A 72,089-nucleotide genomic window follows, 5' to 3' on the forward strand; every position below is an offset into this window, starting at 1 on the left:
CTTTAATTGGAGTTGTAAGTACGGTTTACTGAGTATCATAATGATACAAATAATCTAGATTCAGATTATTGATGTGGTAAGACATCTCGGTAAAGGTGTTTTATATAATATGATTATATATGACATGGACAGATATGAATTAAAGTCTTTATCCAAAAACAATTTAACAATAAAGAGTTGTAATTCATATCATAACTGATGATCATTTATAGATTAACCTAAATCTTGAGTGTTCATGAACTCTTGTTCATGTTTATTAAATCTTTTGATTCATTCGTTAAGGTCTCTTCATAGAATGAGGCTAATGACTTTTATTTTGGAGATTTAATATCATGGATGGCTAGGAACATGTATCAACAATAAGGAATCTAATCTTTCCTAACGGATCGTATATTAGTTGCCTTAAGGGTTAATTCTGGAACTGAATGATTTTGAGCTCAAATCTATAATTAGATTATAGATTAATTATTCACTAGTGAATTAATGGTACTTAAGGAATAAAAAGTAAATTAGAAAGATAAAATGGTAATTCTTCCATTCTAATTTATGAAATAATTAATTAGAGGGTTGAACTATTGTAAGATGGTTATATCAATGGACGACTTAAGATAAGATTTCTGTAAAAGTATATCTATAACATAAAGAGTGCAATTCTGAATTTATAGTGGAGAAATATTAGAATTAATAAATTAACTATTATAATTAAAGAGTTTAATTATTTAGTTTCAATTTATTGGAGCTTAATGTTATAGGTCCATGGTCCCCGAAATGGCTCAAACAAACACTGACAAAGGTAAATACAAAAATGGGCAAAAATGACTTATTTGATAAGTAAAATATTTTTCTATGCATCAAACATAATTATTGTATAATTATGTGTAATTAATTATTTATTTTATTTAACAAAATATAATTAATTTTGAATTAATTTATTTTTGGGATTTTTGGTATTTAAATAATAATAAAAATTGGGAAAAATCACATGCCATCCCTGGCATGTGGTACACGTGTAGCACAGTGCACAGTCACTGTGCTACACGCCTAAGAGACTTTGAGCAGTTTCTTGGTTCCATAATTTTAGTTATTTAAATATTAAATAAATAATGAGATATTTTAATATGATTAAAATATTATTATTTAAACAAAATCTGATAACTGATTAGTTATTTTCAAATTGTTTAAAATAACTAATATTTGATTTTTAATATATTGGATATATTAAATATAGGATATCAGTTTTTCAGAACGTAACTTTTCAGAGATAGAAAAATATCTTGAAATCTCTCTCAGAGAAAGAGAACAGTGATACAAACAAAAGTCACTGTTCTTCACAAAATCTAGGTCCAAATTTTATCAGATCTCATGTGTTGAGAACATCTGATAAATAGATTTTGCCTAATATTTTGTATAGCGAGCCCACACTCGTTCTTTGTGTGCTGAGAACATTTTAGAAGATCTTGGTATGAGATCTCAAGGATTTTTCCAACAAAAAGATAGTAGCAAGGAAGGACCTGAGGTAATTTTTCTATTCATGTCTTTGATTCAATATATATATGCATGTGAAGAAGTAGATCTAGAAATCTTGTGGGATTAAATTAACAATTTGATTGTTGTTCCACTGCGTATAATCTATGATTTGATCAATAAAAACCAACACTTGGTCTTGTCACCATCAAATAAAGTTAGAGCCATCAAAACGATCTAGCCTAACTAGATCTTGGGACATGAACTTAAGGACTAAGATAGATGAACTTTCTTCCATGGTGTTTGGTTAGAGATTTGAAACAAGAGCCTTAGATATAAACAATCTTAGAATATAAATATAGGGTTTGGGGATAGAGTTTTTTAATTGTTGGAAGTATATCTTATTATCACAAAGTTAATATGATAATTCAAAGGAATTGAACTCTAGATAATCTCATAAACAATGGAAGAATAACACAACTTGAGACAAGGGAAAAATATGACATTTCTTAAGAGAAACCCTAGTTACATAAAATCATAAAGTTATGATTTAATGTAATAAATCAATGGGGATAAACATGAAGGCTTGACACAATATAATTGTTGTCTAAAAAACTTTATTCCTAGACTCCCATAAGAGATTGCTTGAAGCTACTACAGTGGTGAAATGAGTCTTGAGATTAACAAGCCTTGGTCTTCAAATAAGTCAAGCTTTCTTGATGAAGATCTTTGGAAAAACTAGTAATCTTTGTGAGTTAAAGAGTGAGAGTAGAGAGTGATCAGTTTACCAAAATCTAAAATGAACCCATTAAATAGTGTAGGATCCGTCATTAGTGTTAACCAAAGAGATTAAAGCATTTTAAACTAAGTTTTGGAGCCTGTTGACGGTAAGAACTCGTCAAAAATTAAAGGTTAGAAAACTCAGATTTTTATACTAAGGATAGCTAAGAATCAGATGGAAAGAACTTGAATCAACAGAAAAAATCAGAACTACAATGGAACAAAGATCATATATTTCTTAAATGTCTCCTCATACAATCAGTTTTCCAACCCCTTAACCTGAGGGGTTGAAACCTATTTATAGGTGGGCTCTATTGGCCCCTAATACAAGTAGGTCCCAGGGGACGTGGACGTATGCAGGTACAGGGTCAGGGTAGTGGCTCAGAACATAGTGGTGTCTACCCTGATAATGCCCAAGTAGTGGTGCAGGACATCGTACTGTGGACTCTAGAATATTGTCGGGGGTGCTCAGGTAGTGCCTCCACTCTCCGTACAAGTTCATACCGCCACTACTCGTTAGACGCAGATGACAGGGCCACGCCTCTGACCCCTTCATGATCGTACATCCTATATCAGTGTACGTACCTTGTACCCAGTCGACCTCATCAATTCATGTTTAGCACCTAATGATCATTTGACATACCCGTTTGGTGTTTCCAAGTGTTCCTCATGCATATATCGAGGAGGCTCCGAACTATACATGTCATGGGAAACCAAGGCGCGGGGGGTGTTCCATATATCGAGGAGGCTCCAAACATGAGAAGTAGCGAGGGTGGCCAATGGTGCAGACGCATGCGCCCATGGGCGTGGAACCTGTGAGAAGCAGCGGGGCTGCTCCCTCGCATAGTGAGGCTAGCCTAGGCGGATCACACGGCGGCTGGGTACGATGCTTTGCGAAGACGCGGCGTGCGGGAGGCTTGCCTTGACCCTCGCATAGCGAGGGTGATGCCTCGGGGTACCCATGGTCGGGTACTAGGGTGTGCGCGGGAGGCTTACTCTGACCCTCACATAGCGAGGGTGATGCCTCGGGGTACCCATGGTCGGGTACTAGGGTGCGCGCGGGAGGCTTTCCTTGACCCTCACATAGTGAGGGTGATGCCTCGGGGTACCCATGGTCGAGTACTAGAGTGCACGCGGGAGGCTTGCCTTGACCCTCGCATAGCGAGGGTGATGCCTCGGGGTACCCATGTTTGGGTACTAGGGTGCGCACGGGAGGCTCACACGGCGTGGCACAAGGCAACCTCGCATAGCGAGACATAGGGTAGCCTTGTGTGACATGATGCATCATGACACACCTCCAGGGGCCATTTTGTATATATGAGCATGCCTTGGTGCTTGATCATTAGTCAAGTCTTGCACCAAGTAACCTCATGGGTAGGGGGATGGCACTTTTGTAATTATGCATATGTCTCCCAAGCAAAATCATATATGTTCCTGGGAAGACTTCATTTCATTAGAAAGCTCCTTAAGGGGGGGGGGGGGGGGGGGGGGGGGGGGGGTGACCTGGTGACTTAAGGAAGCACCATGGCCACCAGCAGATAGGGGCTTAAGTTGTGTACTCCCTTGCCCTATCAAGGCCTTATATGAATAAAACGATGCTTTGCCATGTCCCTTTGTGTATGATTTCTTTACGGTCTATGTGCTTCTTGTTTGTTACCTTCGTTGGGCCATTGCGTGCCACTTGACTGTGTTGTATGCTCTAATTGTTGTAACGATCCGAATTTGCTAATAGGGCTTAGGGCCTTGATAAGTGTGCCTGGAGGGCGATAAATGATTTAATATGTTGATATATGAATTAACGTGTATATATGATAATGATGCATGTTTAGTTGAGTTAAATGTGCATGTAGGCCCCGCCTGGATATTAGGGGTATATATGTGATAATGTTATATATATGTGATATGAATGTGCAGCACGATCCGAGACAGTCCTGGGGAGCGGTTAGCCAAGAAGTCACAACGAGGTTGAGAATCTGACTCGGGGTGAGTCGAGGGGTAATTTGGGTGTTAATTATTATAAGGGGTTATCGGGTTATGAAAATAAATATTTGGAGATATATTTGAGGATAGAATGACTAGGAGGGAATATTGGGGAAATTTACCGTTTTGCCCTCAGGGACGTTTTTGGCACCCCGAGCCTTGAGGTAACCACAAAGATTAAGTTAAATAAAACAAAAAGGAAGGACCATTTAGGGGCTTGTAGAAACTGACACCTATTTTTCCTTCCAGCTGAAGATAGGTTCTTATCTTTTTCTCTCTTCACTCTCTAAGGAAAACTCAAGGAAAACTTTGGGGAAACCAACTTAAAGCTAAGGGATTGCAGCTGGGGATTTAAGGGAGCTTGAAGCTTGAAGATTGGAGCATAGGGAACTGATTCTGAAGCTTAATCCAGCAAGGGTAAGCCTTAATTATAAAGATTATGTTTTGATTTGCTGCTGGTTTTCTAGAGTTTGTATGTTGGTTAAGTTTAATCTGTCTTGAGTGTTTTAGTTGAGCTTTGGAGCAGGATTCAATGGGGTTTTGATGTTGATATTGAGCTGGAATGTTTGTGTTAATTATCAGGGATTGTTAGCTAAGTTTTAGGGTGAATTGGCTAGAGGAAAATATAGAAAGTTGGTGAAGAATTCTGGGTTCGGAGGTGAGGGCCGCGGCCCTAGGGGGGGCGCGCCGCGGTCCGTGTGTGCGCGCGGCCATGGGAGGCCGAGAAGTTCATGCGTGCCGTGGCGCTTGGTGTGCGTGCCGCGGCCCGTGTGGGTGTCAGTGGGATGCTAGCCTCTATTTCGAGACTAGCCGCGACGCTTGAGGGTAGGGTCGCGGCTCTTGGTGCCAGTTTGTGTTTTTAAGGGTGTTTAGGCTTGGGAACTCGATGGGTAAGGCTCGGGATGGATTTAATTACCCGGATTGATAGAATTCAAAGTCCCGGAGGTTAGGGTTATGGCTCAAAGTTATTTATCGGATTAGAATTTGATGAATGGATATTGTTAATGTGTTGTGACTAGGGTTTCAGCGAGGCTCAAGTTAGAGGACTGTGCTCGGGAAATCGGTGCTCGGAGAGCTCAGGACTCAGGTAAGAAAACCCTTGTTCTCATAGAGCTTGTATGCAGGGCTGAGCCCAATGTGTCTGAATAGAACTGGTATGCAGGGCTGAGTCCAATGTGTTTGAATTGCAGGGCGTAGCCCTATGACTGAATTTGCTAGAATTCTGTATTTGCTTGTTATGCTATGAATGCTATTATGTGAATGATCGGCAAGAGCCGGGAACGGTGTAGGCCGAGAATAGCAAAGGCCGGAAATGGCAAAGGGCCGGGAACGACGTTAGGCACGTTGGGTGAAAGGCCGAGTACGGCAAGGGGCCGGGAGCAGCGTTGAGCACATGGAGTGCGAGTTGCCAGGGCGAGTCCCTAATAGGATACCTGGGATATCCTCACGGCGTGGTTCGCGAACCCAGGGCTTGGTAAACGCCTGGGACGGCTAGGCCGTATGTGTTTAGCCCATTGGTGGCCTGTTTATATGCTTGATATATGAGTTGCATATGTTATCTGTTTGTGGGTTTTCTTGCTGGGCTTCGGCTCATAGATGCTCTGTGGTGCAGGTAAGGGTAAAGAGAAGGCCAACCAACCATGAGTGTAGCAGGCATGAGGCGGCGTGTACATGTTTGGCCGGCCTGGCTGCCACGGCCAGTGGATTTTGGGAGATGTTTGTAAATAAACCTAGATTTTGTCGTTTAGTCGACTTGGTTCAATTTATATGTTGTAAATGTTTCTAAACTGTATTTTGGGATCCCAATTGTTAAACTTTTATGATTTTCGATGAAATGGAGTTGTTTCTAAAGTTTTTCCTCTGTTTATGGCTTAATTACACTGTTTGACCTAAAACCTCGATTAGCGAGTTGAATGCACGTTTTTAAACTCGCTTAGTAACGGCTCTAAGGAAGTAAGGCGTTACAACTTGGTATCAGAGCGAGCCAAGGTTATTGGTTCTGGAGATTGACCGAACATGTACACTCGCTGTCAGTGACAAGCTCGACTCAGGGTTGGTTGGTAAGATTGACTAATATGCTTGAATATGTGTTTAAATGACCTGTTTGCCTGCTTATCTTATATAGAGCATGATGAACGAGTTAACATATGCATGATGATAGGGCATGGCTCGTTGTGTGTTATATGTTATATGAGTTATTGTTTGTGGACGACTGATGTGTTTGGGAGGTGGTTTTTGATGTTGTTATCATGCCTGTTGGGAGGCGTCGTTGGTTGCAGGCATATTTGTTGAGATGCCTCGGCAATCAGCTAGACTCCGCGGCAGTAGGGCCGAGGATGACAACCGTGGTCAGGACCCTCCACCTGCCCCACAGAATTGGCAAGAGATGTTTGCCTAGATGGAAGCAAGACTGCAGCGAACAAAGGAAGAGTTGCGGCAGTAGGCCCTGCCTCAGGTTACTGGGCTGCCAGTGCAGCAGGTTGCAACGCCAGTGCCAGTGCAGTCTACTGACGAGAATAAGTGGGAACCTTTGTATGAGAGGTTCAGGAAACAGCATCCTCCCACCTTCGAGGGTGGATCGGACCCACTGCGGGTAGAGCAGTGGATGAATATGGTCTCCTCAATTCTGGATTTTATGAGAGTTCAGGGGAATGAGAGGGTAGCCTGTGCCAGCTACATGTTTAGAGAGGATGCCCGCATCTGGTGGGACGTGGTGGTTCAGAGAAGGGATGTATCAGTTATGACCTGGGAAGAGTTCAGAAACTTATTTAATGAGAAGTATTACAATGTGGCAGTTCGAGCTGCGAAGGTTGATGAGTTTATCAACCTGACTCAGAACCGGTCGACAGTGACGGAGTATGCTATAAAGTTTGACAGATTGGCAAAATTTGCGCCAGATTTAGTGCCGACTGATGCGGCAAGAAGGAACAGGTTTGTGCGGGGGTTGAACATTATGATCACCCGCGATGTGAATATTACTTTGGATCCAGAGACTACTACTTATGGCCAGGTAGTGGACAAGGCCCTTACTGCTGAGAGGGCTGAGGATCAGATCTAGTAGGAAAGCGTTGTTAGGCGCGATGCCAGGAGGACAGTGCCTCCTTTTGTTGGATTCAGTCGTAGTGGTGGTTTTGGTGAGCAGAAGAGGAAGGCCCCAGATTCCTTTGTTCCTCCCAGTTCAGATAGGAGGGCACGGGGTGCTTCCACTGACCGTCAGGGTGGCAGTGACAACTGGAGGAGTTTTCCAGTGTGTCTGCGGTGCAGACGACGACATCAGGGTGAGTGCAGGATCAGGGCCTGCTTTGTTTGTGGAAGTGCCAGTCATCTGAAGAGGGATTGCCCTCAAGTTAAGAAGGAGGAGCAGAAGCAGAGTGATAGTCTTGCTCCTGCCAGGGTATTCACTTTGACACAGACTGAGGCGGAGGCTAGCCCCTCAGTTGTGACAGGTCAAATCTCTAGGGCTGATTCTCTGTATACTGCATTGTTTGATTCGGGGGCTACCCATTCATTTGTATCTGCCAGAGTGATAGATCAGCTTTGTAGACCTCGTGGTGTGTATGCTAGGGGATTTCAGACTTTGTTGCCAACAGGAGAACTGGTAATCTCTAGGAAATGGATTAAAGCATTGCCAGTAGAGGTAGATGGTAGGGAACCGTCTGTTGATATGATTTTAGGAATGGATTGGTTATCAAGGTATGGGGCAACGATTGACTGCAAGCGCAGAATGGTGACTTTTGAACCAGAAGGGGAGGTACCCTTTGTGTTTGTGGGGACAGTTAGTGGACCGCGAGTACCAATGATTTCAGCGTTGAGGGCTAGTGACCTGATGCAGGAAGGTTGCATAGGATTCCTAGTGAGCGTTGTGGATACCTCTAGGGTGGTGTCGGTTGGACCGGGTGAGACTAGATTGGGGTGTGAGTTTTCGGATTTGTTTTCAGCAGATTTGCCAGGGTTGCCGCCGCAGCTGGAGATTAACTTTGTTATAGAGTTCGTACCAGGGGTGGAGCCAGTATCTAGGACACCTTATAGAATGGCTCCAGCGGAGTTAAAGGAGTTGAAGATTCAGTTGCAGGAGTTACTTGATTTGGAGTTTATCAGACCGAGTTTCTCGCCATGGGGTGCTCCAATGTTGTTCGTTAAGAAGAAGGATGGATCCCTTAGGATGTGTATTGATTATAAGGAGCTAAATAAGTTAACCATTAAGAACAAGTATTCACTGCCTAGGATCGACGATTTATTTGATCAGCTTTAGGGAAGAACAGTGTTTTCCAAGATAGATCTCCGATCAGGTTACCATCAGTTAAGGATTTAAGAGGAGGACATACCAAAGACCGCTTTCCAAACGAGGTATGGACACTATGAATTCCTAGTTATGTCCTTTGGATTAACCAATGCCCCAGCAGCCTTCATGGACATGATGAATAGGGTTTTTAAGGATTATTTGGACAAGTTTGTAATTGTGTTCAACGATGACATCTTGGTATATTCTCAGTCATAGGTAGAGCATGAGCAGCGTCTGCGGTTGGTTTTACAGCGGTTGAGAGAGCATAAGTTATATGCTAAGTTCAGTAAGTGTGAGTTCTAGTTGCCACAAGTTACATTTCTGGGCCATATTGTCAGTAAGGAGGGGATTCTGGTTGACCCAAGTAAGATTGAGGCGGTCAGAGATTGGCCTAGACCGAGCAATGTTCCTGAAGTGAGAAGCTTTCTAGGTTTAGTAGGGTATTATCGGCGGTTTGTTGAGGGGTTCTCCGGAATAGCTACGCCATTGATAGAGCTGACAAAGAAGAAGAGAAGGTATGTCTGGACGGACAGATGTGAGAACAGTTTTAAGGAGTTGAAGCGGCGGCTGATCACTGTGCCAGTGTTAAGCTTTCCAACAGAGAATGAAAAGTTTGTGGTTTACTATGATGCATCCAGACAGGGTTTGGGGTGCGTGTTGATGCAAGCTGGTAAGGTGATAGCCTATGCATCGAGGCAGATAAAGGAGTATGAGCAGAGATATCCTACGCATGACCTGGAGTTGGCAGCGGTGGTGTTTGCACTTAAGATTTGGAGGCATTATCTTTATGGTGAGAAGTGTGAGATATACACCGACCATAAGAGCCTAAAGTATTTCTTTACTCAGAAGGACCTGAATATGCGCCAGAGGCGGTGGCTGTAGTTGGTTAAGGATTATGATTGTGATATCCTATACCATCCTGGGAAGGCTAATGTAGTGGCTGATGCATTGAGTCGGAAAGGCCCAGGACAGTTGTTTAGTTCGAGGCAGATATCTGACAAGTTAGCTGAGGAGATGACCAGAGCAGGTATAGAGTTGGTGGTTGGACAGTTGGCCAACATTACTCTTCAGTCTACACTCCTTGAGAGGATTAAGGAAGCGCAAGGGAAAGATTCTCAGTTGAGAGGTCATAGGGAAGGTGCCTTAGTCGGAGTGACTAAGGACTTTTTCATTTCAGAGATGGGGTTATTAAAGTACAAGGGTCGGATCTGTGTTCCGATGGATTTTGATATCTGGCGAGAGATCCTAGATGAATCGCATACCACTCCCTATTCTTTGCACCCGGGTACGATGAAGATGTACCAGGACTTGAGAGCTCGGTATTGGTGGTCGGGCATGAAGAGGAATGTGGTGGAGTATGTGGCCAAGTGCTTAACTTGCCAGCAGGTTTAGGCTGAGCACCAGAGGCCAGCAAGGTTGTTGCAGCCTTTGGGGATCCCAGAATGGAAGTGGGAAGATATCACTATGGACTTTGTGGTTGGTTTGCCAAGGACTGTAGGACAGCATGACTCGGTGTGGGTGATTGTGGATTGGTATACCAAGTCCGCCCATTCTTTTCCTGTTAGGACAACTTGTACTGTGGAGCAGTACGCTGAGTTGTATGTGAAAGAGATTGTTCGACTTCGTTGGGCTCAGAGGTCGATAGTATCCGACAGAGACCCCACCTTTACTTCCAAGTTTTTGGAGAGTCTGCAGAAGGCTATGGGCATGCAGTTACGGTTTAGTATCGCTTATCATCCTCAAACGGATGGGCAGTCTGAGAGGATGATTCAGATATTGGAGGATATGCTGCGAGCCTGTGTGCTTGATTTTGGGGGATCGTGGAGTAAGTATCTCCCTTTGATCAAGTTCTCGTACAACAATAATTATCAGGCGACTATTGGAGTGGCTCCATACGAGATGCTTTATGGAAGAAAGTGCAGATCACATGTTCATTGGGATGAGGCAGGTGAGAGGAGATATCTGGGTCCTAAGATGGTTCAGAGTACCAATGAGGCGATTGAGAAGATTAGAGTGCGTATGCTTGCCTCCCAAAGTCGACAGAAAAGTTATTCAGACCTGAAACGCAGGAGCGTGGAATTTCAGGTTGGTGACCATGTGTTCCTTAGGGTTTCACCCATGAGGGGTGTGAAACGGTTTGGTGTTTGGGGCAAGTTGAGCCCTAGGTATATTGGCCCCTTTGAGATTCTGGAACGGGTTGGAGAGGTAGCTTACAGATTAGCGATGCCTCCAGCTTTATCAGGGGCTCATGATGTTTTCCATGTATCCATGCTCCAGAAGTATATGTCCAATTCGACGCATGTTCTAAGTTTTGAGAATCTGGAGCTTGATCAGGATTTTTCCTATGAGGAGAAGTCGGTTCAGATTCTTGACCGGAAGGATAAAGTCTTGCAGAGCAAAACCATCACCTTGGTGAAAGTGCTGTGGAGAAACAGCAAGGTTGAGGAGGCGACATGGGAGCTTGAGTCAGAGATGAGGGAGCGGTATCCCGAGTTGTTCAGGTAATTTCGAGGACGAAATTTCTGTAAGGAGGGGATAGTTGTAACGACCCGAATTTGCTAATAGAGCTTAAGGCCTTGATTAGTGTGCCTGGAGGGCGATAAATGATTTAATATGTTGATATATGAATTAACGTGTATATATGATAATGATGCATGTTTAGTTAAGTTAAATGTGCATGTGGGCCCCGCCCTGATATTAGGGGTATATATCTGATAATGCTATATATATGCGATATGACTGTGCAGCACGATCCGAGACAGTCCTGGGGAGCGGTTAGCCAGGAAGTCACAACGGGGTTGAGAATCCGACTCGGGGTGAGTCGAGGGGTAATTTGGGTATTAGTTATTATAAGGGGTTATCGGGTTATGAAAATAAATATTTGGAGATATATTTGATGATAGAATGTCTAGCAGGGAATATTGGGGAAATTTACCATTTTGCCCTCGGGGACGTTTTTGGCACCCCGAGCCTTGAGGTAACCACATAGATTAAGTTAAATAAAACAAAAAGGAAGGACCATTTAGGGGCTTGTAGAAACCGACACCTATTTTTCCTTCCAGCTGAAGATAGGTTCTTATCCTTTTCTCTCTTCACTCTCTAACGAAAACTCAAGGAAAACTTTGGGGAAACCAACTTAAAGCTAAGGGATTGCAGCTGGGGATTTAAGGGAGCTTGAAGCTTGAAGATTGAAGCATAGGGAACTAGTTCTGAAGCTTAATCCAGCAAAGGTAAGCCTTAATTATAAAGATTATGTTTAGATTTGTTGCTGGTTTGCTAGAGTTTGTATGTTGGTTAAGTTTGATCTGTCTTGAGTGTTTTAGTTGAGCTTTGGAGCAGGATTCAATGGGGTTTTGATGTTGATATTGAGCTGGAATGTTTGTGTTAATTATCAGGGATTGTTAGCTAAGTTTTAGGGTGAATTGGCTAGAGGAAAATATAGAAAGTTGGTGAAGAATTCTGGGTTCGGAGGTGAGGGCCGCGGCCCTAGGAGGGGAGCGTCGCGGCCCGTGTGCGCGCGCGGCCATGGGAGGCCGAGAAGTTCATGCGCGCCGCGGCGCTTAGTGTGCGTGTCGCGGCCCGTGTGGGTGTCAGTGGGATGCTAGCCTCTGTTTCGAGGCTAGCCGCGACGCTTGAGGGTAGGGCCGCGGCTCTTGGTGCCAGTTTGTGTTTTTAAGGGTGTTTAGGATTGGGAACTCGATGGGTAAGGCTCGGGATGGATTTAATCACCCGGATTGATAGAATTCAAAGTCCCGGAGGTTAGGGTTATGGCTCAAAGTTATTTATCGGATTAGAATTTGATGGATGGATATTGTTAATGTGTTGTGACTAGGGTTTCAACGAGGCTCAAGTTAGAGGACTGTGCTCAGGACATCGGTGCTCGGAGAGCTCGGGACTCAGGTAAGAAAACCCTTATTCCCATAGAGCTTGTATGCAGGGCTGAGCCCAATGTGTTTGAATTGCAGGGCGTAGCCCTATGACTGAATTTGCTAGAATTCTATATTTGCTTGTTATGCTATGAATGCTATTATGTGAATGATCGGCAAGAGCCGGGAACGATGTAGGCCGAGGACAACAGAGGCCGGAAACGGAAAAGGGCCAGGAACGACGTTAGGCACGTTGAGTGCAAGGCCGAGTATGGCAAGGGGCCGGGAGCAGCGTTGAGCACGTGGAGTACGAGTTTCCAGGGCGAGTCCCTAAAAGGATACCTGGGATATCCTCACGGCGTGGTCCGCGAACCCAGGGCTCGGTAAACGCCTGGGACGGCTAAGCCGTATGTGTTTAGCCCATTGGTGGCCTGTTTATATGCTTGATATATGTGTTGCATATGTTATCTGTTTGTGGGTTTTCTTGCTGGGCTTCGGCTCACAGATGCTATGTGGTGCAGGTAAGGGTAAAGAGAAGGCCAACCAACCATGAATGTAGCAGGCATGAGGCAGCGTGTACATGTTTGGCCAGCTTGGCTGCCACGGCCAGTGGATTTTGGGAGATGTTTGTAAATAAACCTAGATTTTGTCGTTTAGTCGACTTGGTTCAATTTATATGTTGTAAATGTTTCTAAACTGTATTTTGGGATCCCAAGTGTTAAACTTTTATGATTTTCGATGAAATGGAGTTGTTTCTAAAGTTTTTCCTCTATTTATGGCTTAATTACACTGTTTGACCTAAAACCTCGATTAGCGAGTTGAATGCACGTTTTTAAACTCACTTAGTAACGGCTCTAAGGAAGTAGGGCGTTACCATTTTTGTGTGGGATGTTGTCTCTGGATAGCTTGCCTCGTGCTTGCTCCCGCTTCATAATTTCCCTTCCTTGTGTGATACTTGTAACGTGGCTAACCATTGAGTTTGCTTGCCGCAGGTGTGAATTCTAGGCTGACTTGCTAGCTAAGAGCGCTAACAAGTGTCGCACGTTCCGTCAATTCGAGTATCGAAGTTGGCGGCCCGTGACAATTGGTATCAGAGCCAGGTTTGAGAAAGCTTGGTGACCCTGCAAGATGGTGAGCAACACTCAAAGGATTGAAGCGCTTGAGAGGCGCGTTGGAGAGCTAGACGGCTTGGACGAAAGAGTCAGGGATCTTAGCTCTGTCAGGCTAGAGCCGGAGACGACTAACACACAAAACCGTGTGGCTGTGTTGGAGCGAGATACGACCAATCTACAAGCCTAGATTACTGCAATCGAGCGAAGGGAGAACCTTTCAAGAACATCCAATAGTCCTCAGAGGGAGGAACATATTAAGGTAGTGGAGCGAGCGATGAAGGACCTACAAAAAGCATTAAATGATCTCGTAGAGAATTGTAGGGGGTCAATTGAGGCATTGAAGGATGAGATGTTGGAGATCAACACCAAGCTGAACCTCACCATGAGGGCGGTTGGGAATCAGCCTGCAACTGGACCCATTGGCATGGAATATGGGAGAGTAAAAGTCCCTGAGCCGAGGCCCTACGGTGGGGCTAGAGACGCGAGGGACTTAGAGAACTTCGTTTTTGATATGGAGCATTACTTTAGAGCCGTGAGAGCTAAATCAGAAGATGGAAAGGTCGCCATGGCAACGATGTACTTGTCTGCAGATGCCAAAGTGTGGTGGAGGATGAAGTACGACGACATTCAGAACGGCAGATGCACCATAGCAACATGGGAAGATCTAAAGAGAGAGTTGAAGACGCAGTTTCTCCCTGAAAATGTTGCCTACATAGCTCAATGCCAGTTGAGAGAGCTGAAGCACACTGGAACAATCCGAGAATACGTGAAGAAATTCTCTGGGTTGATGCTGGATATCAAAGACATGTTCGAAGTGGACAAACTCTTCGCGTTTTTATAAGGTTTGAAGCCTTGGGCAAAGCAAGAGCTCAAGAGACAACGAGTGGCTGACCTAGCCACTGCTCAAGCTGCTGCCGAACGACTGACTAATTACTCATCAGGGAACATTCAATCCAAGAAGACCAATCCGTCGACTAATGGAAGTAATGTTGGGAGTAAAAAGTTTGGGAAGTCTTGGCAGAGCAAGAGTGGGGGAGGAGAGAAAAGGAGTGTGGAGTCTAACTCTCCTAGCAAAGGTAGTAACCCCCCGTTCAAGAAGCCTTTTACATGTTGGATCTGTACCGGGCCTCATAAGTCGATAGAGTGTCCTCACAAATCCAAGATGAGTGCCCTCCAGGCGTCATTTGCCCAAGGGGAACAAACCAACGAAGAGGAGGAGGAGGAGTATACGCACATGGGTGCCCTCCGGATGCTGAATGCTCTCAAGAAACACGGTGCGAAAGTGAAGAAGACCCTTGGAAAGGGACTAATGTATGTGGACGCCACTCTAAACGGTAAAATGGCCGGAAGTTTGATGATCGACACGGGTGCCACTCACAACTTCATTTCAGAGATCGAAGCTAAACGTCTGGGACTGAAATGGGAGAAGGACCATGGCTGCATGAAAGTGGTTAACTCAAAAGCCTTGGCCACAACCGGCGTGGCTAAAAAGGTGAACATGAAGATCGACTCGTGGGAGGGGCAGAATGACTTGGTGGTCGTGCGAATGGACGACTTTGATGTGATATTGGGTATGGACTTCCTTACGGAAAAGGGAGCCATTCCCATCCCAACTACGGGAAGCTTACTCATAATTGGGGGAGACACCTGCAGTGGTGCCTGCTAAAGTAGAGCAGCCCCCAAAAACCAAGTTGTTGTCAGCCTTACAATTGAAGAAGGGCATGAGAAGACAAGAGCCCATGTATATTATCCTACCCACAGTATACGAGGATCCGGTGGATGAAGTCATCCCACCAGAAATTTGAATGGTCTTGAAGAAGTATGGGGATGTTATGCCGGATTAACTCCCCAGAGCCTTACCACCTAGAAGATGGATTGATCACCAGATTGAGCTGGTGCCGGGAGCCAAACCACCTACAAAGGCGGCCTATAGGATGGCACCCCCTGAACTAGAAAAACTGAGGAAGCAGTTGAAGGAATTACTAGAGGCAGGCTTCATCAGACCATTGAAGGCACCATTTGGTGCGCCCGTGCTATTTCAGAAGAAGCACGACTGGAGCTTGAGACTATGCATTGATTATCGGGCTCTCAATAAGGTGACAGTGTGTAATACGTACCCCATCCCCTTGATCGCCGACTTATTCGACCAGTTGAGTGGAGCGAAATTCTTTACGAAACTGGACTTGAGATCAGGCTACTATCAAGTGCGGATAGCAGAAGGGGATGAGCCGAAGACAACGTGTGTGACGCGATATGGAGCATTCGAGTTCCGAGTCATGCCATTTGGGTTGACAAACGCATCAGCCACATTTTGTACGTTGATGAACCAAGTTTTCCAGGAATACCTAGACAAGTTTGTGGTAGTCTATAGCTCCACAATAAAAGAACATCAACGACACTTATCTCAAGTGTTTCAGAAATTGAGAGAGAACCAACTCTATGTGAAGCGAGAAAAGTGCTCCTTCGTACAAGAGAGAATTAAGTTCCTAGGCCACATAGTAGAACGTGGTCGGATCCGCATGGATCTAGAGAAGGTGCGGGCCATTCAAGAATGGAAGGCCCCCACCAATTTGAAGAAATTACGCTCTTTCCTTGGTTTAGCCAACTATTATCAAAGATTTGTGGAAGACTATTCAAGAAGGGCGCACCCTTGACCGAGTTGTTGAAGAAGGGTGTAACTTGGACGTGGACCGATAGGTGTGTCGAAGCATTTAAGAGTCTGAAGGAAGCCATGATGCGAGATCCTGTCCTCGCCTTACCAGATGTCAGTAGGCCCTTCGAAGTGCAGACAGACGCGTCTGATTACACTTTGGGAGGGGTACTTGTACAAGAGGGCCACCCCGTAGCTTATGAAAGCCGCAAACTTACGGAGGTAGAGAGGCGGTACACTGCACAAGAGAATGAGCTTCTCGCAGTAATTCATTGTCTACGAGTGTGGAGGCACTACTTGTTGGGGTCGAAGTTTATGGTGAAAACAGATAATGCCGCGGTGAGTCATTTCCTCACCCAGCCAAAGCTTACCCCTAGACAAGCACGATGGCAGGAGTTCATAGCAGAATTCGACTTTCATTTCGAACACAAGGCGGGCCGTCTAAACCAGGTAGCTGATGCCCTGAGTCGCAAAGCTGAGTTAGCGGCTCTAAAATTGCTAGCAAATATGTCAGCTAGCATGGTGACCACTCCACTCCAAGAGCGCATTAAGGAGAACCTGGTGAAAGACCCGGTGGTGAAGACCATCATGAATCTCGCAAAAGAGGGGAAGACTCGCCAATTTTGGGTAGAAGACGATCTTTTGTGGGTCGGTGGCCGCTTATATGTTCCAAAGACGGGAGATTTGCGGAGGACACTAATGAGTGAGTGTCATGACACCTTGTGGGCGGGTCATCCAGGGTGGCAAAGAACTCATGCCCTATTGAAGCAGGGGTACTACTGGCCACAAATGCGCGATGATATCATGGAGTATACCAAGACCTGTCTCACCTGCCAGCAAGACAAAGTGGAGAGACACAAGACGCCAGGGTTGTTGGAACCTTTGTTAGTCCCAAGCCGACCATGGGAGAGTGTGTCGCTTGACTTCATTACTAGTTTACCGAAGACAGGAGACTTGAGTGCGATCTTGGTGATCGTGGACAGATTTTCAAAGTATGCAACCTTCATACCGATGTTGAAATATTGCTCGGCAGAAGAGACAGCGAGACTTTTCTTCAAGTATGTAGTTAAGTATTGGGGAGTACCCCAAAATATAGTTAGCGACCGTGATGGGAGATTCATAGGGACCTTTTGGTCCGAGTTATTCAACCTTTTGGGGTCACAACTAAATATTTCCTCGAGCTACCATCCTCAAACAGACGGACAGACTGAAAGATTCAATGGGAAGTTGGAAGAGTACTTGCGGCATTTCGTCAGTGCCAACCAAAAGAATTGGCCGCAACTACTAGACATAGCTCAATTTTGTTTCAACTCTCAGAAGAGTTCTTCGTCAAACAAGAGCGCTTTTGAAGTTGTTAACGGTCAGCAACTGCTGTTACCCCACACAGTGGATGAGTATCGAGGAAGAAATCCAAGAGCCTTTAATTTCATGAAAGACTGGAAGAAAACCACTGAGATTGCCCGAGCCTATCTGGAGAAGGCATCAAAGAGAATGAAGAAGTGGGCAGATCAAAAGAGACGACCGCTGGAATTCAAAGCAGGCGACTTAGTGATGATCAAGCTGAGGCCCGAAAAATTGAGATTCCGAGGGAATAAGGACATCAGACTCGTCCGCAAATACGAGGGTCCTGTTCCAGTCATCTCGAAAGTGGGCTTGACCTCCTACAAAGTCAGCTTACCATAATGGATGAAGATACACCCAGTCTTGCACGTCAGCAACCTCAAGCCGTATCACAAAGATCCAGAAGATCTAGCGCACAACCAGTCTACTAGAGAAGGAGTCAGTGTCAAGCCACGAAGTAGCAGACAACTTGAAGAAATCCTAGTAGAGAGGACCGTGGTCGTGGACAGAAAGAAGAAGAAAGAGTGTCTGGTGAAGTGGAAAGGGCTCAGAGATGAAGAAATTTGCTGGGAAAGGGCGAAGGACTTGCACAAGCATACGCAGAAGATTGAAGATCAGCAAGGGGCAGGTTCGTCGAGGACGCCAAAGATTTAAGTGGGGGAGAGTGTGACGTGCTGCGTCATGACACACCTTCAGGGGGCCATTTTGTATATATGAGCATGCCTTGGTGCTTGATCATTAGTCAAGTCTTGCACCAAGTAACCTCATGGGTAGGGGATGGCACTTTTGTAATTATGCATATGTCTCCCAGGCAAAAATCATATATGTTCCTGGGAAGACTTCATTTCCTTAGAAAGCTCCTTAAGAGGGGTGACCTGGTGACTTAAGGAAGCACCATGGCCACCAGCAGATAGGGGCTTAAGCTGTGTACTCCCTTGCCCTATCAAGGCCTTATATGAATAAAGCGGTGCTTTTCCATGTCCCTTTGTGTATGTGTTGCTTGTTTGTTACCTTCGCTGGGCCATTGCGTGCCACTTGACTGTGTTGTATGCTCTAATTGTTGTGTGGGATGTTGTCTCTGGATAGCTTGCCCTGTGCTTGCTCCCGCTTCATAATTTCCCTTACTTGTGTGAGACTTGTAACGTGGCTAACCAATGAGTTTGTTTGCCACAGGTATGAATTCTAGGTTGACTTGCTAGCTAAGAGCACTAACAAGTGTCGCACGTTCCGTCAATTCGAGTATCGAAGTTGGCGGCCCGTGACACCTTGCATGGCGAGTCCCTCACATGACAGCCCCTGAAGACTTATGCTCGGATGCATGTGTCTATGCATCTCAACACTTTAGCTTATCACCCTGGCATGGGCACATTGGACCTTGGAAAGCCTACAAGAATGGACACCATTTCAAATATTTCTTAGGATATTACTCGACATTTACACTTGCCCCCGAGTCTATAAGTACACTTTTAAGTGTGTTTGTAGACTCTTTCTTTTTCTCTTGTTTGATGTGTACGGCCAACTTCGGTGGACTCAACCTTGGAGCGCTACCCAATGTCGCTTGAAGAAACACAAAGTGAGTCTTGAAGTTGTGTTTCTTTATAGTGTCCAAAGAAACACAAAAACCATCTAACTTTTGGGGGATCCATGAATATCCCTAAGATTGCATAAGGGCCAATCATTCTCAATCGCGAATCCCAAGGCTACCCATACTTTGATCTCCACCATTCATATGGATTTGAATCCAATGGCTAGGGGGCCTTGACTTTACTTATAAATACCCCAAGGCTTGAAGCCATTTCTCCACACCAAAACTTGCCTAGCCTAGTGGTATTCCCTCCAAACCACTTTCAAGAGTTCAAAGGTTCCATCCACCACAAAAGCATTCTTGAGGTAATTTTCCTTCCATTTCAATTATTCATCCTCTTTTTTTTATTATTATTTTTCCTGATTCTTTTGCTTTTTTTTTGCTAGCATTCCGCTCAACCGACCCTACGCCTCCACAAGTCTATCCTTACACACCTTCGGCTTCATACATATACCTCCAGGTATGCCTCCTTCCTCTTTTTTCTCTTTTTTTTTATATTGACTACGTGGGGGTAGAATTAATGGTTGTACAACACTCATTCTTCAGAGTTTGTCATTCTTTTTGTATGGCCTTTCAAGTACATATGCATAGGCCCTTTTGTTATACCCCCTTACACTCATGTTGTAGATATAGGGTTACCCTTACGCATATATGCCCTCGAGTCTTAGCTGGTCCATGGCATCTAGGCGATGTCCCGAAGGTCCGTCCAATGTTGAATTCATTGAGTTGTCATCTTCTGACTTGGAGGCCGACGTACATAGACCCTCTAACCGTGGGGGTATGCGGACGCTCTACCTTCGGAGATTGTCCTACCTCAGACAGAAAGCGTGCGACCTGGAGAAGGAGCTAGAATCCAATACCAGGGACGTGGGTTTAGGTTTCTCCCCCCAGCAAGCGACATACATTTCCCAGCTACAATCAATGCTCCAGGATTGCCTTTCTGAAATTGCTTGCCTAGAAGAAAACTTGCCCCCTGAGCCTTTTTCCTTTTGTCGTGACGAGTCTCCCGGTCATAGGGATCCCTTCTTCGAAGGCGGTAGACATGAATTGGTTGAACCGGAGTTCCTTTTGATGATCCCACCCACGCTTCCTCCCCTGCCCCCGGTCTTACGCCCTAGGGTCAAGCAAAGTGCTGGTAGATATAGGACACGTGGGGGGTCCTCCAGGATCCTTAGAAAGTCCATGACTCATAAACTGCCTATCTCTGCCCAGGTACCTGAGATGCCGAAGAGAACCTCTGACACTTTCGAAGAGACGGGCAGGTCCAGCCTCACCATGAATAAACTGACCAACATGCTAAAGGCTCATCAGTTAGCATCAAACCTCAAGTTCGTCATCCCAAAGCGTGATGAACGCGCATCTGAACTGCCAGAAGGGTTCATGGCCTTCAGTGATTCCATAATCCGATCTAGTGGGGCTCTTCCGCTTCACCCTTTTTTTGTCAAAGTGCTTAACTAATTTGAACTAGCGCCTCTACAATTGTCCCCCAACTCCTGGGTGACACTGAGCAGCCTATATGTGTTTTACCATCAGGTGCATTCTAGAGGGCCTTCTATGAGCGAGGTTCATTACTTATATACCCTTAGGGCGTATACATCTGCCCCCGGGTTCTACCAGCTCCAGAAAGTCGTGGCCCATAAAGGAAATTCCCTTGTGGAGGGCTCCATTTCATATAGAGGCTCGTGGAAGATGAACCATTTCTTCACTTTTATTGGGCCCACCCGACACACTAGCTTCAACACCCCAAGTAAGACTATTCTCACTTTGATCTCACACATGAGAGGTTTCTCTTTTTACTCGGCTTTTCTTCTATGGTTTTTCTAACTGTAGTTATTTCTTTTCTTTTGATGGTAGGTCTCTTAGGGGTTGTTGGCTCCAACTTGAAACCATTGGCTCGTGACCGAGTGATGAAAATCCTGGCCTTGTCGGGGTGAATGTAAACAAGCCAGCGCCCTTTTTACAGAGAGCAACCTTCACTTGTACAGGCTGCTGACCCCGGACCAAACCGTCACTTTATGCTTCATTTCCTCCGAACCCGCGGGCCTACGCCCTGCCTCATCTGAATCTGCGGGTCCATGCCCTGCATCACCCAAACCTGCGGGCCCACGCCCTGTGTCACCCAAACCTGCGAGTCCATGCCCCTCCTCATCTGAACCTATGGATCCATGGCTATACGGCCACGATGAAGGTAATTATGATGAGGTAGTCGATAGGGACTATGTCTACCCTTCGGGCGACCATATGGACGTTGAGGAGACAGTGGCATCTGAGAACTACTCGTGCTTGCACTCTGTTGCCGGCAGGGCTAGGGGCGTGGCCGATGACGGTCATACTGGCGGTGTTACCTCTCGGACGTCACCGTCGATGCTTGGCGGCGAGTTTGACTTCGATGCCTCTGTCCCCCGCCCTTCCGTGCCTAAAAGGAATTTTGTTATTCCTTCTTTTGCTGGGGCTCCTTTACCCCCGGGGAGGCGTCCTAGGCGGGCGTCTGCAGGCGCCTCTTTACCCAAGGGGATGACTATGCGCTCTTCTACTCCCCGCACAACTGCGGATGGATTAGGACCTTCTCGGTCCCCATCCCTGACAAAGCGTGCCTCGGCAAGCACACGCACCTCCCCCAGTCAAGCTTTTGTTTCTGCTTTCGAAGATCATCCTCTGGCGAGCCGGTATCGGGAAGCCATGAGCCATCATCTGGGAAACTTTCCCAAAGGCGAGTGGGGAACTTTGCACAATGTCCCCGACGCTGAGCTAGAAGACACCTATATGCGAGCCTCCTTGCAGGTATTTGTCGAGATACTCGGCTTATTCATTTATGACAGATATATTTTTTTTTGTTTTCATTTTGTTTCGATATTGCCTGATCCTTGAGGCTTTATTCCATGTCCTCTCCCTTACTCAAGCTTCTATCTAGAGTCATCGGCTGATCACCTCAAACTCCTCATCGACTCAACGGTTACAACGCGAGCTCGAGGAGGCATTGGGGAACCTATTGGTGGCTGAGGCGGCAAAGAACGTCTTGTCAAACCAACTAACCGAGGCGGTTTGCCAGAGGGACGCCGCTTTAGCCCAGGCTGCATCAACCTCTCATACCAACACTCAGCTGGAGGCTACCATCCACACTTTAAACTAGAGGATCATTGCGCTCGAGGCTGAGCTTGTGAATGCTGAGAATCACATAGTTGAGCGCACGCTGCACACTATATGGAGGACCAACCCCACCGTTGACCTGTCTCCCTTTGGAGATTATGCCGTCGAGAAGATTTCTAAGTGGAAGGATGGAGATTTGTAGGTTCCTTTGTATTCGGCCTATGTATGTTGTTGCTATGTAACTCCTCACATTATTTCCCCTTTCTCTCCTTTTATATATATATATATATATTTTTTTTTTTTTGTGTTCATCAAACTTAAGGGACTTTGGTAAGTCCCTCTTATTATTATTATTTGTGGATTACATATCTCTTCCTTGATCTGATGATGATAATCTTTCTGGTGCACCTTGATTATACTTGTAAGGACACGTTAACCTATTGGGCTCTTGGGGTCCTTTTATATTCTTTGCGCGCGCTTGTTACTTTTTGCGAGAAGCGTCCTTCTTGTCATTATATATAGTACTATTTCTTCAAGGGTCTCTTGTAGGACCCTTTTTGGCTAGCCGGCTTAATGGCCGTTCTAGACTTATTGGGAGATTCCCTCCTTACGACCTCACCCCTTGGGGTGTCGACCTTTGGTTGGAGGTCATCCTTTTAAACTATTCCCTTGATATTCATAAGGGTAGCTAATCCTTTTGAATATAAGAGATTTTTTTTCTTATACTCGTGCCTCCTGTCCTACCCCCCAAGTGCTTGGTGAGATTTATTTCGGCAGGCACTTTGGTTGATACTCGCATAGAGAAGAAAAATAACATGCAAAGTTGTGAACATTTTCATTCATAGTAGGTAGGTTACAACGATATATATATATATAAAGTTTACATCTACTTGGGAGGTTATCTAGGCAACCTCTTTGATTCTTGTCTACTAAGCTAACATAACATGCAACAAACTAAACACAGATACTGCTTGCATCGGATGTGGGAGTCTTACTGGTAGTCTTACCCGATTGGTCAGTCCATGATTCTGGGGTCTAGTTCCTGTGGGTTTGCACCCCCAAGCACCACCATCGCCATCGGTTCTCGCGGTTTCACAGATGTGCGAAGGGAGGTGTTATAACACTCCCTTGCCTCTCTTTGTTCTCCCTTCATACTCGCTACTCCACTAGGAGTTGGGAACTTAATGGCGAGGTGATATATTGAGGTGATCGCTTTCAATTCTCTTAGGGATAGTCTCCCCAATACCGCATTGAAAGCTAAAGCACAATCTACTACGACGAAGTTTGCCATGATTGTGGTCTGTCAGGGTTGTTCTCCCATGGTGAGTGCCAATTCGATCACCCCTAAAGGTTGTATCGAGTCCCCCGTGAACCCGTATAAGGAGGATTGACAGGGTTTCAAGTGTCTGACACCCAAACCCATCTTCTCCAAGGTGGGGCGATATAAGATATCTACGGAACTTCCATTGTCTACGAGGACCCGATGCACCCGCAGGTTGGCCAACTGAACTGTCAACACCAAAGGATCATTATGGGGAAAGTGCACCCCTCATGCATCCTCCTCTCTGAAAGTGATTGAGCCATTTTCTCCCTTAAAGCTTTTCGGGGGTCGCTGCTCCAAGCTCATGACACACGGTGGTGGACTCCGTCTGGCTTCTCTAGCGTATCTGTCTTGACCCTTCCTGGACTCTCCCCCGAACCCCGGACCTCCGAAGATCATTCTCACCTCTCCTTGTATCTTTGGGGCTCCCCCTTGTGTCCGAGGTATCACCGGCACGTCCTCTGATTTCTGCTTCTCTCTTCTGACATATCGGCCCAGGTATCCCCTTCGGATGAGCTCTTCAATTTCTTCCTTCAAATGGGTACATTCTGCCGTGGTATGGCCGATATCCTTGTGGTATTGACAGTATTTTCTACGGTCCCTCTTGGACCGATCTTTTCTCATCGATGGGGGACTTTTAAAGGGAACCCGGTCCTCATTTGTGAGGTAAATATGCTCTCTGGTATCCGTCAGGCTCGTTTAGAAGGTGTAGGCCGTTTTCCTATGGTCACTTCTGCGTTTGGTCCTTCTATGTTGATCATCTCTCGACCCTTCATACGCCCTCTTCTTCTTCGCTCCATTCAACCCTTCATTAGCTAGGGGCTTTACATGGGACTCACTTTTTCCTGCCTTTAAGTTCGCATGGCCATCCTCCACACGAATGTACTTTTGCGCCCTCTCGTAGAAGTCATCTAGGTCAGTGACTTCCCTTTTGAGCATATTATCCCACAATTTTCTTCCCAGACGCACTCCGGCTGTGATGGCCATTTTTAACTCCCTGCGGGTCAAGCTCCCTACTTTGGCTGCCTCCATGTTAAACCTGTGGATGTAGCCCTTTAGACTCTCGTTTTCTCCCTGCTTCACGTTGGCGAGGCTGGTGCCCAGCATTGTGTAATCACGCACGGTGTGATGCTGTTGGAGAAATTCATCAGAAAACTGCTGCCAAGACCTGATGGATCCTGGTCGAAGTCTCTTGAACTATTTGTACGCAGGTCCTTTCAATGTGACAACAAAGCAGTGGCACCTGGCTCCGCTACTAATCCCCCTTAACCTCATTAGGTCGTTAAACGTGTCTAGATGGTACTTAGGATCTGTGTTTCCTTCATAGGGGGTCATATGAGGCTCCTTGAAGTTGGCTGGGAGCCGGATGGCTTGGATCTCTTTAACGAAGGGCGATTCATGGTCGAACTCGTCCTCAACGGTTTGTCCCCCATATGCGGTGACGATCTTGCTCCGTAGGCTTCTCATATATGTGTCTAGGTCTTGTATCCTCTTCTTCAAGGAGTCTCTCAACGTGGATGGGCTTGCATCTCCCTTTCCTTTGCCTTCCCGGGGCGCTATATGAGGTGTAGTCCTTTTATCCGCCCTTTTCTTGTTGAGTTCCTCTCATAGACCTGAGGGTGTCCTCCTTGAGGTGACCTCGACGTTGTTATGAAGGCCAGTGTTGTTCTTCTCCTCTGGCCTCGGAGGCTGCTTCGGTGGTCCGGGACGTTCGTGCTGCTTCACCTGGGGGTATTACTGGTGGAGAGTCGAGTCATCCCATTGTCTACTGGGATGGTGGTCTCTGCCCCCTCTTGTCCTCTCTCTTTTTGCTTAGGGAGAGATATGTTTGACTTCCCTTGCAACAGGCCATTCAACACCTCTTGCATGTTCTCTAAGGTGGTTTCAAGCCTTTGGTTCTTGCGGTGCAGTTCACGTATCTCCTCTACATAGAATCGAGACCTTGAACTCGAGCTCACGGAATGGACCCGGGGATGCTTGTCAGGTCTGCGCATCGATGGGCCCCGGATCCTACCGGCCGGATTTTGGCACCTGTGGCGGCCTTGGGGGCGAGAACTCGCCGGCATCTTTTGCAGGGGCAGCTGTTGACCTTGGATGATTCTCATCGGGAGGGACGGCCGGGGATGAAGCCTCCCTCTCTACTTCGTGAACTTCAGGTTCCTTTGGGGCCTCCACATCTCTGGGCAGAGGAGGGTTCTTCATGGAGGCCTTCAGCTGATCTCCATCAAGGCGGACCTCCACCTCTCATGGCTCTCTCTGTCGTTTAGAACGTCTTGGTATTTCTTCCTGCCGGAACTAATGGAAGAATAGTGGCTTGACACTTATCCTTCCCACAGACGGCGCCAAACTGTTGACGGTAAGAACTCGTCAATGATTAAAGGTTAGAAAACTCAGATTTTTATACTAAGGATAGCTAAGAATCAAATGGAAAGAACTTGAATCAACAGAAAAAATCAGAACTACAATGGAACAAAGATCATATATTTCTTAAACGTCTCCTCATACAATCAGTTTTCCAACCCCTTAACCTGAGGGGTCGAAACCTATTTATAGGTGGGCTCTATTGGCCCCCTGATACAAGTAGGTCCCAGGGGACGTGGGCGTATGCAGGTACAGGGTCAGGGTAGTGGTTCAGGACATAGTAGTGTCTACCCTGACAATGCCCAAGTAGTGGTGCAGGACATCGTACTGTGGACTCTAGAATATTGTTGGGGGTGCTCAGGTAGTGCCTCCACTCTCCGTACAAGTTCGTACCGCCACTACTCGTCAGACGCAGATGACAAGACCACGCCTCTGACCCCTTCATGATCGTACATCCTATATCAGTGTACGTACCTTGTACCCAGTCGTCCTCGTCAATTCATGTTTGGCGCCTAATGATCATTTGACATACCCATTTGGTGTTTCCAAGTGTTCCTCATGCATATATCGAGGAGGCTCCAAACATGAGAAGTAGCGAGGGTGGCCAATGGTGCGGACGCATGCGCCCATGGGTGCGGGACCCGTGAGAAGCAGCGGGGCTGCTCCCTCGCATAGCGAGGGTGCCTCGCATAGCGAGGGTGCCTCGCATAGTGAGGCTGGCCTAGGCGGATCACACGGCGGCTGGGTGCGATGCTTCGCATAGACGCGGCGCGCGGGAGGCTTTCCTTCACCCTCGCATAGCGAGGGTGATGCCTCGGGGTACCCATGGTCAGGTACTAGGGTGCGCGCGGGAGGCTTACCCTGACCCTCACATAGCGAGGGTGATGCCTCGGGGTACCCATGGTCGGGTACTAGGGTGTGCGAGGGAGGCTTGCCTTGACCCTCGCATAGTGAGGGTGATGCCTCGGGGTACCCATGGTCGGGTACTAGGGTGCGCGCAGGAGGCTTGCCTTAACCCTCGCATAGCGAGGGTGATGCCTCGGGGTACCCATGTTCGGGTACTAGGGTGCGTGCGGGAGGCTCGCACGGCGTGGCACAAGGCAGCCTCGCATAGCGAGACATAGGGTAGCCTTGCATGGTGAGTCCCTCACATGACAGCCCTTGAAGACTTATGCTCGGATGCATGTGTCTATGCATCTCGACACTTTAGCTTATCACCCTGGCGTGGGCACATTGAACCTTGGAAAGCCTTCAAGAATGGACACCATTTCAAATATTTCTTAGGATATTACTCGACATTTACAGAGCCAAAACACGTAACTGTACGGGTTCGTACGGGTGGTCCACGCGATGCATCGCCTGTAAGACAGGCAATGCAACGCCTCTCAACGTCTATTGCACTGACTTTTGACCACGTACATCGGCCCAAAACACCACCAAATGCCATTAAACTTTTTGGGTACTCTTATATACTCCAAAGAAATACTTTGGACTCAAAAATATAATTTTAAAATACCTACAACGAAAGTCAACCCGCTCATGTTGACTTTAGTGAAATAGTTTATTATTTTGCACCTCTTGTGCATAACTTATTTCACTATGTATTTAATCAATCCTAACAATCTTCACATCCCAAATTATCCAAAATTTCTTGAAAATTTGTGGGAGGTCAACTGCAACTACATTATACACCGTTATGTAAAAAAAAAAATAGAGTTGCAACTTTTTTATGTACTGAAAATATCAAAAGTAACTATAGGTAGTGGTTAAAAATAATCACTTCTATAGTGGTATCCTATTTTAAAACTCATAATTTGAAAGCAGATAATTATATATATATATATAATTGAACCCAAATTAAAAATACATTTTGGGCGCTTAAAATGTGTAAAAAAAACATGTAGCCTCACAAGTCTAAAATAGACTGCATAACATAAACTAATATAATTATTATAATATTTACATCTTTTAATTATGATATTTTCACTAATACAAATAATTATAAGACATAATGGATATTTTATTTTCTAAAGGCAGAATGAGGCTACGATGATGATTATTTTTTCTCTATGTTTGGTTGAAAGGAAAGAAAAATAATAAGGGATAGAAAATAGAAGATATAGAAAAGAAAATAGATTTATCTTAAGTTGTTTAGTATAGAGGGAGGACAGTAACAAATGATAAAGTAAAATTATAATCTAATAAAATTATATAAATTATTTTGAATTACTAACGAGGGTAAATCAGTAATTTTAATTTATAAGTATATTGTAAAACTTTTCTCTTCAAATTTGGATGAAATTTTTTTGGTGGGGTCCACATATTTTTTTGCCACCCATTTTTTTCTTCTATTCTTTTTTATTTCCAACTAAATATATTTTTCTCTTTAATTTTTTTTCTTTCTACTTTTCTCCATTACTAAACATAGAGTTTATCTCCGATAAAGAAATAAAATAGTGACGGGATGACACTTCTTATGGACCTTTTTTTTTATATCAATAATATATTTTTAATATTAAGTATATCATACATATAGTATAATATAGTGATTTTAAGGATTCTTTTGTTTTATTTAAGAAAATATTTGCTATTTTGGTTTATAAACTATGTGTAGGACAATATTTAAGAAAAAAAAATTAAAATAACAACTTTCATTTTTTTATTGACTCAATAAAGTCCCATGAGAATTTTCTAACCTTGATGCAGAGACAAGAGCGGAAACGAAAATATTACAGGGTCATAGAAATGGGAACAACATAAGCATTCTCTACAAATTTCTCACATTATTTACTTCCCTAATTATAATTATGAAGAGGCTCACATTCAATTCAACTGAAATATTCATAATAAAGTTTAATTTAACTTGACACTAACAAATAATAATATGTTTAGTCAAATGGTTTTGGCTCCTTGTTAGTGTTATTATAGTCTGTTTCTTCCTCTACCAATTTGTCAAGCTTAAAAAATTATTTCACAGCCAAAAGAGAGTGTTTGGCTGTTTGGTCTAGGGCATTAATAACTTCTTAATCAGACTCCAGGGAAGAGAGATCTGACTAACAATTAATTAAATGTTAATATCATCATTCCACTTCTTAATTAAGATATATAATATATTTGTGTATTTATATTTGTCATTACTAGTTGACCATTCTCGCAACTCAATGTAGAACATGCATTCAGCCAATTAAAGAGTCAAATTAATTTATTATTTAACAACTTGTAGGTTTAATACTTTTTTAGGGTGATCCATTATTAGTTTATTAGAAATAAATAAGATCTCATTATAATAATTATTATTATAGATGAAAAAAAGCTGTTATTTGTGAAAACATATTTTGTATTTCTCCATAAAGTCTCAATCTGCCATGTTTGGAATAAAAATTACATACATGGCAATTTTTTAATATTTTATTTTGAAAGTATCATACAAGACAATTTGACAACGCAGATTATCAAATATATAAATATATATATATATATTTTTTTTAAAAAAAGAAGGACAACGCAGCAGATAACGGCTAAACCCCATCAAGCGTCAACTACAATAGTTGGGGATAACACAGCTAATAGGCCCAGTTATTCAAGCCCAGGCCTGGTTGAATCGGCCCAAAAATTTAGCATTTTTTTAAAACTATTTATTTATTCTTTATTTGGACATGAATTAGATTTTCATATCTAACTTCAAATTAATTAATTAAATAATTAGTATATACACTTATGGGATTTTGCACAAGGTAATGAAAATTAATATATATTTTTTATATAATAAATCTTCACTAGAGAGATAAAACGTTGATTGGTTTCTATTTTAAAAATAATACTTCTATATATTAATTTAAGATATTATTTAAAATTTGTATTTTTAATTTTTTTTTTATAAATGTATCTTTAATATTTTTGATGAGTCAGCTGTATTTTGAAAAAGATAAAAAAAGAAAACACTGAAATTATATTCTGTATTTTAGTATGTTTAAAAATATATAGCCATTCAATTTTTAGTGGATCCCACATATTTAATAGTTTTAAATTTATGAATATTTTCAAAATCTTAAACCAATCAAAATTATATTCTACTTTTTTTTAAGGAAGATAATATATTAGGTATCTATAAATAAAATAATCAATTGACTAATGTAATTATATTATTTACCTTATATATTTCTTAATTTTTACTCATTAATTATCGCCTAAAAATTACCTTCCTCAAATTATTAATTACACGATTTTGTATGATCGATACTATTTTCCACTATTTATCTTTTTATTTTTTCTTTATGACAAACAAGAAAAAAGAAAAGGAAAGTATGAAACAAGGCATGACTGGCGGGTAAGCTAGAAATAAAAAAGAGATGACAGCGCTGGTGGTAATTCCAGCCAATCACACGTCGTCGTTGACGGAATTAAGTATCCAACCGGTGATGTGAGTATTATTCCTCTAACTCGACTCGCCAATTCAATGATATTATCAGGATAAATTTAATTTTCGCCCGATATATTCACCTACTCAACTCAAATATTTTGGCGGGTCCCACTACCAATTGCGCACTTGATGAATTTTGCCTAGAAATTATTATTATTTCATTATCTTTGATTTTAATTTTTAAAAGGAAATTTTTTCTTTTTACCATAAAAAAAAAAGAGAGAGGAAGAGACTGAGCAGAGAAAAAGGGAATTGGCTTTTATGTATTTATATATTTAATTTTTTTTGGGTTAAAACAGTAAGTGATTCGATCGGTACCTTAGACTCGGTGACAGTTGGATACAGGGAGAGAGAGTGTTTAAGAGAGAGAAACCATTATGGGCATCGTTCATGTCGGAACAGCCGATGAGCAAGTAAAGTACTGAATAGTACTAGTTGAATCGTCATCGTTTTAGTCTGAACTGGTGAGTTTGGTTCACTCTTGAGCTCTGTTCCGGTGGTGAAAAACCCTAGGTCCGTATTCTCTCAAAACCGATGAATTTTCCAGTACTCTGCGATTGAATTTGTGCGCATTTTTATCAAAGTTCATTATGACTTTGTTTACTGTCAAGCTTTGTTCGTGAAAAGTGAATACAAGTTTTGTTTATATATATATCACTCTTCAACTAGAGAGGGACTGGGTATGATCATGATGATTCTATTTAGTATAGTTGGAAATTGAAGAATTAGAATTTTGGTTCGATGTAAATTGAAACTTGGGATTTTTATTTTTTCAAGCTCTTTTTGGTCATATTCATATTTGAATTTATTGTGCAGTAGGCACAATAAATTCATGTTAGGGTACAATAGGAAGGAAGGCAATTTTATTTTTAATATTTAATATTATTATTATAAATATTTTAAGAAGAAATGATTTTCGCATCAGTAGTCGAAAATCTAAGGTGTTAGGTTTTGCCAAGTGGGTTATGATTGTTATGGCAAGAGCAGCAAAGGATGGTGGGTTGTGATTTTGTTATTGTGAAAGGAAAACCAATTCTTCAGTGCTACTTGGATTTTTTTTTTCTCAGTAGGATGTCCATTTCCTCCTATAAATTTGGAATTGCATTATGTCACATCTTAGAGTCTGATGAGAAAAAATGAGGGCTTGACATTCAGAGTTGGCTGGTCATGGTGTAGTGGCATGTAAACTTGGAGTCAGGAGAATGTTGTATGAATTGGGTTGGATTATAGTGAAATTTTTGACATAGCAGAGAGTTTCTCGAGTTATTTTTTTAAAAGTTTTTTCAAGGAGAATTTATAGGATGAGTTTGTGAGAGTGCAATCATTTGCAGTTGTATAAAGATGATTAAGTGTACAACTTCCAGTACTCTATCTTCGCTTTCGAGGGCTGGCACGCACATGAATATTGGTTCAGGAATCAAGTTAAGGGGTATAGAAGTGCTGCTTTACATGATTGAGGATGTTAACTAGTAGTATGTAGAGGATCCTAATCTCCAGGAAAAGTTGAATAACTTCGTAGCCTTTTAACTTTAGTCAAATATTCATCAAATCTGTTATAAGAAAATTGTATTTTTTTACTTTATTTTGTTTTTACAGTAATGTTCACTCCTTATTCATTATGAAGTAATTATGTTTTTTATGCCAACTTTGTCATCTTGGAGCATCTGTATTTAATTCTGGCTTCTCCTTTATTTTAGCACTGTCCTAATCACCGCCCCTTTTGTTTTGTTTGTAGGTTTTATGTGTATTTGCTTTCTGAAGGCTTGGTTTTCCTTTTTTGAACTTGGGTCATATGTCAGACATTTTAGTTTGATTCAATCATTCAGGGGCAGAGTTAAATGATCACTTTTGCTGAAGATTCTAGAGTGGAGTTAATTACTTAATTCCAATTTACATGTTTGTTCTAGTTCCCTGTAGAGTGTTTGGGATTTCTTTATGGTCTCATACCTTTTCTGATTGTGTTTAGTGCTGGTTCAATTACCCGATGAAAAGTTAATGTTAATGGATATAAATGTATAATTGATTCCAGATTTGTGGTTTATAGATCTGATTTTGACCTGTTATTAGCTAGTATTTAGTGTTTTAAGATCCATTCTGCTTTATAAGGGTTCCATTAATAAAGAAACGTCTTGATGAAGTCATTGGATTCATCTGCTATATTGTATTGAACACAAGGAAAATGCTACTGATTTGGAACAAATCGTGCATTATATTGAAGCTTACCTCCTTGGAATACATCGTCTTTATGTTCTCTGGGAAATATAGGAGCAAAGTGGGTCTTAACAGTGTTATATAGAATAAAGCATGGATTATATTTCAGAGAAGAGATTCCCGCTTGATGCAAATGATTATAAATTATATGAAGAAGTTGGAGAGGGTGTCAGTGCTTCTGTGTACAGAGCTCTGTGCGTTCCACTTAATGAAACAGTTGCAATCAAGGTTCTTGATCTGGAGAAATGTAACAATGACCTGGTATGTATGCCTCCTTTAACTTAGGATGTTCATGTGTTTTCTCAAATATTTCTTGGATTGTTCTTTTTGATTTTTAACAGCTTTGGGTCTCTAAAATTATGTTTTTATATTTGATTATTTATGCATCTATACTTGTCAGATATTGCGGTATCATTATGCTGTTGAGATTTATGTTTCAATAAAGCTGTTATTCAGATTCTTATTAGAGAAAAGTCAATTGATGAATGATGGCTGAACCATACTCAATCTGAGTGATGCTCCCAATGTGTAGTGTTATTCTCTTCATGTTGAGTCTGCATAATCTTATAATTTGAGGATAATAGTTAAATTCAGCTTTTTGAACATTGTTTTTCAATTTTTTAGCCTTACTACTATATAGCTGTAGACTTGTCCTTGTTTTTTTTTTGATTATTGGCTCAAGAATGTTAATTTGTATGTGTTCCTTCTTATTTTGCAATTTAGGACGGTATTCGGCGAGAGGTACAAATGATGAACTTGATTGATCATCCAAATGTTCTGCGGGCGCATTGCTCTTTCACCACTGGCCACCACCTTTGGGTTGTGATGCCATATATGGCTGGGGGGTCATGCTTGCATATAATGAAGTCTTCATTTCCTGAGGGTTTTGAGGAGACTGTTATTGCTACGTTACTGCGTGAGGTTCTCAAAGCTTTGGTTTATCTTCATGCTCATGGTCACATTCATAGAGATGTTAAGGTACCATTGGGGATGTGCTGAACTTATATTTATCCAGGACTTTTTTTTTGGGGGGCGGGGGGGTTGGAAATTGGCTTCTTTTACTCAAGTTATTTCAAAAATAGCATTTAAACAAGTATTTTGAGGTAAATTTATTATAATAACAATACTTTTGAAGGGAATATTTTTAAAGCTTTTTATTACCTGTAGGAGTCTCAATGCGGTAAATTCTTTTTAGTATTCCGAGCTAATCTATTTGCCATAGTTTAGTAAAGTTTTGAGTTCTGGTGCAATAATTAATCAATGATCGTGTGCTGTATTTTATCTTTTTAAACTATCAATTACATATTAAGTTGCATAGTTATATGTGTTTGTACTTTGCCATGAGTTAATATATACGGTTGCTTATCCTGCTTACTTTGTTCTTTCTCTTTAGTTGGGAGGTGGTACTGCAGTGGCCTTATTAAAATTCTTAGTTTTCTTTTGCAGGCTGGTAATATTTTAATCGATTCTAATGGTGCAGTCAAGTTAGCTGATTTTGGAGTTTCAGCATGTATGTTTGACACTGGAGATAGGCAACGTTCTAGAAATACTTTTGTTGGAACCCCTTGCTGGTTGTTATTCTTTTCTTCTATATTAAGTTTTCATCTGTCTTTGCTGATATTTTGGATCATGTGGTTATTGTTGATTCAACATTTCAAAATTCTGTGTGACCACTGGTTTTTGTTCTTTCTTTCTCCTCAGGATGGCTCCTGAAGTTATGCAGCAATTGCATGGATATGACTTTAAGTGAGTTTGTTGCATATTTGATATATTTTTACATACTTGTATGTCCTTCATTGTCCCTACATATGTTTAGTTGAAATATAATAAGATCTTTCCCCCCGTTTTGATCCCATACACAGAGCAGACATTTGGTCATTTGGAATAACTGCACTCGAACTTGCTCATGGCCATGCCCCATTTTCTAAGTATCCACCAATGAAAGTAAAGTTCTAATTTTCAGATCTTTATGCTGAAAGCTGGGTCATTATGCTACTATTGTGTATTAAACTCAAATCGCTCCTGTGTTCTTTTTTCCTGCAGGTTTTGTTGATGACTTTACAAAATGCTCCACCAGGTCTTGACTATGAAAGGGATAAGAGATTTTCAAAGGTCTGTGATGTTCACTTAACATTACATTTTTATTTATATATTTATTTTTTATGTTAAGAGAATTTGTTTTGCAGTCTTTTAAAGAACTTGTAGGTGCTTGCTTAGTGAAGGACCCAAAAAAACGCCCAACCTCAGAAAAGCTTTTAAAGCACCACTTTTTTAAACATGCACGGTCCACTGATTATTTGGCTCGCACCATTCTAGACGGTCTTGCTCCATTAGGTGATCGTTTTAGGACGTTGAAGGTCTTCTTCTGATCCTTGGTTATGTCTTTCTACTTTCTTGTTTTTGTATTGGTTCTCACATAAGATAAGTTCGTCTACTATTGTTCTGACTAAATTTTCCGTTTCAGGCAAAGGAAGCTGATCTTCTTGTGCAGAATAATGCACTCTATGGGGATAAGGAGCATCTATCGCAGGTTGTAATCAGCTGTGGTGTTTTTTATTTTATTTTATTCTCAAGCATAGCTATTGTGTATAAAGGCTAATTCATTATAGTTTGTAAGCTTAAATTTCATGGATTTTTTTTACCAAACTTCTGTTTATTTGAATATAACTTAATTGTTACCTGGCAGCAAGAGTACATTCGAGGAATCAGTGCCTGGAATTTTAACCTTGAGGACTTGAGAAATCAGGCTGCCCTTGTAAGTGGTGTTGGTACCTACATAGTTGTATTTGCTTCTTCATATTTTTTATTTTCTAAGAGGAGTTTATTAATGAATTGGGTATGCACTATTTTTGCTTTTATTTGCTGTTTTCTTATCACGTAGTAACAACATCTTAATTGCCCATAGATTCAGGATGATGACCTGTCAAATGAAGAAGATACTAAGAAGCAAACAGATGAGCATAAAGATGTTGGGATTCCAGAAGAGAGGTTGTCACCTGAAATGGTCAACCAATCAAATCCTACTTCTAATCAGGAGGTGTAGAGACTCCCAGAATCTGTTTTATATATTTTTATTTTCCTTATACTGATTTTTAATCTTATTAGTAAGTTAACAAGTTGTACTGTGTCATTGTTTTCAGGATGGGTTTAATGATCATAAAGATTTGGAGAGTTCACTTGCTTCCTTTCCTATTAAACCTCTCCAGGCACTTAAGTATGATGAGTTCCTTTCATGGCTTGTTCTACTAGTTCTATAATCGCAATATTTCAATTTGGTCCGTGGCATTTATAGTTGTTGTACATTGCATATCATGTTGCCTGAAGTTGAGACTGCCAATTTATTGGTTATTTCATTTTAGATGATGTTCATCCCATGCGTTTCAACAAATATCCATGTGCTTGCCTTGTCTGGAAGGGGATTAAAGTCTTTTATTAGTTCTCTCTCTTTTTTCTTTTTAGTTGTTTTTTTCTTGTGTGTTTTAGTAATTTCCAAAACATCTTGCTATTCATCTTACTTAAATAGCATTCCTTTTTTGATACAGAGGTTGTTTTGACATTTGTGAGGATGATGAGAATGCCACTAGTCCAAGAACCATGTGCCAAGAAAATGGTAGAACTGATGGTGAATGTTCTGGGCAAAGTACTTCTATAGCACGTCATATTGTAGCCGAGCATAAAAAGTTTTTGAGCGGTACACTCCTTCCAGATAATGTTGTTTCTCCAAAGAGGGTTGTTGGTGATGGTGATAGGTACGCTTTCTTCAAGTTAAAATTAATTGTTTTCTTTTCATTCTGTGAATCAGTGCAGAGAACCTTTTCCCCTTATTTGTCAGTCATCCATATAGTTTATTTGTAAAACTTTATGATAGGCCTCCACTGAGAGGAGTGGGGGATTGATAAAATATAGGTAGTATTAGTAGAGGGGTATATGTAATTGTAATTTGTAGTGATCAAAAGTGGATGAGCTGGAATAGTGTAGTATTTATAGGACAGAACAAAGAATTAGGGATCATGTTGATCGTAATGAAATGAGCAGCTGCTCTTGGGAAGTGCAGGCCTCTAGAATAATTGTCCATATTTTCTCTTTTCATTCAATAATACCCTACTGTCCATATTTTCTCTCTTTTCTGTCTACAGTTCAATTGTGTGTGCTTGTTCTCTATCAGGGTTCCATCACCTCACTAGTTAGGTGTATCATTGAACATTGTTGGTATAGTCTTCTTGAATCTGGCTGAACAAAATGCAAGCTAGTCCTATGTATGACATGGCTTTCTGGTAGTGCATATGCTTACAGAGAGCATGTTTCTCATCTTTCTTCATGCAGAGTTAAGAGGAGCCACGAAACAATACCTTTATATTTATTATCTCTCACAATAGTGTAAAATGTCATTTGTTATATTGTTGTATTACCTGGAGCTTGCTTACTGCTGTTGAGTAGAAGTTTAGTTAAATAAGCTTTAATGATCTCTGTATGCTAAAATTATTTTGAAGGGATTATCAACAATCAAAATTTCAATCAGAGCGAAACTATAGCGGTTCACTGTTGTATCGGCAGAAAAGAGATGTCAATAATCCTTCATCTGGTGTGTCTTTGCTCATATCTTCTTTTTCATTTTCATTGGAGGTTCAACTGTGAATGCTATATTGAATACATAATTATATTTATAATTATAATAATAAATTTTACATTTTCTGTTTTATCCTCTCTTTTTGCAGCTGAGGATACATCAGATGGAGCAGTTGTCCAACGTAAGGGTCGGTTTAAAGTCACTTCAGCAGAACTGAGCCCCAAGGTACAAGTTCATCAACAAGTTATCAGTCATCATCATTGATGTTGTTAGTGTTGGTATAATTATTAGTCAGATCTTTTTTGAAGCCATGGTTTTTGTTTAATGTCTTCTGTTACTTTTTTCATCAGAAAATTATTGCTTTATACGTGCATGAAGGTCCTATCTCTTAGCATTTGTCATATTGATCGAAGTTTTACGTGTAGTGCCTTGCTATGAGCTGTTTATAATTGATGCTTGACATGTATGATAAGAATGAAACTAATCAATATATCTTCTAGGTATAGCAGTATAACCATTGTCGCTCTTGTTTATGCTACAGGGTCCTACAAATTGTTACTTCAACCCAATCTGTGGAGGTTTAACCAGTACAGCATCTGCAAACCTCACAGCTTCAGCTGTTCTTCCATCACTACAATGCATTTTGCAGCAGAACGCTATGCAAAGGGTTTGTCTCTAATTGTAATATTTGACCCTGCGTTAAAGTCTATTGGTAATTATGTCTCAGTTTCTTCTTCTTTTTGAACAGGACGAAATAATTAAATTAATGAAGTATGTGGAACAAACCTCTGGTAAAGCTTCTCATCTTCTCATTGTTTACGCTTTTCCCTTAGCCATATGGATTTTTTTTATTGGATTTGACATATTTAACTTGATATAGGCAAGCAAGTGGAGTTCACTGATGTAGGCACCTCAGACCTTATGCAGGTATAGAACAAACTGTGTGGTTCTGTTTTCAAACATTTAGTATATTATGTAGCTGGCCTAATATTGTGCTTTTTGTGTTATTTCTTCCTGAAACCTCTGTTATATTTCTATTGATGTAATATTACCTTTTTCTGTTGATATTAACCATTATTGATCCTTGTTTGAGAGGATTGGGAATGAGAAAGCTTGTTTATATCAAGTAGACTCGTTCAACATTTTTAGGGTTGTTTGCTAACATTATTAATTTTTGCACCTTTCTGGTTGGGGACATGTTCAAACTTTTTGAGGGTGGTTGCTAATCCTTTTTTGTAGTAGCACATTACTAGATTTAATTAACATATAGAAGTCTCATACGCAAACCCCTTTTGAACACTTAAGCTAAATGTTTCATTTTTCCCCTTAATATTTGATGAATCCTTTCTTTAACCAGAAGGGAAAAAGTGGCTAAACTAGTTTTCTTTGTTAACTATACAGACATCTTATGCTTTATCCCGGGAGAGAGAGCTGCAGAATCAGGTGAACAGTTTGCAACAGAGGTACATAACAGAACCAAATAAATTCTTCGTACATTATATTTACCTTTATTTTTACCTTCAACTCATACCCAATTTTTAATGTCAGCGTTGGGAGTCTTATTGAGGAATTGCAGAGACAGAAAATGAAAAATGCCCAGGTTTGTGCATTAACCCCATCTTCATATGCCAGACTGTTTAATTCATTACTATTAATTGTTTGCATATTACAGCATCCCTTTGATCTTTTGATTGTTCTTGATTGCCTATATCAATGCGTTCTTGTAAGAAGCTTTTTGTTAAACTTGACTATTTTTTTCTCCTGTAATGGAAAAGGCTTTCTTTAGACAATTAACTGATTATGGCAACAATGCCACATATTACTTGATTTCTTTTGGACTGGGAATCTGCCAAGGAAAATATATTATTCTTATTATTACTTGCTAAAATAATAGAAGTGTGCTAGATAAAATTGATAGAGACAATCCTCCCCTACTGACTGGTTGGTGACAACTTTCAGCATTCACCAGCAAAAATGTCCTAAAACAGCTCATATACTAGTTATGATTTAAAGAGTGTTGTCTATACATGTGGATTAGGAACCTAAAATTCCTTATCTCATAGAAGGGGTCTACTTGTTTTTAGACCACACGATGATGTTGTCATTATTGTCTATTTCTTGTGCAGTTGGAAAGACAATTGAATTCTTTGGCCCACAAAGAGGAAGAATAAGGCACACGACCTTGTTAATCTTGATGGCAATGTATTCTTCACCACGGTTCAAAGTTTTAATAATTGGTTGCAAAGAATGATGACAAACAAAGAGAAGAAACTGCTGGCTAAGCCGAGTGACCATGTGAAAATTTTCCAGTGACAAGCTTTGCCGAGTCCCCGAAGCTACGACAGAGGAGATAATAAAGGGCATTCTTTTCTACTGTACTGCTCATTGTACCATATGTGTGAATGTGTGTTAGATGCAGAAACCCAAAAATTTTGAGATTCATTTCCTTAACAAGTCTCTCGCCTTTTGTAAGATATAATTTATTTTACTGGATATTGTAATTATATTTGCAATTAAAATCTCTCCAAAACCCAAATGAAAAGTGCAGTGACATTAGCCTTGGGTTAATTTTAAAACAAGTGCAGTTACTCTTCTAATGGTGTTTTATTATTATTAAGAAAACGGACCAGAGGAATCTAATGATAGCTTTATGAGTTGACATGAACGGAAGTTCTCAAACTCATCTGTATCTGTTACCTTAAAGCCCTCATCCTCTTCTTTTTTGGCTCTTTTAAACTTCCCAATTTTTTCTTTACTGAAATCTATTTTTGTAACTTCTGTTAAAAATGGTCGTTAAGTCTCATTCGCTCAGCGCATATATGATCGTATGAAATGAAATTAGAAAGGAAAACAAAAGTTTAGAATTTAGAAAGGGTCTTTGTTCTTTTTCGAAGCAGCGGAGAAATTGAGTGACAATTGTAGGGGTTTGACCTATCAGAAAATTAGGGTATGTTTGGTCCAGTTTTTTGTTTTTTGTTTTTAAAATTGTATTTCCACATTTGAGAATAGAAAATAGTTTTTGTAGTTTTAAAAAAACAACAGGTGTTTGGTTAATGTTATTTAAAATGCGAGAGAATGTGATGAGAAAGAAAATGGAGAGATAGAAAAAATGAGGTTATAAGAAGTGATTAGAGAGAAAATAATGAGATAATAAGTGATAAGAGAGAAAGTGATGTAAGATAATAATAATTAAAAATATTATGTGTGAAAAAATTGACAAAAAAAATGTTGACTTTTTGTTGTTCTAAAAATTTTCTGTTTTTTGTAATTTTGCTTTTAAAAATTATTTCTGAAAACAATGTCAAATACCCCTACTTGTTTTCAAAAACACAAATTTTAAGTTTTAAAAATAAAAAATAATTTTTTAGTTAAAAAGTCAAACACCATCTTAAATTTTATAAACTTATTGATTTTGTTTTCTAGTAAAGAAAGGAGCATGTGACTTCAATTTCCCTCACTATTGACTATAGTTTCTTAACCACCAAGGCTGAAACTTGTCGTATCATTAGAATTGTGGCCGGACTTTTTAGTACAACATAATACGACACAAAACAAATATGGGCTTGTGATGTGACACGACATGAGCCCAAGTACGACACGATAAGTCCTGAAGTCACGATACGAAAACACAAACGAATTAGCCTATGAAAGCACGACACAGTAAAAAACTTAATATTTTTATATTAATTATACTAATAAATTTTTATTTGTGAATTAGATATAAATTAAAATGATGATGAATCACAATAAAAGTTGAAATGTGAGTAGAGTGACTCCACCACACACTATTCTTTGTAAACTTAGGATATAATGACTTTTTCTATTTGTGTTTTCTTTATTTTCCTTTATCTTCGAATTGAGTTTATGTGTTCCTCAATGTTTTTCTTAATTTGATCCAAAATCATTTTATTTCGTTTTTATTTAGTTAGACTGTTGAATTCAAGTAAAGTGTTATCACTTTATTTGTTGTTGAAGTACTTTAGATTCCAATACTATATGTATAACAAATTTTTGCTCAAACTATATTAACATCAAGATCACTTATCTTGTTTAAAGCATCACAAACACATAAATGTACCTCCTTCATATACATCACCTTACTGCCATTAATCTTTCTTCATCCATTGGTGTCATTCTTGAACCTGAAAGAGACAAGACCAGATCATCAAAGAACAAGAAAATATAAAGAATGAGGAGAAGCAATGGATGTTGCCCCTATCTCAAAACCACAAGGTCAACCCCACTTCCAAAAAACCCTAACCCCTTTATCACATAACATGTGATACACCATAAATGTATTGGGCTTGGTTAATGGGTCGAGGTAGACTAATATCCTATAATGGACTAGGCCCATGACTGTGAAATAAGATTGGCCCGATCAATATGTGTGGTGGACTATAGCTTAATGGGCCAGCTAATAGTCATTAGGGTGCAACCACGTGCCTCTAATACCGTTAGTTAAACCAACCATCCCATTATGGTCTAAATTACATAATAGGCACTATACCATGCATATGAATATACAGTTACCCTTAAATGTCAAAATTGACACTGAGTGAGCTAACACTTAATTATGTTAGTCCACATAATATTCTAACATTCCCCCACTTGGACTACATAATTACATCAACAAGTGCTCACTGAACAATAGTGTCTATACACAAGAATCTTAAGAAACACTATTGTCTTAAAACTAATTATGCATCATATTGTATCGATAGGATACAAATGCAATACACAACGAGATATCAGGTATTCACAAAGCATGGAGATGACTACTAGTATGGATCCACTCGAAATATAATATCGAGACTAAGCCATAGGCTCGCATCAACAAATGTGCATACACAATATCAAAGAGTGATCCAAAATATGCATGTATTTAACAACAAATAACAATCAATAACATATCAATCATTAGAAAAAAAATAACTCCCACTAACAAAATACATCTCGAGTGCTGAACAATCCAACTAAGAAATGTCTTCTTAGTAAATTCGTTTAGGTAAGTCTTGTTAGTGTAGTCGTTGACATGTAATCTATAAGTGTGTGTCATAATGCTAATAGAGGACTCCACTACTTTCTCATCACAAATGGAACGTCATTAATACTATCTAAGTAACAAGACTTCTCAAGTTCTGAGAGAAAGATATTATGCGACATTTATCACATACGCTCAGTAAATTCATAACAGAGTCAGCAACTCTTAATCCTGAAACGAAATATCGCAGCTACACTATATAACCAATGTCCTCGTAACACGTCACTCACTCTACCTCTACGAATGAGGATGCTGTAAGTTTCCATACAACACCTGACCACAAAATAATTCCTCTTACCAATATACCTTTATGTATGAGAGAGGAAGTTGTAGGTGTTCATTTGATTTGACACTTAATCACAAAATAGCTCCTCCTACCATCATGAATGCTTATTAATGGACTTTATCATCCATGCAGCATGTCTAACTGGTATCACAAAAGAAAAACCAATTATTGTATGTCAACACATCCTTGGTACCATAAGGATGGTAACTCAAGTACTAATCCAGCACGCCCGCAACAAAATATCACAAGGGGTGCGTGTACTTGAGTAAACACGAGGCTGCCTTCAATAAGCATATATGGGACAATATCAAATTTGATCTCTCGTCATTATCAATACACGTGGACTTTAGGCCTTTTATAATGCAACACATTTTAGACTATTCCAAGATTCTCAATGAAATCGAAACATTAATCTCAACAAAAGTTAGTCAATGCAAACTATGAGACAATTCAGCCTATCATCGATCTCATCATGAAGAATCTAAATACTTGGATTATGAGAGGTTTCTCAAGGATTCTTCATTTGGTAGAGATTATATAATAACGAATTATTTGTCTCTTGAATAGATCAATATCATTTCTCTCACTGATCTATCACATAATATTGACTAACATTAATGTTTCGAATTGACCCTTTTGAGAATTTAATAGTCATTGTCTTGATGTCTTACCATACAATGGATTCAATCCATTGAACTCGAGTGTCTTTGTTGGTCACCATCTCAAGGCTTAATACAACCATACGATATTCTTAAATAAGAATTTGATTATCACATCCTTGAACATTGATTTTTCCTTAAATAATAGTGCAAAATGAACAAGTCCCTTCTATCAGAATAGTGACTAGTTATAGGCTTTAATTCACCTTAATTTGGCTATCAAATAATATGTTCTTAACATGAACTTCTATCAGAAAAAAAAATTCAATTACCATGTAATTAAGCTTTAAACTTTCATGCTTGAACATAGTTTGGAAATTGTGATATTATAATATCATTTGACCAATATGGATTAAGAACTGCTAATGACTCTGGATTAATAATTTAGAGGTATATGCCATCAACCTTATTTCCTTCTTAGAATTGCAATTCTTTAAAACAGTTTTGATCCTTTATATGGAGTTTCTTATCATATTTTGGCTAATAGTCAACAATAGTAACAACAGAAGCTAAATAAAGAATAGATACATAATATTTTGACCCCTCATTAACACTAGCATAAAACTCCAACTAAGACAACTTTATGTACTTGTTATCGATGGTGGCTAGAAGAGACAGATGTATACAACTTAGCACTCTAAAAAATAACCTTTGAAGTACTCACTTTCTCTTACACGATTAAACTTCGAGATTTCCCAACACAAGGTCCTATGTTACCTCGTAACTCTAAAACTCCCGAAAAATCATAAAAACGAAACTATATTCAATCACAACCAATATGAGGCTATTAGGAATGAATGACTTAATCTAAATCTTTTTGAGAGATTGACCCATATTGTCTCTTCAGTACACCTAACATGGTTGTGAATATGGAATTATGCTTGACCCATATTGTCTCTTCAATACACCTAACATGGTTTTTAATATGGAATTATGTTTGTGATTATATTAGTCCATACAAAATTCCAATGTCTCTCCCACTTGGACCAATATAATTAACAAACACCATACTAATCTCCATTATCCAATAGGCAGTCATATAAATCATGTATAACATCATACCGATATGATACATATATTACACATGATTTGGCTCGGGAGATATTCAAATATAATAACAACCATTAAAACAACATGCATGTAGTACAACAATTAAGACTATATATATATATATCATTTGTACTTGTCACTTCGTCAAACAATACATATAAGAAGTGACTGCATATCATTATGCATGTTTGGATTACTCGCTTTAGGTGTTTTCCACTTTGAAGCTTTCTAAGACACAAAAAAACCTTAATGAGTCAAAACTTTGAGAAAACTATGCCCAAGATAGCCATGCTAGAGAGACCTCATAAAATAAATAATCATATTTTGCATCTCTTTCAAAACTCTTATATGTTATTATAGATCAATCTTTATGGACAAACGAGTAACAAATCTATTATCACTAACTTTGATAGTCATTGGTGGTCATTTCGTAATGAACATGTGTACTAACCTTGAATAAGTCAAAGCCTAATGCTCTCTAATCTTTTCCACCTTTCCTCCAAAGTTGTGACTAAAACAACAATGCCACTATGTGGAAACCCTCTATCCTACTTTAATATATCCCAAAAGGCATAGCTTAACTATCCTCGAAAGCCAGTAGCAACAACGATATGATATTGAGTACACATGCATTATCCCATTAAATTCAGATTTATCGTGTTTACAGACATCCACAATTAACACAATTGTTACCTCACAAATAGATAATGACTGTAGAAGTGATTTCCTACAATTGATTAGATGGGCACCAACAACCTGTCAAGAACAAAGAGAGAGAAGATAGTTCAATTGGGAGCACCGGTGGGGTGTTAGCCAAAGGGACTCCGACACTCAAGTTAGTCGGGTTGTAATGAAAGCTAATTGAAAGTAAAAAAAACTATAACAAAAATAATGATATAATGATGGATAGATGAATAGTAGGATGGTCAGAGTGACGACAGAGACGACGACAAAATTCAACGATCGGGTCAAGTCCGGTTGGGTCAGACCAGGTTGACTGATTCAACTTGCTTGACTAGATCGTCTGGAGAGAGTAGTACTTCGTTTCAGTAAGAGAGTGAAGTAGAGTGAAAAAAATGGTTATCAGATGATCCCTTCTCAACCCCTAAAGGTCTTCTTTATAGTCATTCTCTTCTTTCCATTCTCCCCTCGTCTATCTCCCCGTCTGACTCGTTCTTAGTGGTTCCCTCCGATTTTCATGGGAAAAGGGGTGTGTATTTTGATTGCTTCAATGTCCCTGACTGATTGAATGCACCTGGGCTCAGGCCTGGGTACCAACTAGCTCGTTTGGATGGCTGATCTCATTTACATTGGTTTGGGGCCTTACTTGCTTATTGGGCCTAGCGAGCTAGTCTGGCTGACTAGTTGGGCTTTAATTGTAGACAAATTTTGTCCACTATAGTTGTAACGCCCTGGATAGCCAAGACCGCTACACTGTGTACTTATAAAGGTGCAGGACTCGTTAATCAAGTCATTTAATTAAAAACGTGTCACTAACCATGAATGTGCTAGGGTTAAAAAGGGTTTTGGTCTCAAGAGATACAATTTATATAATTAAACAGTTTTACGCATGGGATCCCAAAAAAAGAAACAGTGTTTAAAAGTTGGTTTACAGAATTTCCAAAATACAGACAACCATCAGCTGTTCTAAGGAAAAACAGACATTTCAGGTTCCCATGTTCCTGCTTTCCCCTCAACCGTGGCGGCTGAGCAGCTGGTCATGTACATTCAGGTCGCAAAGCTCTCCTAGTCAGGTCTGATCAAGTTTGCCCTTGCCTTTACCTGCACCACGTAGCATCCGTGAGCCAAGGCCCAACAAGAAAACATAATATGCATCACAAACAACAATAACAGATGAGTAATCCTTTAAACATGATCAAACACTCAATACTCTTATTGACCACATAGCACGTATTCAGAATCAAAGATGTAACCAAGCATTAATAACAATCAAGTTACATAATAATCAGGGCTGACAACTTAGGTCGCACCCTCTGTTTACCCCACTGATTCCGGCCCGCTTAAACCGAGCTCAGTGCATAATAAGCTGTCCTCGGCTACCAGTAGCCAAGTCGCGCCCTGTGCGCTAGTGTAACCCTTGGCACTCTTAGGCCGTTGGTTTACTGTTTACATGGCATAATACCATCCTTTCAAGCATACATATTAGGGAGCCCTTAGTCCCATTACAAATACACAACTGGGTGCAGTTTTCTTACCTTTAATTTCTACGTTCACTGATTACAAGTGACGTCCCTCGAGCACGATCTGTTTCCCGAGCCCTAGCTTTAACACCTAGTCACAACCAAGGTAATGGATTCCATTAATATTCAAATAAAGGTTTCTGGGTACAATACTAGCTTCCGGGACATCAAATTCCACCAAGCACAGTGGTGAAATCGATCCCGAGCACCCTAGGTTAAGTTCCCGCGCTTAAAATCCCCAAAAGATCAGAAATGCACCTAAGGGTTGCGGCCCTTGAAACCTAGCCGTGGCCTGCCCCTAAACAGAGCCCAAGCCCCCCAGTAAGCAGACACGCGCTGCGGCCCTGCCCTATGGCACCGCGGCGCTCTCCTTTGGCCGAGCCCCCTGGCTCTCTTGCTTTGTAGGGCCGCAGCGCTCTAGAACAGAGTCGCGGCCCTACCCTTCGTGCCCAGAAAATCCACCATTTTTACCATCCTAACCTCATTCAAAACCATCCCAAAGCACCCTAATTCAAAACCCATTAATCACAAAACTTTTAACATGATTCTAACAACATAATCCAACAGAAATCCAGCTTAAAAACCTACTAAAATTCCATTTTGATTTCTGAAACCCAGCAACTCAAAACACCAAAACCAGTTATGTAAAACTCAAATTTTAACCTCTAAATTACGATTTGAAACTTACCTCCTTTGCTGAACCACCTCCTTGACAACCTCTGAGCTAAAACCCAAGCACTCAGCTTCAATTCAGCCCTTAAACATCAAAATCATAAACACCTTAATATTCAGCCAAAAAACTCAGAGTTCTAACACCCAAAACACAACTCAACTCTTACCTTAATCTTGGTTGAGTGACCCTTAGTCTGAACTAAGCTAAACGTTCATGAATTCAGCTCAAACACAGAATTTTCCAGCTGATTTCCCTTGAATTCCACTAGTTTCTTGAAAGAGAAGAGAGAAGGAGGAGAAGGAAGAGAAGAGCTGAGAAGGTCGGTTTGTGTTTTATTCTTCTGCTTTCCATTAACTTAGTCTAATCTTAGCCAGTTAAGTCAATCCCGAGGCTCGAGGTACTGGAAACGTCCCCGAGGGCAAAACGGTAAATTTCCCCAATATTCCCACCTAAGCTTCCTATCCTCAAATATATCTCCATATATTTATTTTCATAACCCGATAGTCTAAATAACTACCCGATACCTAGAATACTCCTGACTTATCCAAAGTCAAATATTAAGCCTCGTTGTGACTTTTCCCGCTATCTAGCTCCCTAGGATCGCCTCAAGTCGCACACTGCAAATCTACCCACATAATAATGTGGTTCTCACAGATATAACATTTAACCACATTTACATTCATATAACTATACAAGCATGCTTATCATATAGTCATGCATTAATTCAATAAATTCACACCTAAGCCAATTATGACTTCCCAGCGCACTAATCAAGGCCCTTAAGACATATTAGTGATTTTGGGTCATTACAACTGTTTGTCCCTCACTCTCTAGTTAGAATTCATTATAGCCAGAGAGTCTATAATGTCGAATTCTAAGCACCATGGGACCTTAAGGCTACCTGGCCAAACGGGGTGAGTGTCCAAGTAGCCTGGTGGCCGGTTGGGCCGAGTGGCCAGGTGGCCAGTTGGGCCGAGTGGCCAGGTGGCTGAGTGGCCGAGTGGGCAGGTGGTCGAGTGGTTGAGGTGGCCAAGTGGCCAGGTGGGTGAGTAGGCCAAATGGGCCGAGTGGCCTAGTGACCGAGTGAATCAGGACGAGTGGATCACACATGCTGGCCGAATGAATTGTGCGAATTTAGTCGAGTGGCTTGCTGAGACGGCCGCGTGCCTGGGAGAGATGACCTACACGGTCTAATGGCTCGCCTATTTGGCCGAGTGATCTATCTAGTGGTCAAGTGGCCTACTTTTTGTGAACTTCGTTTATCTTTGAAACTTTAGGCGTTTCCTAGGGAAAGTTGAGTACCTTTTAGTAGAGCCTCCTAATGGTTGACACTTGGCACCCATCTGGTGGAGTTATATGCCTATATAAGGGGAGTTTGTTTTTTCACCCTTGCATTCATTTGAGGAAGGCTTGGAGGGAGGTTCAAGGTGTGGAGTGGAAGAGCTCTCAAGAGGTAAGTTTTCTCCCTTTTGTTTTCCTTCCAATGTTCTTATGCATGTTCTTCGCATTAGATTAGGTAATTCAAACTGTTATTTTTGTTTGATCCTGTAGATTTTCCATTTGTGTTTGATTTGATTGTGATGGTGGCAATTGCATTTCTGTTGTTTTATCCATTTAGGATTTCTGTGTGTCTGATCCATGTGTTTCGCTCCTCTAGCCGAGTGGTTTGTTTGACTGACTAGTAAAGACTTTTAGGTTGACTGACTTCCGTCTAACTGATCACATTGTAATTTGATTTGATATAATAGTCTGTCTATCTTGTTTCATCGTATGTTTTCAATGTTAGGTCCATTGGCATTGTTGATATCTTTTTTTTTTCTTAATTGAGCCTTAATGAGTGGTCCGTCTGATTGATTGATGAGTCGTTTGGTGGTTCTTATTTGCATATCTAGTTGAATGTTCTTTATGTATTTCTTATGTTCCTTCAAAGCTTAGTTGTTGATTTGCTTTAGGCGATAAGTTCATTATGTCTACAAGTAGGTGTGATAGTTGTGCTGACTCAGTCGTTCGACTGTCTTGTTCGATTAGTGGAGAATATTTTAGTTCTCAATTTTAGAGTCCTGCTGAGATGGTTGATTGCAACTGAGTTACAGTAGTAGAATTGGGCGGTCGTCCTTTAGGTGATGTTAATGGAAGGGGAGTAGATTATAATGAACCCATTGATGGTGGTATGCCCGATTCTAGTAGTATGCCTAGTTCTAATCCTAGGTCTTCGATAAGTTTAGGTGAATGGCCTTATCTTTGTCATTATTATGAGATTCCTGATTCCATCAGTCTGCATGCTTCTGCTAGTGAAGAGCGGCCTGACTGGCACTTACCTGGTTGGGTGTGTCTGTATGAACTTCCCTTTAGGGAAGGGTTTCAGTTTCCTATCCCTAGATTAGTGGTTGAGTTGTGTGAATACCATGAGATTTTTCCTAGACAACTGATGCCTAATTCATGGTGGGTTTTGATGTCTCTCAAAATCCTCTGTGAAAGACACAACATAACGTTTGGGGTGGCTGACTTACTAAAATCTTATTTTTTGAAGACACATCTATATGACAAAGGTAGGTACTAGTTAATGGCCAGGGGGAAGAATCCCCCTCTAATTATTAGTTTGAAGAGTGGAGATAAGAAGTGGAAGAATTGTTACTTCTTCGTCCCTTTTGTCTCGTTGGGATTACCCGCTGGTAGTAGGATACCTTGTTCATGGTCTCCTGCGTGTGAGTCTTTTATGTCTGCTTATTAATCTGTTCCTTTGCATGTTCTTGTTTTTTGCTGATACTTCTATTATTTTGCAGGTAGACTTCAGGTTGAGTACCTTTGGGATTCGAGGGAGTCTTTTGGTCGGCTTAAGAGTATTCTTGCTATTCCAGAGGCGGGGCATGAGTTGAGTGATCTGTTGTCTGAATCGAGTCTCCGTCAAAGTTCTTTGTGACGTTCTGTTGAACAACTCCCTGAAGGTATTCCTCTTCTCCAAAGTCCTGATAACCCTCGTATTGTGTTTATCAAGAGAAGTTTAGAAGTCTTGGGATATAGTCCCAATTTGTTGACTAAGTTGACAACAGATGAGCGGTTGTTTGCAGACATACCTATGTCTCAACCCTTTACACTTCCACTAACTGGTTCCAATGCCTTGGAACGTTTACGTCAAGCGAAGAAATCATCCGTTGGGAGCTCTGATGTTGACAGGGAGGTCGTCGCGCCTCCTGCTGATCCTCCTGTTTTGATGCGGAGTCAAACGAGAAAGAAGAAGAAGGTTGTGCAAGCTTAGTCTTCGGACCCATTCAGTGAGACTGTTGCCCTTTCATTCCCTTCCAATGATGTCGCTTATAGTGAGATTGGGGCTTACTTAGGAGAGATCGACAAGCTGTTGTGGCCTGAAGATGATCAAAGGATGGAGCAAGTCGGTATGGATGGGTCAATCGACACTACTGTTTCCCATTTGTTCCAGGTATGGTGATTTCCTTATTGTTTCCCATTTGTTCCAGGTATGGTGATTTCCCTTAGGTTTTTTTGTGTTGATATCTCATATTGTCTTACGTTTTTCGCGATTTTTCAGGGTTTGCAGGGGGTCATTTGGCTGAAGAAGAAGAAGATCAAGTCCTTAATGGAAACTCTTAAGGAAGTAAGAGGTTAGAGAAATGATCTACGGGGTGAAGTTGGTTGACTAAAAGATTCCAAGAAGGAGTCTGATCAACTTAGAGCTGACTTAAAGATTCAACTAGAATCCAAGAAGCTGATGCTAAGAAGCTGAGGGTGACTCTAGGTCAAGTTGATGTCTTGAAAGTTGAGGTAGCTTCGTTGGAGAATTGGATGTTAGTGATTGGGCTGGAGGCTGAGATCCAGTGTCGTGGCATAATGGCCAGTGAGTTTCGGGATGGTAAGACTGATAGCTAGGATGTTCCTAAGTACATTGTGGATTTCGAGGAATTGGAGAGAATGAGGGCTGAAGAGACGACCCGGGCCGAAGAGTTAGCCATTTCTTTTGGCGTCATGACTACTCATGACCTAGTTGCGGATGACTGAATCCTCATTTGTTCAAGTTCTCTGTTGGGGGATGACTGAGTTTATCTCTTCTTATGTATTTTTAGTTGTTGTATGGACTTTTTCTTATGTAATGTTGTAAACATGAGACTTTTTCTATATTATTTTTTTGTTGTATCCTGACTAGTTGTAGCTTATGTTAGCGTTCTATAAGTTGTTGTATTGGATGCTGGTTGGCTGTATGACTTATGAAGTATTAGTATCTTATTCCCCCCAATCTAATTATGAAGTTACATAGTCAATTTATACTTAGATTTGTTATTGATCTATTCTTAGTATATGTTAAATAAAAATGGTTGTGATAAAAGGCTGCGCTCCGTGGAGCTACCTACATACCCTTTGCAGGGATCAAACCCAAATGTAGTTCTTACACTTCTTGCATGACAGTGTCAGTATGTTGCTTGAATGAAGATCCCGTGAGATCATTGATAAAAGAAAATGAAAGAAGATTGGATTGAGTTAAAAGTGATATTGTTTTAAGTGGATAGCATTCCAGCTGTTGTTGATTTTGCGTCCCTCTTTAGTTTGTAGCTTGTATGCTCCATGTCCGACTACCTTTGTGATCAGGTAGGGACCTTTCCATGTCGAGGCGAGCTTACCTGCTCCCGCTTCCTTAGTGTTCTGGAACACTCTTCATAGTACCCAATCTCCTACTTTGATGTTCGAGTGCGGATGTTTTTGTTATAATGTCTATCTATTCTTTGTTGATAGGTTGAGACTCTTAAGAGTGCTTTGTCCCTTCTTTCGTCGATGATGTCGAGTTCATGGCACATGTTTTCCCAATTTTCTTCGTTTGTCATCAGCTCATATCTGGCTGTCGGAACTTCACTCTTGGTAGGGATGACTGCCTCAATCCCGTAGGCTAATGAGGATGGTGTTTCTCCCGTTGAATTCCTGGTTGTGGTTCGATAAGACCATAGGACTCCTGGTAACTCGTCAGCCCATCTTCCCTTAGCTTTTTCAAGGCGCTTCTTGATGTTGTTCATGATAGTCTTGTTGGATGACTCTACTTGTCCATTTTCTTGGGGATACCTTGGCATGGAGAAGCTGAGCTTGATATTCCAGAATTTGCAGAAGTCTTAGAAGTCGAATTTGATGAATTAAGAGCCATTGTCCGTCACAATCTCTTTTGGTACTCCATACCTGCAAATTACATTCTTCCAAATGAAGCCCTTTACTTCTTTGTCTCTGACTTGGTGGAATGAGTTTGCTTCGATCCACTTGCTGAAGTAGTCAGTTACTGCAAGCATGTACACCTTCTGTCCTAGTGCAGTTGGAAGCTTGCCTACTATGTCCATCCCTCATTTCATGAATGGGCAAGGGGATATGATTGAGATGAGACGCTCTAGAGGTTGGTGGGATATTTGAGCGAACCGTTAGCATTTTTCGCTTCATCTTGCATAGTCGAAGGAGTCGGCTCGCATAGTTGGCCAGTAGTAGCCTTGTGTTAGGGAACGGTGCGCCAAGCTTCGTCCTCCACAGTGGTTGCCGCACTCTCCTTCATGCAACTCAGCCAATATGTATTTGGCCTCTGTAGGGTTAATGCATCTCAGATATGGGCTAGAAAAGGAACATTTATAGAGTTTACCTCATATAATAGTGAAACGGGCTAATTGAGCCTTTACCCGACGTGCTCTGTTCTTATCTTTGGGAAGTATATCATGCTCCAAGTACTTGACTTTTGGAGTCATCCATGTTCGGTTGTTGGAGATGTCACTAATTTTTTCTTCTTCATCTTTCCAGACAGTTGGCCGTTGGAGATATACTATTGGTATCGTCTTGGGGTCGGTTGTCTGGATGGAGGATCCAAGGTTTGCTAATGCATCCGCATGACTGTTCTCCCCTCTTTTCACTTGGTTGATAGTGAACTCATCGAAGTCTGACTGCAACTCTTTGGTCTTGTTGAGGTAGGTTGTCATCTTGTTATCCCGAGCCTGATAGCTACCTTGCATTTGGTTCACTACCAACTGGGAATCACTGAAGACCACGATCCTTTTGAATCCCATGTCTTTGGCTAGTCCGAGTCTAGCTATCATTGCTTCATATTCAACTTCATTGTTGGTAGCTTTGAACCCGCATCAGACTGCTTGTTCGATTACGTCATCTTGGGGTGAAGTCAGGACGAGTCCGAGTCCACTTCCTCTAGTGTTACTTGAGCCGTTTACTTGTAACTTCCAGATTCCGGCTGGTTGTCCCTCGGTCAGATAGCAAAGTTCTTTTTCTGCCTGCACATGTATGTTAGGTGTAAAATTTGCAATGAAGTCAGCTAATACCTGAGATTTGAGGGAAGTCTGTGGCTTGTATGTTATGTCGTACTCGATGAGCTCTACCGCCCACTTGGTAAGTCTGCCTGATAGTTCCGGTTTATGGAGGATTGTTTTGAGTGGGAAGGTGGTCAAGATTGCTATTGGATGGCATTGGAAGTATGGGCGTAGCTTCCTTGCTGCGTGGATGAGTGCTAGTGCAAGCTTCTTCAATTGGCTATATCGGGTTTCGGCATCAAGCAAGGCTTTGCTTACATAGTAGACTGGAGATTGCTTGCCTTCCTCTTCTCGGACTAGGACCGCGCTAATTGTTGTCTCGGATACTGTTAGGTAGACTAATAATGTCTCATTGTCTTTTGGCTTTGAGAGGAAAGGCGGGCTGGTCAGGTACTGTTTTAGTTGGGCTAGTACCTCTTCACATTCAGCTGTCCACTCAAAGGTTTTTTATTTTCTTAATGTATTAAAGGAGAGGTGACATCACTCTGAAGACTTCAAGATGAATCGGCTGAGTGTTGTGATGCGTCCAGTTAGCTTATGTACGTCTTTTATGCATGTTGGAGAAGGTATCATTTGGATTGATTCTATCTGTGCTGGATTAGCCTCGATTCCTCTTTGAGTTACTAGGTATCCAAGGAATTTTCCTGCAGTTACACCAAAAAAGCATTTAGTTGGATTCAGTTTCATGTTATATTTTCTAAGAATGTCAAAAGATTGTTTTAAATGACTGATATGGTCCTCTGCAATGAGGGATTTGACGAGCATATCGTCAATGTAGACTTCCATCGGGTAACGACCCAAAATCACTAATAAGGCTTAAGGGCCTTGATTAGCGTGCTGGGAGGGCATAATGGGTTTATGTGTGATTTAAATGATTAAATGCATGACTGTGATATGCATGATTATACAATTATATGGATATGTGAAATGCATGTTTATGAGTATTAAATATGCATGTAAGCCATGTTTAGCTTTTAAGGGCATATTTGTAATTTTGGCCTGTTGAGGGCATTATTGTGATTATATGTGATAAATTGTGGAGACCACATTATTATGTGGATATATTTGCAATATATGGCTTGAGACGGTCCTAGTGAGCGGATTGGAGAAATAGTCATGATGGGAATTTATACCCGGCTCAGGGGAGCCTGGGGGTATTTTTGAGAATTTAGAAAATATATTGGGGATTATTAGACATTGGATAAATAATTGGAAGTTAATTGGAAGACGGGATTAATTGGTAAATGTCAGGAATATTTGAGGAATTAGCGGGAATTGGGAGCAATGACCATTATACCCTTAGACTGACTAATGGATTAAGTGTTATGAGGGAGGGCAAAGTGGTCTTTTCTATAAAGGGATATATTCAGATTTACTTAGGATTAAAACAGAATGAAGTAGAACCTCCCTGCCTCTTCTCTCTCACTCCCTTTTATGTTGGGGCTTTGAATTAGCTGAAGGAAACTAAACTTGGATTGAGGCTGGAAGTTGACAAGAATCAGCTGGGAAGTCTGGGAAACTAAGCTCAAGGATTGGAGGATTAAAGCTGAGGATTTAGCTGCCATTGAGGTAAGGTTTCAGACCTTTAAGTTTCTTGAGTTTTAGTTGAGTTTGATTTCTGAATTTAGGTTTTGGGGTGAAATTTTAAGGAATTTAAGCGTGGGAATTTGAGGAATTGAAGCTTGGAGTGGCATTGGAGGCAACCTAGGGTCGAATTCCTCTCTAAAGGTAAGGATTCCCTCAATCTTCTAAGAAGTTTTCTGGTTTTTAGTTAGCGTTCTTGAGCTTCAAAGCTCAATTTTGATTTCTGTGTTTGGTTAGGTTTTTAGCTAATTTTTTTTATGTTATTAGGTTGTTTTGGGTGAGCTATAGTTATTTATGGGTTCAATTATGTGTTTGGCTGATGATTGGGGAGGATTTTTGGAGCTTTGGCTCAGGGAGATTCGAAGAGAGAAACCCAAAAAATCGTATTTCTGGTAGTAGCGCTAGGTTGGGAGCGCTACAACGCTAGGCTACGATTTTGGGGGCTAGAGTCTCTGACTCTAGCGCTGTAGCGCCCAATAGGTAGCGCTACTCAGCTTTCAGAACTTGGTTTTTGGGTACTTTTTAGGGTTTTTGCTTAGGGGCTCGGGGGACGGTTTCACCACTTCGTTTGGTGTAGTTAGAGGTCCCAAGAGCGCGAGTTTGGTCCCGGGATTGTTCTTTGGAATTTAAACTCATCAAAGTACCATTTATGGATTGTGACTAGATTTATCACCAATGCTCGGAGCTAAGGATCGTTCTCGGAACCATTTCACCTTCTCCGCTTGGAAATTAAAGGTAAGAAAACTACACCAGTTTGTGTGGTTATGTTGGGACTAAGGTTCCCTATATTTGAATACAAATGGTGTGTGATTATGATATGCCATGTGAGCATGAAATAAACGACCTAAGAGTGTCGGAACTGATATTTGTGCACAGGACGCGGCTCAGCCACTGAGAGCTGAGGTTAGCTAAATGATCACTGAGCTCGGCCTAAGCGAGCCAGAGTCAGTGGGTTAAATAGAGGGTACGGCCTAAGGGTGTCGACCCTGAGTATTGTATGCTGAGTATTGATATGTTTACCATTGCTAATCTGTTGCTTATAGCTTGTTAAATACTGAAATGAATGACTTTTGAATAATTGATTGTCCTCTCTGATTAGATGATCGTTATGACATGCTGAATAATTGGTTAACTGTGTTTATGGATCATTTGATTTTCTGTATTGTTATGCTTAATGGTTTTCTTGTTGGGCCTTGGCTCACGGGTGCTACGTGGTGCAGGTAAAGGAAAGAGTAAGGTGGACCAATCCTAAGTTGGAGAGCTCTAGGGGCGGGATGTACATAGTCATCTGCTCGTCCGCCAAGGCCAAGGGATGGTACAAGGACAGGAAAACCTAAAATGCACATTTTTCCATTAGAGTGGCTTGTGATTGTGTATGAGTTTTGAAATTTTGTAAACTGTCCTTTAAACTCTATTTTTGGGATCCCATGTACCAAACGTTTATTTAAATGAAGTTTATCTATATATAACCAAAATATTTTAACCCTAACTCGATTATGGTTCTAGTATCACATTTTTAACTAAACAACCTGATTAGCAAGTCTTGCACCTTTATAAACACACATTGTAATGGTCTTGGTTATCCAGAGCATTACACATCGTCTTCCCCAACAAGTCGACAAACATCTTGTTGACTAATCTCTGATAAGTCGCTCCTGCGTTCTTCAATCCGAATGGCATGACCTTGTAGCAGTATATGCCCAAGTTGGTCATGAAGGCTGTCTTTTCCTGGTCGTTTGGATGCATCAGGATCTGGTTGTATCCTGAGTATGCATCCATGAAGCTTAGGAGTTCATGACTGGTTGTGGCATCTACCAGCATGTCTATGTGTGGTAATGGGAATGAGTCTTTTGGACACGCCTTGTTAAGGTCTGTGAAGTCGATGCAGACTCGCCATTTGCCATTCTTCTTCTTCACAATGACTACGTTGGCCAACCAGTCGGGATAATGCACCTCCCTCACAAACCCATTATCAATGAGATTTTGAACTTCTTCGTTAATGGCTTTGTTCCTTTCAGGGGAAAATTTTCTTCTTTTTTGCTTCCTTGGTGGGTAGTTTGGATCAGCCTATAATTTATGGACAATTACTTCGGGGTCAATTCTAGTCATGTCCGCATGGGACCAAGCAAAACAATCATAATGGGCAGATAGAAAATCAATGAGTTTAGTTCTGATGTCAGGGTCCAATCGTGATCCAATTTGGACTTTGTGGTCTGGGAAGTCTAGATGTATCTGAACTTCGTCCAACTCCTCCACGTCTGGTTGGTCCATCTGGGAGTTAGTCAGTCTGCCTTGCTGTAATTGCTATGACTGAGTGGGTTTGACCTTCATGGTAGTTTGGTAACATGCTCTTGAGTCCTTTTGCTGACCTTTGATTTCTTTTACTCCCCATTCAGTTGGGAACCTTAGAACTTGGTGGTATGTTGAAGGGACTGCCTCCATTTCATGTATCCATGGTCGACCTAGTATCACGTTGTAAACAGATGGAGAGTCTACTACCAAGAATCTTGTGCACAGATTGACTCCTTTGGCATAGACAGGTAGCTCGATCTCTCCTAGTGTGTTCTTTTGCTCTCCACTGAAACTAATGAGGATTGTAGTCTTTTTTATGAATTTTGATTCATCTATTCCCATTTCCCTGAGAGCACTTAAAAATAAAATGTTAGCTGAACTACCATTATCAATAAGTATATGTTTAGTAAGACAGTTAGCAATGTAAAGTGCAATAACAAGAGCATCGTGATGTGGGTTGAGGAGTCTGGTTGACTTTGTTGTTGAGAAACTGATGGTTTGAGCAGGTAGGTTGATGGTATTCTTCTTTGTCCCGCTAGACTCTTCTTTGATCCAGTTGGTTTGCCTGGCATGTCTTTTGGCTGCTGAATGGGAGACTCCGCTTACCTCAAAGCTACCAGTTATTACGTTCACTGTCCATTCATGAGTAGGTGGCTTCGGCGGGGTTACTTCTCTTCGGACGACTGACCTATCTACCTCCTACTGGAATGTTTGTTTGCCTTTGTCTGTGAGCAAGTCAGTCAGGTGACCACGTCTTAATAGGTTGGATACTTCAAGTCTTATGGCAATGCACTCGTCTGTTCGGTGATCGTGGTCATTGTGGAATTCACACCATTTTGTTTTGTCTCGCTGGTCAGATGGAGTCCTCATCCTTTCCAGCCATTTCACTTTGTCTCTAAGTCCTTTCAGTACACCAACGACTTCGACTGGTGAGATTGAAAGATTGTATTTTGGCATCTTTGGTCCATCTCGGAGACGTGTCTCAGATGACCGGTTGTACTCCTTCCTTCTGTTCTCTGATCTACTAAGGTACGGGTATGGCTCGGATCGTCTGTCACTCTATCGTTTGTCTACCCTTGAGTCTCTTCGAGTGTCTTTCCTTGGAGAAGAGTGATAGTAGTTAGCTTCATCCTCCTCCCATTTGATCTGTGCCCAGGCCTTGGCAAGAACGTCTTCCATCGTCTTGCAAGGATACTTGGTAAGTTCTTTGTATAGGTCTGAGTCATAGTAGAGTCCTTTGCGGAAGGATGAGATGGTTGTGTCCTAATTACAATGGGTTATAGACACATTCTCTTTGTTGAAGCAACCTATGTAATCTCGTAAGGGCTCGCCCGTCGTTGAACTATGATGTAGAGGTCTTCTGCAGACTTTTCAAGTTTCCTACTACTAGCAAACTGCTCAACAAAAGTGTCAGTTTATTGTGCAAAAGTAGAAATAGAATTATTAGGTAAATTAGTATACCACTGGAGGGCTGGTCCAATCAAACAGGAACCAAACTACTTACACATGCATGCTTCCCTCATGTTGCGTGGGATGGCAACGGTGAACATTCCCTGCCTGTATTGAGCGATATGATCATCAGGATCAAATGTTCCATCAAACATCTTCATGTAGGGGAAGCTGGACTTTTTTGGCATTTCGACCATGGATATATCATCGATGAAAGGTGAGTCAGCGTAGTAGCTTGCTGCTTTTTAATAGAGGCTGACATTCCAGGAAGTTGCTGGATGAGTGCTTCCATCTTGGCCAATTTACGAGCCAGATCAGGATCTTGGATTGCAAGTGAGCTAATATTGGTGTGGCGGCCTGGCTTGCTCATGGCTGTGTGATTCAATTCGATTGTCTGTTGCTCAGGTATATTCTGACCAACTCCAATGATGGTCTGGCTGGCTCCAACGGTAGGCTGACTGACACCTGGAACCTGCTACTGTCCGGATCCAGTGGCTGGCTGACTGGCTCCTGGAATCTGCTGCTGTCCAGGCTGGCTGGCTGGCTGACTCCTAGAATCTGCGGTGGTCTGGGCACAGATGAATGTCCATGTTCAGTCATGGTTACCTGTTCACCTGCATTGACAATAGAATTTTGCATGTTAGACATGGTGGGTGGAGTTTGATAATTCCTTACCGAGGGTGATGAAACTGTCTGGCTCGGTCCATCATTGTTAGAGATAGGGGTGAGGTTACCCAAAGGTTTCATAGGGCTAATTGGGCCTTGGAAGCGGGATGGTTGAACCTGTTGGGGTTTTATGCCCTAATTAAAACTCAAATTCTTTGTAATCTCATTTTATTATCAATAAAAGAATAGAAATCATCTTTTGACTTGGTCAATCAGTTTGCTCACATGTTTTATTTTCATGATTATTTATTTAATATAAACTTCTATTAAATCTCGAGCATATAGCTAATCTTATTTATAGTGACGTAATCACAATGGAATATAAATATGATTATATGTTCAAAATAAGTTAGTCCTAAGATTAGTCAGTGCACATGATTTACACTGACTTGCCAATCTACGATATGATCTACTTACACATTACAGTGTTATGTTCTTTCCAAAACATTACCAAAGTAGATAAGATCGGATGTATTTGTTACATAGGACAGGACCAATATTGACAGTTGATAAGATAAGTAAACATATTGTTATTATCTATTCTAGTCATATCATATAGTTGACCATAGGTCAATTCAATCTCAATTCTAAGTGGTTAATATTCTAACTGATTGTATTATTTGAGTTCTTTGACTTGTTCATTACCAGCTTACCCTACGGACTAGCCCATACTTACATCTTGGGAACTCGATAGTATAATTGAGTGGGAGTGTTAATCATAGATATAAACATCTATAGCTTCTGATGAAGAAATGAAACAATGGTTTCCTTTTAGTTTGGTTCAAGGTGTTAAAGATAGAGATCTCATTTCAGTAATTAAATTAGTTTACTAAAATATCATTTACAAGGAACTAAGTGTTTTAAGGATAAAATACAATGAGGGATAAAACGATATTTTAGTCCTATCTCATTGTAGACCGTCTATAGGGGATTGAGTGACAATTATGGTTGTAACAATGGATAATTAATAGCATATCTATATTTTTTATAGAGCGTTCTATGAACTCAAGAGTGCAATTCCGAGTCTATAGTGGGGTCACGAGGAATTAATAAGTTAGTAAATTTATTTGTTAGATTTATGATAACTTATTGGAGCTTGATTTCATAGGCCCATGGTCCCCATTGTACCTTGGATAAAATCATCTAGATAGTCTCAATTAATTGATTTAATTATCAATTAGAATTATCAAAGTTGACCAGGTCAATTTTGGATAGTTTCACAGAGTTATGTATTTTTTAGAGAAAAGAGAAATTATGGCAGATTTATTAATTAAGATAAATTGGTATCTAAATTAATAAATAAGTTTAAATCAAGGTTCAAATTATAAATAATTAATTTTATAAATGATTTAAATAATTATTTAATTAATTAAATCAATAGAAAATAATACAGACCTTGATTTTAAGTCCAATGGACTTATAATCAAATGAGAAATTTCACGAGCCTAAAGCCCATGATAATTTCGACCTAGGGCTTTAAAATGATTATTATTTTATTGATTTTTTAATTAAATTAAATGACCTAATTGAGTCTATAAAAGGAGTGCTTAGAGAGAAGTCAGAAAGATGACAGACATTGATTTTCTCATAGTTTTAGATTTTCTCTAAACACAAGTCATTTTCTAAGCCTCTTTGCTATTATCTCTTCTTCTCTCTGTATCTATCTCATGTGTTGAGAATTGCCCACACTAGTCTAGGTGATTCTAAGGATACATTGGAAGACTGTGAAGAAATTAGAAGAACGGTTCAGTTTCTTGATAATACTCTGCAACAGAAAGGATACAAGAGTTAGAGAAACTGAAGGAATAACTCTTTAATTCTTCTGTGTATACTGTAAGTATTCTAATCATTGTTTCTCTTTGAATTCAATTTTAGAAACATGTTCTAGGCTATTTCATATTAATTTGTTTTATATTGGATATACATGAAAATAAATAAAGATCCTGTATAATTTTTCCTAACAACTGGCCTCAGAGCCTTTGGTAATCTTTATTTTCATGCATGAACATGTTTAAAATTGGATTATTTGATATGTTTAAATAATTGGATGGTTTTCATTTTTTATGAAGCATATTGATTTTATGTGAATTTTAGCAATTTTTTAGGTTATTTTGTTGTGTTTTCTATGATATTAATTTTATATATGCTTTATTTTGTGTAAAACGTGTTAAAAATTAATTAGAAAATTGTTTTGTTTTAAAAAATTGCACAAAAAAAAATTTCAAAAATTTTTGCCTGACTGCCATGCGCGCGCACCCACGCGCATACCACGCGATGAACAGTACCTGTGAACAGTACCTGTGAACAGTACCATGGGTACTATTCATCCATTTTTGTTTTTGAAAATTAAAGAAAATTAAAATTGTGGAAACTTATTATTTATAATCAAAGCCAAACATATCAGATTTGTTTTGTATTTAAAATTGTTTTTTAAAAGATAATATATTTTTGTTAGTTGGGATTTAAATAATTAGATATTTTCTACAAAGATTCAAATTCAAATTTAAAAATAAACTAACAACTTAATTTTAAGTCTTTTAATATTTTAAAATATTATATATTTAAGATATTTTCTTTTAAATTCTTGATATTTTTATTAAATCTTTATTTAAAAATATAAATATATTTTTATTCTATAGTTTTTAATATTTAAATTATTTGAAATTTGAATATTGTTAGTTAGATATTTTTATGGATATTTGAATTTGTTTAACTATTTTGAGATATTTTAGGATTGTTATGACTATTTATATTTTATTTTATTTTTTAATGGTTAAAATATTAGCTAATAGTTATAACAACACAAGATATTCTGGAAAATAGTTAAGATATTGATTTTAAAATTTTAAATTGGTTAAATTTTGAAAAATATCAATTTTTTTCAACCAATTAATAAAATATTTTTTTTAATAAATGATATTTAAATTAACTTTGGTTAATTGTTGATAAATCCTATTTAAATTAAATTAATATATTTTTTTTCAAATTAACCTAAAACCAAGTCGATTAATGAAATTTAAATTAACTATTGTTAATTGTTGATAAACTTCATTTAAATTGACTTATTTTTTGTAAAAATTTAATTAATTTGAATTTTTTGAAAAATTCTAGATAATTAATTGTGGTATTTTTGTATAAACTCATAGAATTGCTCATATAGTAACATGATTAGGCCCATCCAATTATAACATGTCTGTTTGCACTATATGTGGTATTTTTGCAATTGAGCTTAGATTCATATAGTGGCACATATGTTTGTTAGATATATGGATTTTTGTCAAATAAAATATTCATAAAATGATAGGTTTTATTTGGGCCCATTAGAAAATGTAAAGATTAAATTCCTCTCTTGTGAGTGATTCCACTTGTGAATGCTCATTTGATTTGCATGACTATAGTGGGCCTAATCAATTAATAACAATTAATAAAACGAATGTATAAATTCCTGTCTTTTGGACCTTGTATGGAAGATAGGGGGCCTTTGTAGTGGGAACGACATACTAGACCCAACCCTCCTCCATACAAGCCCAATTGTTAAGGCCCACTTACCTGAATTGGACTTAATTGTATAGGTTCATTATATTAGTTAAACATAAATATTGATTATCAACGAATTAATTCTAAATTAATTGAATTTGTTTCAATGTGACACTTTAGAATTAATAAGAAATTATAGGACTTTGGTTTTTAAAAATTTTAATATGTTTAATTTTTTTTGGGAAAACCATAGTCATTAATTTTCTAAAACTAAATAATAAAAATACTATTTTTAATTTTATAATGAGCTTATTTTAAGAATTTTATTCGATCTCCACTGTTGGTTTAACATAGTCAATAGCTTAATGGGGCCTCGAGGCGCTTTGATTCGTCCCCCTACGGAAGGTGTTCATTAGTTATTTTGACAATGTTAGATTTCAAAAGATAGATAATTATAGGTCAAATTCTACTAGACTCACCCCTACGGTGACTACTAGGACTAAATCTATGATTATTGAAACCGTGGGTCTAGCTCATAAAATAAGAGATTTTGTTTTCTTATTTTGATCGAATAGTAGGTTGTTAATAATGGTGTCCATTATTAAATGAGTTTACAACTTTATTTAACTAGTGATATTTTTTACTCTCACCAACTGGGATAAGGATATCATAGATTAGTTAAAAACCTAAAGAAATAGAGATATGATTGTTTTTGGTATTTTTTCTCATATCTTACATATTTTGGTATATGTTGTGCTATTTCTTGAAATTTGTGTGAATAGAAGTTTTATTGAGCATATGTGATTGATTTCTATTTTATTGATAATTTGTAGTTTTAAGGTAAGTAGTGTCTGTGTCTACTCCCATCCTTTCTCAACTTTCGATAGAGAAACTCACTGGAGAAAACTTCCTTAATTGGAAACAGAATATCAACATAGAGTTGATTGATGACAACTCTGAATTCGTCATGATTGAGGAATCCCCAGAACAAGCACCATGTCTGCATGTTCGTGAGGGCACCGTCAATGCTCGTGATAGTACCGCAAATACTTGGATAGCACTGTCTCCGCACATACGTGATGACACTGTGAATGCTCGGATGGCACCGTGTCTGAACATTCGTAATCAACTCAACTATGGTCCGACGCATCTCATGAACGAGCTTCAGATTTTTGAGCTTATCATGGGTGGACCTAGTAAAGGAGGAGAAAATAAGACTATTGTTGTTGCTGCTGATCCAGCTAGGCTGAAGCTAACCAAGCTTCATCTTCGAAAGCTGGAAACAAGAGGAAAGGTGGAAAAAACACCAACCCCAAGCCGACAAAGGCTGCAAAGACGAGTGCACAATCAAGTGCACAGACGCCTAAGGGGAAGAACAAGAAAAACAAGAAAGGTAAAGATAAATGTTTTCACTGCAAAGAGAAGGGGCATTGGAAATAGGATTGCCCCAAGTTTCTAGCAGCTAAAAACAAAGGTAATGATTATAGTTCATTTATCTTAGAAACATGTGTTTTAGAGAATGATAAATCCGTTTGGATTATTGATTCTGGATTTACCAACCATGTTTGCAACTCTTTACAGCTTCTTGAATCGTGGGAGGAAGTGAATGAAGGCGGCTTAAAGCTTAGAGTTGGGAACAAAGCGTTCGTTGCGGTCCAAGCTAGAGGAATAGCTCGTCTGAAGTTTGGAAATAAATACTTAATTTTAAAAGATATATTTTTTATTCCGGATTTTAGTAGAAATTTAATTTCAGTTTCCATGTTGCAATTAGAACGATTTGTTATGACTTTCACAAGTTTTAATATATCTATTTCTTTCAATGGATCACAATTGTGTATTGCATGTTTGGAAAACAGGCTTTATATTCTACGACCTAACGAAACCCTCGCTCTTAATAATGATTTATTCAAAGTAGCTAAACCTAGGACCAATAACGATAATATGACGTATTTATGGCACTTGAGACTAGGTCACATTGGCTATGATAGGATTCAAAGACTTACAAAGGACGGACCTTTGAGGGAACTCACCTTAGGTGAATTACCTGTCTGTGAGTCTTGTCTAGAAGGCAAACTGACCAAGCGTCCATTCTCTGCAAAGGGTGATAGGGTCAAAGAACCACTTGGTCTTGTGCATTCAGATATTTGTGGACCTTTGAATGTACAAGCCAGGGGTGGTTTTGAGTATTTCGTCACTTTCATTGACAATTACTCTAGATACTCATGTCTTTCCTAATGCATAGGAAATCAGAAAAATTTTCAAAGTTTCAGGAATTCCAAGCAATGGCTTAGAACCAATTAGGTAAAACGTTAAAGATCTTGCGATTTGATAGGGGTGGAGAATATTTGGATATGCAATTCCAAGATCATTTAACTGAACTTGGGATTTTATCACAACTTACTGCTCCAGGTACTCCGCAACAAAATGGTGTAGCAGAACACCGGAACAGAACTTGATTGGAAATGGCTAGATGCATGCTTAGTTACTCAACTCTACCAACTTTGTTTTGGGGACATGCAATTGAAACCGCAAACGGAATTCTCAATGTCGTGTCGTCTAAATCAATCCCTAAAACACCTTTAGAACGCTGGAATGGTCGTGAACCTAGTTTACGCCATTATAGAATCTGGGGTTGTCCCGCTCACGTCCTGAGGAAAAAGGAGGGAAAGCTAGAACCGCGAACTGAAGTTTGCATGTTTGTTGGCTATCCTAAAGGTACTCGGGGTGGGCTTTTCTATAGTCATTCAGAAAAGGATACTTTTCTGGAAAATGACTATGTCCAGAACTTTAAACCTCGCAGCAAAGTAGTTTTAGAGGAGATGGTTAAAGAATTGACTCCAACCAATGTTCCATCTTCATCAACGCGAGTTGATGATGAAATTCCCACTCTTCATGTCCAACCGACACAAGTCGATTTAAATGAAGAAAGTACCATTGTTCCTGAGCAAACAGTCACGGAGCCTCGTCGTAGTGGGAGGGTTTCTAGGAACCCAGTTCGCTATGGTTTGGATGGTGAAACCAATATGGTTGTTGGTGACACTAGTGATGATGATCTGTTGTCTTTTAAATAGGCAATGGCTAGCCCTGAAAAGGAACTATGGCTCGAAGCCATGAAACAAGGAATGGAGTCCATGTACTCAAATTCCATCTGGGATCTTGTGGAAGCACCTAGTGACTTTAGGGTCATTGGGTGCAAGTGGATCTATAAGAAGAAACGAGGTGTAGATGGAAATATCGAGACTTATAAAGCTTGATTAGTGGCAAGGGTTATACCCAAAGAGAAGGTGTGGACTATGAGGACTTTTAGTCCGGTAGCCATGCTCAAATCCATTCGCATCCTCCTATCCATAGAAGCTGCTCTCGACTATGAGATCTGGAAAATGGACGTCAATACAACTTTTCTTAATGGAAAGCTTGACGAAGTCATTTATATGGAACAGCCAAAAGGATTTAAAGTATCTGGACAAGAAGGAAAAGTTTGCAAGTTGAATAGGTCCATCTATGGACTTAAGCAAGCTTCTCAATCCTGGAATCTTAGATTTGATGAAATAATCAAAACCTACGGCTTTGAACAAAATATTGATGAGCCCTATGTTTACCAACTGAAGGCAAATCAAATAGTGGTATTCCTAGTTCTTTATGTAGATGATATCTTACTCATTGGAAACAATGTTAAGAAATTATCAAATGTGAAGAATTGGCTGAGCACTCAATTCCAGATGAAGGATTTGGGTGAAGCAAGTTATGTTCTAGGTATCCAGATCATCAGGGATAGAAAAAACAGACTCTTAGCTCTATCTCAAGCAGCTTACATCGAACGTTTCTCAATGAAAAATTCCAAGAAAGGGCATCTACTGTCCCACCATGGAATTCATCTTTCAAAGAAGCAGTCTCCCCAGACTTCTAAAGAGGAAGATGCAATGAGAAAAGTTCCTTACGCATCTGCAGTTGGAAGTCTGATGTATGCCATGTTGTGTACTAGACCAGAAATCTACTATGTAGTGGGAGTAGTGAGCAGGTATCAGTCGAACCCAGGACCGGAACATTGGATAGCAGTTAAGCATACCCTGAAGTATTTAAGGCGGACTAGGGATTATATGTTAGTCTACAAGGGTGGTGTTCTGAACCCTGTAGGCTACACCGATTCATATTTTTAGACTGATGTTGATGACAGGAAGTCTACTTCTATAATGGTGTTTACTCTTGGGGGTGGAGCTGTGATTTGGAGAAGCGTAAAGCAGTCTGTAATCTCATATTCCACCATGGAGGCTGAGTACATAGCCGCGTCTGAAGCAGCTAAGGTAATAGTCTGGCTAAAGAAGTTCTATTCGGATCTTGGTGTTATTCCAAAAATGGATAAACTGCTTGTGTAGTCTTGTGACAATACAAGAGCGATAGCCAACTCGAAAGAACCTCGAAGTCACAAGAGGAGTAAGCATATAAAAATGAAGTATCACATTATTTGAGAATATGTGGCCAGGGGAGATGTGAAGGTTATGAAGATTGCAACTGAAGACAATCTTGCGGATCCATTTACAAAGACACTACCAGAAGCTACATTTGATAAGCATATCAAGGAAATGAGATTAGTATAATTAAGGCATTAGTTTCAATTAGTGCAAGTGGGAGTTTGTTGGGGTTTTATGTCCTAATTAAAACCCAAATTCTTTGTAATCTCATTTTATTAACAATAAAAGAATATAAATCATTTTTTGACTTGGTCAATCACTTTGCTCACATGTTTTATTTTCATGATTATTTGTTTAATATAAACTTCTATTAAATCCCGAGCATATAGCTAATCTTATTTATAGTGACGTAATCACAGTGGAATATAAATATGATTATATGTTCAAAATAAGTTAGTCCTAAGATTAGTCAGTGCACATGATTTACACTGACTTGCCAATCTATGATATGATCTACCTACACATCACAGTGTTATGTTCTTTCTAGAACATTACCAAAGTAGATAAGATCGGATGTATTTGTTACATCGGACATGACCGATATTGACAGTTGATAAGATAAGTAAACATACTGTTATTATCTATTCTAGTCATATCATATAGTTGACCATAGGTCAATTCAATCTCAATTCTGAGTGGTTAATATTCTAACTGATTGTATTATTTGAGTTCTTTGACTTGTTCGTTACCAGCTTACCCTACGGATTAGCCCATTCTTACATCTTGGGAACTCGGTAGTATAATTGAGTGGGAGTGTTAATCATAGATATGAGCATCTATAGCTTCTGATGAAGAAGTGAAATGATAGTTTCCTTTTAGTTTGGTTCAAGGTGTTAAAGATAGAGATCTCATTTCAGTAATTAAATTAGTTTACTGAAATATTATTTACAAGGAACTAAGTGTTTTAAGGATAAAATACAATGAGAGGTAAAACAGTATTTTAGTCCTATCTCATTGTAGACCGTCTATAGAGGATTAAGTGACAATTATGGTTGTAACAATGGATAATTAATAGCGTATCTATATTTGTTATAGAGCGTTCTATGAATTCAAAAGTGCAATTCCGAGTCTATAGTGGAGTCACGAGGAATTAATAAGTTAGTAAATTTATTTGTTAGATTTATGATAACTTATTGGAGCTTAATTTCATAGGCCCATGGTCCCCATTGTACCTTGGATAAAATCATCTAGATAGTCTCAATTAATTGATTTAATTATCAATTAGAATTATCAAAGTTGACCAGGTCAATTTTGGATAGTTTCACAGAGTTATGTATTTTTTAGAAGAAAAGAGAAATTAGGGAATATTTATTAATTAAGATAAATTGGTATCTAAATTAATAAACAAGTTTAAATTAAGGTTCAAATTATAAATAATTAATTTGATAGAGGATTTAAATAATTATTTAATTAATTAAATCAATAGAAAATAATACAGACCTTGATTTTAAGTCCAATGGGCTTATAATCAAATGAGAAATTTCACAGGCCTAAAGCCCATGATAATTTTGACTTAGGGCTTTAAAATGACTATTATTTTATTGATTTTTTAATTAAATTAAATGGCCTAATTGAGTCTATAAAAGGAGTGCTTAGAGAGAAGTCAGAAAGATGACAAACACTGATTTTCTCATAGTTTTAGATTCTCTCTAAACACAAGTCATTTTCTAAGCCTCTTTGCTATTATCTCTTCTTCTCTTTATATCTATCTCATGTGTTGAGAATCTCTCACGCTAGTCTAGGTGATTCTAAGGATACATTGGAAGGTTGTGAAGAAATTAGAAGAACGATTCAGTTTCTTGATAATACTCTGCGACATAAAGGATGCAAGAGTTAGAGAAACTGAAGGAAGGACTCTTTAATTCCGTTGCGTATACTGTAAGTATTCTAATCATTGTTTCTCTTTGAATTCAATTTTAGAAACATGTTCTAGGCTATTTCATATTAATTTGTTTAATATTAGATATACATGAAAATAAATAAAGATCCTGTATAAGTTTTCCCAACAGAACCCCGGTGGCTTGGGAGGACATGGCCTTCATTCGCACGAGCAGGTCAGCATTCTCAGCTTCGAGCCTCCTCATTTTCTCGCGTTCTTCATTCATCTGGGCAGTAAGAGCAGCGAGTTGGGCGGATAATCGGGTGTCTCTGTCACGTCTGACATGGCTGTCAAGTGAACCCCTTGATCTCTTTGTTGATCGTCTGATTTCTAGGGCCCCACGATGGGCGCCAAATTGTAGAAGTGATTTCCTACACTTGATTAGATGGGCACCAACAACCTATCAATAACAAAGAGAGAGACGAGAGTTCAATTGGGAGCACCGGTGGGGTGTCAGCCAAAGGGACTCCAACGCTCAAGTTAGTCGAGTTGTAACGAAAGCTAATTGAAAGTAACAAAATTATAACGAAAATAATGATATAATGATGGATAGATGAGTAGTAGGATGGTCAGAGTGACGACAGAGATGACGGTGGAATTCAACAATCGGGTCAAGTCCGGTTGGGTCAGACCAGGTTGACTGATTCAACTTGCTTGACTGGATCGCCTAGAGAGAGTAGTACTTCATTTCAGTAAGAGAGTGAAGTAGAGTGAAAAAAAATGGTTATCAAATGATCCCTTCTCAACCCCTGAAGGTCTTCTTTATAGTCGTTCTCTTCTTTCCGTTCTCCCCTGGTCTATCTCGCCCATCTGACCTGTTCTTAGTGGTTCCCTCCGATTTTCATGGGAAGAGGGGCGTGTATTTTGACTGCTTCAATGTCTCGGACTGAATGAATGCACCCGAACTCGGGCCTGGGTACCAGCTAGCTCATTTGGATGGCTGAACCCATTTACATTGGTTTGGGCCCTTACTTGCTTATTGGGCTTTGCGAGCTAGTCTGGCTGACTAGTTGGACTTTAATTGTAGACAAATTTTGTCCACTACAATGACTATCTAATGGACCCAAAATGGGTATGTTTTAAATATTTATAAATCGCAAGCGCACGAATCGTTCATATAGAATAGTGATTGTGTAAGCAAGGATGTCGAACCCAAAGGAGTTGTCTAAAATCGAAAAGAAAACTATTTTAAACCAAAATTAATAAATTCTAATCTAGCTCTAAAGATTGATGAGAATTTGTAACAATAAAAATAAAATAAAAGATAATAATAAAGATATTAAAGATAATATATATATATAACTAAATTAATAATTGTAAACAATGTGGTAAAATAAGATTATTAAGGATTAGAATCCACAAAATATAAGTTCAATAATATTTATAAATACATTGATTCCCAAGTTTTAGTGATAGTTAAAATAAATCAAACTATCATTTTCCAAATAAATTTATAATTTTAAGCACAAATTACTTCTAAAAAGATAAGATTTTTCTTCACTTTTCAAAAAGTTATAATTTCAAAGTATTTAATGTAAATCAATCTAATGAAATAACAAATAAATCAATGAACATTATTTATAAGGAAAAACATAATATTTTTGTCCTAAGCATTGGATGTGTACAACTTAATGACACATCTTACACAAAAAATATTATGTTTTTGCACTAATGAAGAACAAAGTGTAAATATGTTCTAACAATAAAAAATACAAGATATTTAAGATGAAAGAAAATATTTGAAGAAGAAAAATCCATAAACTTTGTTGCACAAAATGAGAAATCAACATACAAAATAAATACTATCTAGTTACATATTGTTTCATCATCACCTTAATAATCTTAAAAAGATTAGAAACTCATAACTAGAATATAAAATACAAACAAAAAAATTACAAACATAACTTAGGAAAATTTTGGAGGAAAACCCCCAAATTGTTCCTCTAAAATACATAGAAAATTAACCAAAAAGAAGAAGAAGATGAAGAGAATAGAGATGTTTGAAAGTGTAGAAACTTTGTGGTATGACCTCTCCCAAAATTAAGCACCCCCAAATGGTCTTGAAAATTCCCTATTTATAGCCAAAATGAGAGTATTAAAATAATCAATTTAAATAAATTAAATTGATTAAATTAATAATAATATGGAAAATATGGGTAAATTATAAGGTGTAATGATGATTTTGGGGTCAAATGTGTAGAAAAGTTTGGGTAAAAAATTGGCATTTTTGGCAGAGGGGACAAGGGTATATTGTGCTTTTGTTGGGCTCAAGAGTGGAAGTGTTGGTGGATTGTGGCAAGTGGGAAAGTGGCTGGGTGGCAGGTGGGAAAGTTGGGCTTGGGGAGCTGATGGGGTTTGGGCCGAGTGGGTGCATCTGTGGAGGCAGGTTGGGCCTTGCTGAGGCTGGATGTGGAGCGTTGGTGCATTGGCTGAAGGAAGGGGCACGGCTGGGGCTTGGAGTTGTAGCTGAAGGTTGGAAGGCGTGGGCCTAGCTTGGGCCGAAGCAGTGCTGGCGGGCCCAAGAGGCTGGAGATGAGGCAGCAGGCTGGAGAGGCTTCGGTGGTGCAGCTGGGAGGAGGGAGCTGGAAGCTTGGGCTTCGCGTGATGGGCCTAAGGGGCTGCTGAAGGTAAATACCATTTTTTCCTTTCTTTTCTCTAAAAACTGCCATTGTTCCTTCATTTTTCTTGCTTTTTAAGAGCAAAAAACAACATTGTTTCCTACAAAATAATCATAAACTAAATTAAAATTAAATATTTTCACTAATAAAATATACCATATAACTTCCATAAAAATATTAATTAAAATTTAATTTACATAACATTTAATTCCAATAAAATCATATTTTTAGCATTCAAACTAACAATACTAATTTTAAATAATTAAATTACAACATAAAACAATAAAATATCTATAAAAACATATAAAAGTATATAAAATCATGATAAGACTAATAAATTCAAAATTACTTAAAAACTTAATAAATTAATTAAAAACTCAAGAACTAAGCAACAATTAGCATATAAAATATGGTAAAATAACTCTATT

General features: G+C 39.8%; 1 protein-coding gene across 2 annotated transcripts; it reads left to right on the plus strand.

The window, feature by feature from the left end:
* Positions 1-30,476: 30,476 nt before the first annotated feature.
* LOC133818157 (serine/threonine-protein kinase BLUS1) lies at positions 30,477-39,606 on the plus strand. Of its 2 annotated transcripts, none has more exons than XM_062250874.1 (21): positions 30,477-30,762; positions 31,985-32,721; positions 33,184-33,438; positions 33,907-34,031; positions 34,162-34,206; positions 34,323-34,404; positions 34,504-34,572; positions 34,647-34,817; positions 34,925-34,990; positions 35,147-35,215; positions 35,366-35,497; positions 35,601-35,674; positions 36,003-36,209; positions 36,951-37,042; positions 37,176-37,252; positions 37,569-37,694; positions 37,776-37,818; positions 37,908-37,954; positions 38,429-38,490; positions 38,576-38,627; positions 39,154-39,606. In XM_062250874.1, the coding sequence occupies exons 2-21, from the start codon at positions 32,554-32,556 to the stop codon at positions 39,196-39,198; spliced, it is 2,007 nt and encodes a 668-aa protein (XP_062106858.1). In that variant the 5' UTR covers positions 30,477-30,762; positions 31,985-32,553; the 3' UTR covers positions 39,199-39,606. The 2 variants fall into 2 exon arrangements, with proteins under 2 accessions (XP_062106858.1, XP_062106859.1); XM_062250875.1 differs by having other exon boundaries at positions 30,477-30,713.
* Positions 39,607-72,089: the final 32,483 nt, after the last annotated feature.

Source organism: Humulus lupulus, chromosome 2, assembly GCF_963169125.1.
Source record: "Humulus lupulus chromosome 2, drHumLupu1.1, whole genome shotgun sequence".
In the NCBI taxonomy this organism is placed as follows: domain Eukaryota; kingdom Viridiplantae; phylum Streptophyta; class Magnoliopsida; order Rosales; family Cannabaceae; genus Humulus; species Humulus lupulus.

Coding starts and splice junctions, on each gene's coding strand:
- LOC133818157 (XM_062250874.1), top strand. CDS start 32,554: ATGGATTATATTTCAGAGAAGAGATTCCCGCTTGATGCAAATGATTAT. Junction 34,573..34,646: donor GGGATAAGAGATTTTCAAAG/GTCTGTGATGTT, acceptor TTTGTTTTGCAG/TCTTTTAAAGAACTTGTAGG. Junction 35,498..35,600: donor ATCCTACTTCTAATCAGGAG/GTGTAGAGACTC, acceptor CATTGTTTTCAG/GATGGGTTTAATGATCATAA.